At 41.0% G+C, this 72,089-nt stretch overlaps 2 protein-coding genes and 2 long non-coding RNA genes across 5 annotated transcripts; 2 read left to right on the forward strand and 2 right to left on the reverse strand.

Moving 5' to 3' along the window:
- Positions 1-24,480: 24,480 nt before the first annotated feature.
- On the reverse strand, positions 24,481-28,003 carry LOC140021008 (uncharacterized). Of its 2 annotated transcripts, none has more exons than XR_011824969.1 (5): positions 27,838-28,003; positions 26,056-26,175; positions 25,516-25,596; positions 25,317-25,423; positions 24,481-24,787 (listed from the first exon to the last, which is right to left on the reverse strand). It is a non-coding gene; the product is annotated as an uncharacterized lncRNA (long non-coding RNA). The 2 variants fall into 2 exon arrangements; XR_011824968.1 differs by having other exon boundaries at positions 25,317-25,426.
- Positions 28,004-30,146: 2,143 nt separating this feature from the next.
- On the forward strand, positions 30,147-30,701 carry LOC113718196 (uncharacterized). Its single transcript, XM_027243116.1, has one exon. The coding sequence runs from the start codon at positions 30,147-30,149 to the stop codon at positions 30,699-30,701; it is 555 nt and encodes a 184-aa protein (XP_027098917.1).
- A 637-nt stretch (positions 30,702-31,338) lies between these two features.
- On the forward strand, positions 31,339-33,818 carry LOC140021690 (uncharacterized). Its single transcript, XR_011825587.1, has 3 exons — positions 31,339-31,494; positions 32,849-32,933; positions 33,566-33,818. It is a non-coding gene; the product is annotated as an uncharacterized lncRNA (long non-coding RNA).
- A 30,786-nt stretch (positions 33,819-64,604) lies between these two features.
- On the reverse strand, positions 64,605-65,159 carry LOC140021248 (uncharacterized). The gene has a single exon (XM_072072014.1). It carries the CDS (start codon positions 65,157-65,159, stop codon positions 64,605-64,607), a length of 555 nt encoding a protein of 184 aa, XP_071928115.1.
- Between the last annotated feature and the right edge of the window lie 6,930 nt (positions 65,160-72,089).

Genomic DNA, 72,089 nt, shown 5'->3' on the forward strand with positions numbered 1-72,089 from the left:
AGTAAAGGAATTAAGGGGAAATGCTGTCCAATTTTCTAGGCCATTTGGTTCCATTAAGTTTGAGTTACATTTTGGTAGAAATAAAGGGTTTTGGGGTTGTTCGTATCCCCAGGACCAACCATTATCTTTTTGCTCAAAAGTTACCTTTTATATCCTTGCATTCGTAGTCCATATGGATTGGCTTACGACTTGTAGTCGAGCCTCAATTGTGCATTCCGTTTACTGGGTTTGTGGATGTGGGAACCATAATTGTTTTATCTTGGTTATTTTAGGGTTTCTCGGTGATCAAAGCCCTACTTTGGGTGAAAACTTTTGAAGTTATCTTCACTTGAACTGGTGAGTGTACCACTCCCTTGATTTGTTGATTAACCGATTTACTTGTACTTGAAATCTGTGACTTGAATGACTGTGAACTCTGTTTATTCTGAATGAGACGAGGGTGTACTTTATCACACTCGTTCTCTTGCCTGTGTGACTATTTACTGTATAAACTGGAATCTGTTACTGTGCCTGCTCTAATGTCGTTTGGTAGTGTATCCAACGACCTTCTTGTTAAACCTGAGTTCAACCCCATGGGGAGTTAGTTGAATCGAGCTAGCAAGGGCTTGGTCGAGAAAAATTGACAAACCATGGGGACTGTTACTGGGGAATCTTTGGGTATTGGAAACTCTGGATTTCCGGTATACTCGAGTATTACCACCCACTGTTACTGTTGAGGTGTTCGGGCCCGGCAAGGGGTATGTTTGGTGGACGGAATTTGGGGTTAAGTGGTGCTCTACTGGATTGGTTACTGTACTTGAAAGTTGACGTAGTGTCAACTACTACTTGATCCAGCTCTAGTGAAGAAAAGGGAATTTGGCTCCTGAGAGCTACCTGTATCCTTTCTATTTGAAGTGTTTGCTCATTTCCTTATTTAGTGTGTATATTTGCCTGATTAAAAGTGAAGTTCCATGATTCTTGACTGCTTGTATTTGTGGTACCTCATTGAGCGTAAGCTCACCCTTTCCCGTTATTTTGTTTTCCTTACAGGGTTCAAAATTTTGGGAACCGTGATTTTGAAGAAAAGAGTAGAGCTAGAGATAGATATATGTTTTGTTTAAGCTCCTCTGAAATGGAAAACCCTACTTGTACTTTGATCACTTTTGGATATTCCGACTTGTATTGCTGATTGAACTTTTGAAACCTTCCAATGTATGTTTATATATCTAAATGTTTAATCATGTGTTTCAACTGCATTCATTTGAGATTGTACATCGCTATGGTTATATGAACGTTTTGGGAGTTCATTGGCCGGTGGAACGAGTAAGAAAAACAACTTTGGCGGGAACCCTGTTCATCGAATCCGATCGGATCTTGGCCGGATTGACAGGGGAATTGAATGACATTTGGGATGAGCTACTACCTCCAATCTGGCCAAGAATCCGGCCGGATATCAAGGCAGATCTCGGCCGGATTGTGACGAGGCAGATTTTCTTTCCAGTTTTCATTTTTTTTATTTTCGTTTTCGTTTCATTTTCGTTGAACGTTTAATCGAAGTACTATTTCACCGTGTGGTTTATAAATCATGTTTTCCACTTAGTAGTCGCTGATTGTTTGTTTTCTTGGGGTTCTATCACGTGTTATGTAGGGCTGGTGTGTTGTGACTCCGTAGTCCCGGCGAGAGTTGGGCAGACGGTCCGCCGAACCCTTTGGTTTGCCTTAGGGGAAGGTGGGACTGTCACAAGTGGTATCAAAGCTGCTTCGCGTGGTCTCTACGCGAAGTGAGCTTGGGCCAAGTGGTGTTATGGTCCCGATTATATCAATAAGTGTAAAGGACTAAGTGCTCTTCTTGGGCGTAAGTTATGAATCGTGCCTGTTATAAGTATAAATCTCTTCCTATGGTACCTGAGGAAGATAGATATGTATGTCGGGTAGGAATTTCTAATATAGATAATTTACTCTTGGGACTGGCCGACTCGAGTTATGAATTATCTTATTGTGGATTCTTGTACTTGAATACCAAATAGTGGAGAGCACTATAATAAGGGTCTGTATCTTGATTGTACTTAAGGTGAGTATTGATGGCAAAGGTCAAGCGCAGAAGATTCTAACGTTTGACCTAGTGAATTGGAGTGATCGGAGAGATTGGATATAGGAGGGTTATCATGGACTAATCCAGTCATAGCCTGATTAGGGTTTCTATAGGCAGCGACCAGATTATAGTGTACATCGAGGAATTTGCATCGAAGACCTATTTCCTTCCCCCATGCCCGTGAGGGCTTGATAAGTGTTTACTTGCCTTTGAAACAGGTCCTTGATGAATTACCTTTGCCTATACTTCCTTTGTGAGAGCCCGTAAATTTTCTTATTTTCTAGGTTTTATTTTATTGAATTGCACGCATTTCATATTTTCTATATTAGGAAAATTTCTATATAATTTTATGAGTAAATATGGTTTTTCAATCATTTTTGTAGTATAAGTTGGTTCATGAGATTTTAGGAGTGAATACCGGGCGTAGGACCCGCTAGTGCGGAAAGTTCGGTAAAATTCGGCCAGTTAGGTTAAGTTTTGTATACAGGGTTTGATTTACTAAGTGTTAAGAGATAATTAGAGGTTACCAAATGGATTAGTGTGGGAGAGACAAAAGGATAGCTTTGCATTAATGAGAGTGACAAGTGTCACTTTGTGATTTACACTTGGACTTTGACCACTATTCATCACTTTACCAATTAATCAAAAATTGACCCAAAATTATCCTCATTTACAAGCTTCTTTGGCCGGCCATCTCAAGAGGAAAAGAAAAGAAAACTCTCACCTTTCTTCCTTTCAATCTTGCTCAACCTAGCAAATCAACCGATTAAACTTGGAATTTCTCCATAAAAACCCTTAGTTTAGTGGTAGTGAGGTTGGTTGTGAAGTGGTTTGGAAGAAAGTGGTGCTAAGTTGGGCCTTTTCTTGAGGTTGCAAGGTGAGTAGTTAAGGAATTCCTTCTTTGGTTTTGATAATGTGAAATTAATGACTTGTGTTAGTCATAGAGTTGATTTTGTGACTTTTGGTAGAGATTGGTGAATTTTTATATTTATTCTTCATTTTTCTATTTTTATATGTTTAATATTGTGTGGCCATGGATGATGGCTTGGGATAGTCTAGAATGAAGCTATAGTGCGTAAATTGTAGCTAATTGCGGAAAATTTCCACTTTGTGCGGAAAATTCTAGATTAGGGTTTCAATTAACCCTGTTCTGCCCGGTACTGTTTGGATAGGAAGAAGGTCGAATTAGCCTCAGGGTAAAACATAAAAGTTGTAGGAAATAATGTTTTATAGTTGCCTGTAACATTTCAGTCCAATCCGAGCTCGGTAGCCTGTGAAAAGACGGAAATACCCAGACTGCCCTAGGTAGGAGTTCGGCGGTCAGGGTTGGCAGTTCACCCAAACGGACTGCGACCGTTCACCCTGATGCGTACTGAGTTTGATTTTGGTCAAAACATGAAAGTTGTAGTGTTGTGTCTTAAATTTCTAACAGACCTAGAAACGTCCCAATTGGACATCAGTAGCCTGAGTTAGGATCATTTAACCAGAATGCGGTTAGCTAACCTGTTTGTACGATTCTGGTTTGGTACATTGAAATTTTGACCTAGCTACACCATGAACTGGACTGAGTGGTCTTCATCAAAGTTGTAACCCTTTATCTTAGCTTCGAAATGGTGTAAATTGTACCTCAATCTGACAAGTGTAGCTTTAGTTGTGTTAGTTCCGCTAAGCAACGTCAAATCTACCTTTTATTTTCCAACCTAAACTTCATTTCCGCACATGTTCTAGCTTGATTTTGCACTTATACGTTCTATTTGGTCTTACTCTAGTAGTATGTAGATTCGGTTTATGACTGGTACTCGAGTCTCATTGTGTTTTATTGTATGTTTTAGGACGTGCCGGTGATGCGGAGCGCTCGTTGGACAGAAATTTGTGATTTCACTCTGTGTTTGCTTGGTGAGTGTACTACTCACGTAATTGTTGCTACATGGCTTGGTTATACTTGAAATTTATGACTTGAATGCTTATGTATATGGATGAAATTGTTTGAGACGAGGGTGTACTTTATCACTCTCACGCTCTATGGCTTATGTGACTGTTTACTGCATTAATTGAATTCTACTTGAATATACTTGAACTGGGGTCGTTTAGACGAGTCTCCAACGACCATTACTGTTATAACTGAGCTCAACCCCATTGGTGGTCAACTGAATCGAGCCGGCAAGGGCTTGGTCGAGAAAATTGACAAGCCATGGGGACTGTTTATGTGGAATTCTTGAGTATGAGACTCTTGATTCTGGTATACTCGAGTATTACCATTTCTGAACTGATTGGAGTTTGGGCCCGGTAGAGGTATGTGAGGTGGAAGGAATCGGTGAAAGTGGAGTCTACGGTATTGGTTACTCCTTAAGCGCTGACGGAGGGTCAACGGGGCGAGATCAAATACGGCAAGCAGGGATAAGGGCTCTTGAGAGCCGACCGTATCCTTTTAATATCTTTATTGAAACGTGATGCGAATTGACTCACTTATTGGATGTGTTTGGATTGAGTAGCTTTGTGCTTATGTGAACTTTGTTACTTGGGTGATGGTACCTCATTGGGCGAAATCTCACTCCATTAAATTTTGTTTTCCTTACAGGGAACCACTTTTGGGGACTATGATGTTTTGAAGCACGAGTTGAGCTAGTTTTAATATATTTTTGTAAAGCTCCTCGATAGCTGGAAAAACCCCCAAATGTATTTTGATCTAATTATCTTTCTTTTGTTTTGTAAATTACAAACGTATGTGTATAACACTATTTAACCCTGTATCCTATTTGGTTTGGAAATGTTTTCCTGAGTTATATGACATGGCACCCACTATTCATTGGCGGTTTTGATTTTCGTGTTGCTATTTTGCAATTTTGAATAGATTGAGCGCGCTATTACCTTCCGGAACGTTTTAGATCGAATTTAACTGCCTCGTTAGTCCTGGCGAGAGTTGGGCAGGCAGTCCGCTGACCCCTTTGGTATGCCGTACGGGAAAGTGGGGCTGTCACAGGTGGTATCAGAGCCTAGGTTTGAATCTGTGAGAACCCGTACTTTTCTTAATTGCTAATATTAATTACACGCTTTTCCACGTTTTATTGATTCGAAAATTGTGAAAATAATTTTCATGAGTAAATATACTTTTTAGATGAGTTTTCTAGTATTGGTTAGATTTTTAGAAAATAAGAATGTATATCGGACGTGGGACCCACTAGTGCGGAAAGTTCGGTAAAATTCGGCCAACTAGGTTAAGATTTGGATACTGGGTTTAATTTATCGGTTGTTATGAAATATTTAGAGGTTACCAAGTGGTTGGTGTGAGAGAGAGAAAAAGTTAGGCAAGTAATTAATGAAAGTGACATGTGTCACTTAGAGATTCATTCCTACATTTGACTTACTATTCATCCTTTTACCATTTACTAAATAAACCGAAAAATTGACCAAAAATCTTCCATTTTTTCCAAGCTTGTGGCCGAACCTCTCTACAAGGAAGAAAGAAAGAAAAAGCTCTCCAAGGTTTGCTTCAATCTTGCTCCAATCTACCAAATCAACCATTGAATCTTGGTTTTGCTCCATAGGAAACCTTAAGTGAGTGATAGTGAGGTGTTTTGTGGAGTTGTTTGGAAAGCTAAGGTGACTAATTGCTCTCTCTCTTGTTTTACTAAGGTGAGTAGTGAAGGACCCCTCTCCTCCCTCTAATGATGATTAATTCATGATTGGTGGTAGTATAAGATGCACTTTTATGGATTATATCTTGATTTTTGGTTGAATTGGTGAAGTTTTGTAATTATTGGGGATTTTTCTGTTTTCATATGAATATGATTATGTGGTCATGTATGATGATTGGAAATGGTATTTAAGGAAGATAGAAGGTGGAAAAAGTGGTTAATTGCAAGCAATTTCTGTTTTGGAAAGAAAATTGAAAAGTTAGGGTTTTAATGTTCTACATTCTGCCCGGTTTTGTAGGTCATAGTTAGAGACCGAATTGGCCTTGCGTTAAAACATAAAAGTTGTAGGGAATGTTATTTTAGAGGTGCCTGAAAAATTTCAGGTCAATCAGAGTAGCGTAACTTGAGAAACGATGGAATTACTCTTGCTGCCCTGGTTTTACCCGAATTTGGGAATTGCTTCTGTAATTGGTTATTTTGGTTAGGAATGCTTCCGAATTGGTTGTTGAGGTCTTCTGATGAAATGTAGACTTGTATCTTATATTTCTGATGGCTTTGGAATTTCCGGATTTGGACTTAGGTAGGCTGATTTATGATGTTTGCACTAGAATGCATTCTGTGAATCTGTTTTTACGGTTCTGGTGTAGTAGATTGCATTTTTGACCTGGTTACACTCAAAAATGGGCTGAGTGACCTTCTGTAATATTGTATCCCTATATCTTAGCTTCGAAACGGTGGATCTTTCACCTTCATCCGATAATCGTAGTGCCATTGGTACCAAAATCGCATAATGACGTCAAAAACTGTTTTTTTCCGGGTTAACACTTACTCCATTTCCAGATTTTTCTGGTTTCCTCTATTGCTTGTGTGTGCTTATGGAACCCTATTTTGGGAATATTTGGCATTGGTTTATGACTCCTTATCGAGTCTCATTGTACTTGTTTGCATGTTTTAGGGCGTGACGGTGGTTCACGACGCTCCTTTGACGGAGGTGCATGAAATATAATTTTCAAGCTTGGTGAGTGTACTACTCACTTATGTGTTACTATATAGCTTTGATACTTGAACTTGATGAGTTAAATGTTTATTGCAACATCGATACTGATTGAAGTGAGGGTGTACGTTGTCACTCTCACTTATTTCTCATGTTATTGGAATGTTACATGGAATGTTACATGAAATGAAAGTACATGACTGGGTGTCGTTTGGACGAGTATCCAACGACCATGATTGTTATCATTGAGCTCAACCCCATTGGTAGTTGATTGAATCGAGCCGGCGGGGGCTTGGTCGTGCCAATTAATGAACCTTGGGGACTGTTATATGGAATCTTGTAGTATGAGAGACTCTCGATTCTGGTATACTCGAGTAATACCACAGTGCAAGTGTTTGGAGTTCGGGCCCGGTAGGGGTATGTTGGGTGGAAGGAATGGAAGTAAAGTGGAGTCTACGGTTGGTTACTTTGAAACATTGACGGAGAGTCAATGAGATTCGATCAAGAATGCAAACGAGGAATAGGGCTCTTGAGAGCCGCCCGTATCCTTTTATCACCACCATTAATGTGTGCCTTTGTTTACTTTTGATGAATTGGAATGAAAAGCTTTATGCTTATGTGAACTTTGCTGCTTGAGTGGTATTATCTCACTGGGCTTAAGCTCACCCTATTCCTTTTGTTTTTCTTACAAGAAAATAAATATTTTTGGACTGCAATTGATAGTTTGTTGCCGAATTGAGCTAGTTGGACATATCTTTTGTATAGCTCATTGATTGAAACCCTAAATGTACTTTTGGGTCCATTTCCCTTTTGATTTGGTAAACCGTACTTGTATCCACTTTTGAATCACTTTGGTATGCCACTTTGGATGGTATCTGCTAAATTTCAACATGTAAATATTTGCTTGATGATTGGTTGGGGTTTCGACGGGTCGGTTACTATTCATGACCGACTCCGAATTTTTTTTTTTTTTTACTTTGACATTTTGACTTGTTTACGCGCGTTTGTAAGATCCGGAACGTATTAGATTGCTCTAAACTGAACCGTTAGTCCTGGCGAGAGCTGGGCAGGCAGTCCGCTAAATCCTTTGGTTCGCCTTAGGGGAAAGTGGGGCTGTCACAGGTGGTATCAGAGCCGCTTCGCGTGGTCTCTGCGCGGAGTGAGCTTGGTGCCAAGTGGTGTTATGGTCCTGCTTTTGGTGAAGGTGTCTAAAAGGGTTAAGTGCTCTTTGAGCATAAGTTATGAACCGGGCATGTTATAAGTGTAAAAATCTTTATCATGGTACTTGAGGTAGATAGATGTGTACGTCAGGTAGGAATCTTAAACTTTGTTGATTTGCACTTGGGAGCGTACGGCCTGAGTTGTAAATTCTCTTCGTTTCGGATTCTTGTACTCGAGTACCAAATACTTTTCCTAAGGGAATACTTGTGAATTCGGAAGGGGTATAGTCTTGTGTATGATGAGGTAACTAGAAATCAGAAGTGATTTTGAGATAAGGTATGCTGACAAAGGTTAGAGCACGGGGGATTCTTGTATTGGACTTGACATTGACCCGATTGAGGAGATTGGAATGAGGGATGCTATCTCGGATTTGCCCAATAAAAGTTGAGCTAGGGTTTTGATAGATAGTGGTTAGATTTGGACTGTAATAGTTACTGTGGCTGCTTAACGTGTTAGCTTTAAAAACCTATTTTATTTCTCCTATGAATGTGCACATTGTTATGTGTCTACTTGATTTTCCTATGGACTACTTTAAACTACATATGTAATGATTTTGTGCTATACCAGATAAATATCTTTGGGATTCTTGATTGATTACCTGTGTCTATGTGCCTAACTGAACCCTCTCCTCTGAGATATATATGTATATATATAATGGAACGGAAAGCTAAGAAAATGATATTTCGGCATCTGTGTAGATTTAGACGACCTCGGGATTAAGGAAGGGTGGTCATTGGAAATCTGTGACCGACCAAATCGAGAACCTAGGGCTGAGAGAAGGAACCCAGTAGTGTAGGCCTATGTCTTAGATTCAAAACGCCATAAGATTTTTTTTCAATCCGAGAGGTGTAGCTTCAGGGGTAATAGGAAATGTAAAAAGGTGAGAGGAACTTGATGATTTTAGATTTCCTTTGCTTGATATGATATTTGTGATCGAGGGAATTGGACTAGAGCTAGGAAGCTATCTATGATGGATGAGGATCATGAGCTGTGGTTGGTAAATGATCCCAAAATTGTTGTCAAAATTATTTTCGAACTATTTCCTGTACTGTTTTCTTGTGTGTTTGCCATGCAATGATTTGGCTCAAATGAGTGCTTGGAAGTCTTGTGCTTAAAACCAACGTCTCCAAATTAATGACAATTGACTTGAATATGGGAGCACCGATGGCTCATTTGTACCGCTTGACTGATACTGGATTTTATTGGAGAGTTGCATGTTTAAGTACCATGATCTCCCTGGCTCACAAGAGCAATAAATGTACATTTGATTACTGATTCATGACACTAGCTAAATGCACTATTGCGAAACTTATTTGATTATTGAGTTTTCTGGATACTTGTTGAGCTTTTAGCTCACCTTAAAATATTTATTTTCTCTCCACAGGACTCGAGGCAAAGGAAACACTTGTATTCACTTGTTAGTGTGACGGGATGGGAGATCTCGGATATATTTTGAATTTCTATTAGAATGATCCTTAGTGCCTGAGTGACTTTCGAGAACTATCCAGACCTGATTAGGGCATGAATGAGGAGAAGCTCTTGTAAGATAGAAGAATTCACGGTGGAATCAATTTTTGTGAGCAAAAGAGAGAATTTCGAGGACGAAATTCTTTTAAAGGGGAGAGAGTGTGAGAACCCGTACTTTTCTTAATTGCTAATATTAATTACACGCTTTTCCACGTTTTATTGATTCGAAAATTGTGAAAATAATTTTCATGAGTAAATATACTTTTTAGATGAGTTTTCTAGTATTGGTTAGATTTTTAGAAAATAAGAATGTATATCGGACGTGGGACCCACTAGTGCGGAAAGTTCGGTAAAATTCGGCCAACTAGGTTAAGATTTGGATACTGGGTTTAATTTATCGGTTGTTATGAGATATTTAGAGGTTACCAAGTGGTTGGTGTGAGAGAGAGAAAAAGTTAGGCAAGTAATTAATGAAAGTGACATGTGTCACTTAGAGATTCATTCCTACATTTGACTTACTATTCATCCTTTTACCATTTACTAAATAAACCCAAAAATTGACCAAAAATCTTCCATTTTTTCCAAGCTTGTGGCCGAACCTCTCTACAAGGAAGAAAGAAAGAAAAAGCTCTCCAAGGTTTGCTTCAATCTTGCTCCAATCTACCAAATCAACCATTGAATCTTGGTTTTGCTACATAGGAAACCTTAAGTGAGTGATAGTGAGGTGTTTTGTGGAGTTGTTTGGAAAGCTAAGGTGACTAATTGCTCTCTCTCTTGTTTTACTAAGGTGAGTAGTGAAGGACCCCTCTCCTCCCTCTAATGATGATTAATTCATGATTGGTGGTAGTATAAGATGCACTTTTATGGATTATATCTTGATTTTTGGTTGAATTGGTGAAGTTTTGTAATTATTGGGGATTTTTCTGTTTTCATATGAATATGATTATGTGGTCATGTATGATGATTGGAAATGGTATTTAAGGAAGCTAGAAGGTGGAAAAAGTGGTTAATTGCAAGCAATTTCTGTTTTGGAAAGAAAATTGAAAAGTTAGGGTTTTAATGTTCTACATTCTGCCCGGTTTTGTAGCTCATAGTTAGAGGCCGAATTGGCCTTGGATTAAAACATAAAAGTTGTAGGGAATTCTATTTTAGAGGTGCCTACAAAATTTCAGGTCAATCGGAGTAGCGTAACTTGAGAAACGACGGAATTACCCTTGCTGCCCTGGTTTTACCCGAATTTGGGAATTGCTTCTGTAATTGGTTATTTTGGTTAGGAATGCTTCCGAATTGGTTGTTGAGGTCTTCTGATGAAATGTAGACTTGTGTCTTAGCTTTCCGATGGCTTTGGAATTTCTGGATTTGGACTTAGGTAGGCTGATTTACGATGTTTGCACTAGAATGCGTTCTGTGAATCTATTTTTACGGTTCTGGTGTAGTAGATTGCATTTTTGACCTCGTTACACTCAAAAATGGGCTGAGTGACCTTCTGTAATATTGTATCCCTATCTCTTAGCTTCGAAACGGTGGGTCTTTCACCTTCATCCGATAATCGTAGTGCCATTGGTACCAAAATCGTATAATGACGTCAAAAACTGTTTTTTTCCGGGTTAACACTTACTCCATTTCCGGATTTTTCTGGTTTCCTCTATTGCTTGTGTGTGCTTATGGAACCCTATTTTGGGAATATTTGGCATTGGTTTATGACTCCTTATCGAGTCTCATTGTACTTGTTTGCATGTTTTAGGGCGTGACGGTGGTTCACGACGCTCCTTTGACGGAGGTGCATGAAATATCATTTTCAAGCTTGGTGAGTGTACTACTCACTTATGTGTTACTATATAGCTTTAATACTTGAACTTGATGAGTTAAATGTTTATTACAACATCGATACTGATTGAAGTGAGGGTGTACGTTGTCACTCTCACTTATTTCTCATGTTATTGGAATGTTACATGAAATGAAAGTACATGACTGGGTGTCGTTTGGACGAGTATCCAACGACCATGATTGTTATCATTGAGCTCAACCCCATTGGTAGTTGATTGAATCGAGCCGGCGGGGGCTTGGTCGTGCCAATTAATGAACCTTGGGGACTGTTATATGGAATCTTGTAGTATGAGAGACTCTCGATTCTGGTATACTCGAGTAATACCACAGTGCAAGTGTTTGGAGTTCGGGCCCGGTAGGGGTATGTTGGGTGGAAGGAATAGAAGTAAAGTGGAGTCTACGGTTGGTTACTTTGAAACATTGACGGAGAGTCAATGAGATTCGATCAAGAATGCAAACGAGGAAGAGGGCTCTTGAGAGCCGCCCGTACCCCTTTATGCTTATGTGAACTTTGCTGCTTGAGTGGTATTATCTCACTGGGCTTAAGCTCACCCTATTCCTTTTGTTTTCCTTACAGGAAAATAAATATTTTTGGACTGCAATTGATAGTTGGTTGCCGAATTGAGCTAGTTGGACATATCTTTTGTATACCTCATTGATTGAAACCCTAAATGTACTTTTGGGTCCATTTCCCTTTTGATTTGGCAAACCGTACTTGTATCCACTTTTGAATCACTTTGGTATGCCACTTTGGATAGTATCTGCTAAATTTCAACATGTAAATATTTGCTTGATGATTGGTTGGGGTTTCGACGGGTCAGTTACTATTCATGACCGACTCCGATTTTATTTTTTTATTTTTTTTTACTTTGACATTTTGACTTGTTTACGCGCATTTGTAAGATCCGGAACGCATTAGATCGTTCTAAACTGAACCGTTAGTCCTGGCGAGATCTGGGCAGGCAGTCCGCTAACCCCTTTGGTTCGCCTTAGGGGAAAGTGGGGCTGTCACAGAATCAGCCTGGGTGTGTTACAAATGCTCGACTTGAGGATTATATTTGATTATTTCTTTAAGCGTATTTAAGTTTAACTACGCTTTTGGCGTTGGATGGATGGACATAGTGGGCCTAGTGGTAGCGCTGCTGGTGAGCGACCCCGCGGAGTACTTCCGATGATTAAGTACCAGATCCGGTCGAGAGGGGCCGTCGTACGTTGGAGTCCGGCAAACCGCCTTCGACGTTGTGAGTTCCGCCACACCTATGCCTACCCCACACCTATGTCAAGGAGCTTGAGTACGACGTGGTTGAGGGCCAGGATAGAGTAGACGACCTTTGTGCCCAACTTGGGGAAGCGCGTGAGCGCATGGTCAAGAGGGCTAGGAAAGTGAGGGTTAGAGTCGAGTCGATCTTGCACATTTACGATGGTTTGCTCGAGGAGGAGAGCGACGAGGCTTCATGTACAGGAGGTGGGGTTGGAGATGAACCCGTCCAATCGGGGGGGTCCACTAGTCCGACGACGGACTAAGCCGTTACCTTAGGTTAGTTTGGATGGTTTTGTCTACCGTATATAGGAGGGATATGGAATGGTAGACCGGGGAAAGAACTTCGGTTAGTCATTTTTGTACGTCTAGACTAGCCCTGTATATATTACTTTTGATGATGCTGTTCCCTTATGGATTGTCTTTGTTTGTACTTGACTGACTGTTAATATGTGACTTGTTTGACTTTGTTTTGTATGTAAATATGCTTAATTGTGAAAAGCCTTTGGTTCCTTACTTACATGTATTGTTATATATATATTTTTATATAGCTACGTTTACTTAGATCGATTAGACTTCATGGAAGGGACACATAGTGGTCGGGGACGTGGACGCGGGAGTAGGCAACCCACGTCGGAAAGGGGCACTGGGAAAACCTCATCTGGACCAGACCCTGAACCTAGGGTTGACCCTAATGTCCAAATAGATGCTGCTATGCAGCAAATGACTAATTTACTAGCCCAAGTGGTGCAGCAACAGGGTCAAAACCCTAACCCCAACCCTGGGAACCCTGGCAACCACGTGGTGAGTGAGGACAGGGCTCTCGAGAGATTTCAGAAGTTTGCCCCCCGAAAGTTCATTGGGGGGCCCAATCTAGATGTAGCCGAAAGGTGGCTAGAAAAGATGGTGGATATCTTCGCTGCTCTGTACTACACCGAGGAGAGGCAGGTGACCTTCACCGTTTTTCAGCTAGAAGGGGCGGCCCGTTCCTGGTGGAATGGTATTCGGAAAAAGTGGGAACGGGAGCAAACGCCCAGGACCTGGGTGAACTTTATGCGGGAATTCAACGCTAAATTCTTCCCTTCTCTAGTTCAGGAACGGAAGGAAGACAAGTTTATACGGCTTCGTCAGGAGGCTCAGTCCGTAGCAGAGTACGAGAGCTAGTTCACCCGCCTATCCAAATTTTCCCCCGAGCTAATCATGACCGAGCAATGGCAGATAAGGCGCTTTATCCAGGGCCTGAACGTGGAAATACAAAAAGACCTCGCGGTGGCCCAGATTAACGCTTTTAGTGAGGCCGTAGAGAAAGCTCAACGGGTGGAAAGCGCTAGGCTACAGGTAAGAAACTTCCAGGCAAAGAAGCGAGGCTTTCCTGGGAGCAGTTCAGGGCAGGGAGATAAGAGTGCCCCTCCCATGTTCGAACGGGGAGCGTGAGGAGGAAGGCAGTCGGGTGTAGGTAGAGGCGCCCAGTCAAGGGGTGGCTCAGCTAGGAGAAGCCAGGGAGGAGGCTTCCAGAGAGGTTCGGGTTCGGCATCCCGTGGACCCTGTGAGTATTGCGGAAAGCCAAACCATACTGAGGACAACTGCTAGAAGAAGGAGGGAAAGTGTCTGCGTTGCGGAAGCGCAGACCATCAGCTTGCCACCTGCCCAATCCTAAAACAAGATGGAAAGGGAAGTCAACAACCACCGAGGACCAACGCTGGACCAGTTAAGGGAGACGGGACAAAGCCCAAGGTAGCGGCCCTAGTATACTCGTTAGAGCCTCAATAGGTCCCAGATTCCTCTGAGATCGTAGAAGATACGATCCCTGTATTCTACCGCTTTGCAAAGGTCTTAGTAGATCCCGGTACCACACATTCCTTCGTTAACCCTAATTTCATGTGTGGCATTGATATAAAACCTGCTAGTTTACCTTATGACCTAGAAGTTAGTACGCCTACGGGGGATCATCGTTTGATTACTAGCCTGGTTTATAAGGACTGTGAGGTTTGGGTAGGAGAGAGGAGATTATTGGGGGATTTGATAAGCTTGTCCATTAAGGGGTATGCCATGATTTTGGGCAGGGACTGGTTAGTCAGGTATAATGCCCAACTAGATTGTAAGAAGAAAGTGCTAGAATTCCGCATTCCTGGTGAGGCAACCTTAAGGTTAGATATAAGGGGCAGGTTAGCCTCATCCGCCTTGATTTCGGGCATCCAGGCTAGGAAACTGCTAAGTAGAGGGGCGCAAGGGTTCTTAGCCTTTCTAATCAATACCCCCACCGATAAATTGAAGGTAGAGGATGTGCACATAGTGAAGGAATATCCAGACATATTCCCTGATGAGTTAGTAGCTCTACCTCCGGAAAGAGAGATCGAATTCAAAATCGACCGGTTACCGGGAACGTCGCCCATCTCGAAAGCCCCATATCGGATGGCCCCTGCGGAACTTAAGGAGCTGAAATTGCAGTTACAAGACCTTTTGGAGCGGGGGTTCATCCAAGAGAGTGGGTCTCCTTGAGGAGCCCCTGTACTGTTTGTGAAGAAGAAGGACGGGAGTCTGCGGATGTGTATAGACTATCGGGGGCTAAACAATGTGACGATTAAAAATAAGTATCCACTGCCCCATATTGATGAGTTGTTCGACCAGTTGCAAGGAGCAGTGGTCTTCTCGAAATTAGATTTTCGACAGGGGTAGTACCAGTTGTTGATTAGGAAAGAGGATATTCCCAAAACTGCTTTCAATTCAAGATATGGGCACTACGAATTCGCAGTTATGCCCTTTGGACTGACCAATGCCCCTGCCGTCTTCATGGATCTAATGCATAGGGTTTCTATGTGACAGCCCCACCTTCCCCTAAGGCGAACCAAAGAGGTTAGCGGACTGCCTGCCCAACTCTCGCCAGGACTAACGGTGCAGTTAAACATGATCTAAAACGTTCCGGAAAAATAAAAGCGTGCTCAAACAAGTCAAAATCGCAAAATAGCCAAACGAAAATCAAAACCGTCGATGAATAGTGGGTGCCATGTCATATAAGTCGGAAAACATTTCCAAACCAAATAGGACACATAAACAGGGTTAAAGAGTGTTATACACGTACGTTTTTAATTTACAAAACAAAAGGAAGATAATTAGATCAAAATAAATTTAGGGTTTTTCCAACTATCGGGGAGCTTTACAAAATATATTAAAACTAGCTCAACTCGTGCTTCAAAACATCATAGTCCCCAAAAGTGGTTCCCTGTAAGGAAAACAACATTTAATGGAGTGAGCTTACGCCCAGTGAGATACTTTCACTCAAGCAAGGAAGTTCAATTATGCATGGAGTTGATCAATCCCAAATCATTCAAGAAGAAAGCTAAATAAGTCACATATCAATAACAATGGTAAAAGGATACGGACGGCTCTCAAGAGCCCTTTTCCTCGCTCGCCATACTTGATCGTATCTCATTGACCCTCCGTCAATGTACAAAGTATAACCAAACGTAGACTCCACTTTACTTCCATTCCTTCCACCCAACATACCCCTATAGGGCCCGAACTCCAAACAGTGGAAAATTGGTAATACTCGAGTATACCGGAATCGAGAGTCTCATACTACAAGATTCCATATAACAGTCCCCATGGCTCGTCAATTTTCACAATCAAGCCCCTGCCGGCTCGATTCAATTGACCACCAATGGGGTTGAGCTCAGTGAGAACAGTAATGGTTATTGGATACTCGTCCAAACGACACCAATTCCAATATTTCATATACCATTCAAGTAACACAGTAAACAGTCATATGTAAGACATAAAGGGTGAGAGTGATCAAGTACACCCTCGCTTGAACCAATCTCAACGGTGCAAATAAGCATTCAAGGCATCAATTTCAAGTGTAACAAAGCCACATAGTAACAAGCAAGTGAGTGGTACACTCACCAAGCAAGCAATGAAATTTCATACACTTCCGCCCAAAGAGCGTCTTGAATCACCGTCACGCCCTAAAACATTCAAACAAGCACAATGAGACTCGAATACGAGTCATAAACCGAATCCACATACTACCAAAAATAAGGCTCCATTAGAACATATAAATACTAAAGTAAGCTAGGGAAAGTCCGGAAATGAATGTTAAGCCCTAAAGCCCAAAAATAGTTTTGACGTCGTTTAGCGTATTGGACACAACTGGCGCTACGATAGTCGGATGGATGTGCAATTTTTGCCTCTTCGAAGTTAAGACAGAGGGCTACAACTTTGATGAAGGCTACTCAGTCCAGTTTACAATGTATCTAGGTCAAATTTACCAAAACAGCCCCCAGATTTTCCAATTCGAAGTTTACGGTGAAATTCATCTAGCAGTCCTGATTCATTCAATCGTATCTCAGCACATACAACTCCAATTCAAGTGACTCCAATGCCATCTCAAAGCTAAGATACCGGGTTATAATACTTAAGAAGACATCGACAACCAAATCAGTAGTATTCCCGGTCAAACTAACCAATTACAGAAGCTGATTATCAGTTTCGGACAGAAACAGGGTAGCAGAGGTATTTCGGTCTTTTCATAGGCTAAATTCCTCCGATTGGGATGAGATTTTTCAGGAAACTATAAAAAATCATTCTCTACAACTTTCATGTTTTTCACTAAGGCCAATTCGGCCTCTAACTAGGATAAACAGTCCCAGGCAGAATGGGGAAAAATGGAAACCCTAATCTGGAATTTTCCGCACAAAGTGGAAATTTTCCGCAATTCGTTACAATTTATGCACTATAGCTTCATTCTAGACCATTTCCAACCATCATCTATGGCCAACCAATATAAAACATATAAAATAGAAAAATCATGAATAAATAGAAAAATTCACCAATCTCAACCCAATGTCATGAAATAACACCTAAAACCATCTCTTTAACTCACATAAGCCACTAATTACACATTATTGAGAAGAAAAGAGACGTTCCTTAGCTACTCACCTTACCAACTCAAGAAAGGAAACACTTAGCACCTTGGTCTTCCAAACCACTTCACAACCAACCTTACTACCACTAAACTAAAGGTTTTTATGGAGGAAATCCAAGTTTAATTAGTTGAACTAGAAGATTGAACAAGATTGGAGGCAAGAAAATTGGGAGTTTTCTCTTCTTTTCTCTTGAAGATGGCCGGCCAAGGAAGCTTGCAAATGAAGATGTTTTTGGTCATTTTTTGTATTAATTGGTAAAGTGGTGAATAGTGGTCAAAGTCCAAGAGTTAACCACCAAATGACACATGGCACTCTAATTAATGCAAGGCTATCCTTTTGTCTCTCCAACTCTCATCCATTGGGTAACCTTCAATTATCTCTTAACACCTGCTAAACTAATCTCGGTATACAAAACTTTACCTAACTGGCCGAATTTTACCGAACTTTCCGCACTAGCGGGTCCCACGTCCGGTATACGCTCTTAATGTCTAAAAAACTAACCGATACTAGAAAAATCATTTTAAAACTATATTTATTCATAAAAATTATCTAGAAAATTTTTCTAATAAAGAAAATGCAGAAAAGCATGCAATTAAATAGAATAAAACCTAGAAAATAAGAAAATTTACGGGGTGTCACACCCTCTCCCCCTTAGAAGAATTTCACCCTCGAAATTTCTCACCTTGACTCACGAAAAGTTCAGGGTATTTCTTTTGCATTTCTTCTTCCACTTCCCAGGTAGCTTCCTCCACCCCATGATTCCTCCATAGTATCTTAACCAACGGAATCTGCTTGTTTCTCAGCTCTTTAACTTTCCGGTCAAGCAACTGTACAGGTTTCTCTTCGTAAGTGAGCGATTCATCTATTTCGATTTCCTCTGGCTGTAAGATATGGGATGGGTCGGGATAGTACTTCTTAAGCATCGAGGCGTGGAAGACGTCGTGAATTCGAGAGAGATTGGACGGTAGTTCCAGGCGATACGCTACTTTACCAACCCTTTGGAGAATCTTGAAAGGTCCAACGAACCTCGGTAGGAGCTTTTTTCCTCTACCCGCTGTGATGCTCCGTAACGGTGTGACCTTGAGGAAAACATGGTCTCCCAATTTGAACTCCAAGTCCTTTCTTCGATTATCCGCATAGCTCTTTTGTCGGCTTTGAGCTGTTTGGAGTCGTTGTCGTATGAACTTAACCTTTTCTCGAGCCTCCTCCATCCATGGAATAGTCGCTGGATCTAGCGTCTTCCTCTCGTCAACTTCGTTCCAATAGATCAGTGACCGGCATTTCCGTCCATATAATGCCTCGTATGGAGCCATTTGAATCGACGAATGGTAGCTGTTATTATATGTAAACTCTACTAAGGTCATGTGTTGACCCCAGTTACCTCGAAAATCCAGAATACAGGTTCTTAACATGCCCTCAAGAGTTTAGATTGTTCGCTTCGATTGTCCATCCGTCTGCGGGTGATAGGTGGTGCTTAAGTTGAGTTTGGTCCCAGAGTCTCTTGGAATTTCTGCCAAAACCTAGATACGAAGCGGGGATCTCTATCTAAAACGATGCTCACAGGAGCGCCGTGTAGCCTTACAATAAGACTCGAATACGAGTCATAAACTGAATCCACATACTACCAAAAATAAGGCCCATTAGAACATATAAGTACCAAAGTAAGCTAGGGAAAGTCCGGAAATGAAAGTTAAACCCTAAAGCCCAAAAACAGTTTTGACGTCGTTTAGCGTATTGGACACAACCGGCGCTACGATTATCGGATGGATGTGCATTTATCCCGTTTCGAAGCTAAGAAAGAGGGCTACAACTTTGATGAAATCTACGTAGTCCATTTTACAATGTATCTAGGTCAAATTTACCAAAACAGCCCCCAGATTTTCCAGTTCGAAGTTTACGGCGAAATTCATCTAGCAGTCCTGATTCATTCAATCATACCTCAGCACATACAAATCCAATTCAAGTAATTCTAAAGCCATCTGAAAGCTACGATACCTGGCTATAATTCTTAAGAAGACATCGACAACCAAATCAGTAGTATTCCCGGTCAAACTAACCAATTACAGAAGCTGATTATCAGTTTCGGACAGAAACAGGGCCGTAGGGGTATTTTGGTCTTTTTGCAGGCTACGTTGCTCCGATGGGGCTGCAATTTCGTATAAAACTATAAAACATTATTCTCTACAACTTTTATGTTTTATACTAAGGCCAATTCGGCCTCGAATTAGGATAAACAGTACCTGGGTAGAATGGGGAAAAATGGAAACCCTAATCTGAAATTTTCCGTACAAAGTGGAAATTTTCCGCAATTCGCTACAATGTACGCACTATAGCTTCATTCTAAACCATTTCCAACCATCATCCATGGCCAACCAATATAAAACATATAAAACAGAAAAATCATGAATAAATAGAAAAATTCACCAATCTCAACCAAATGTCATGAAATAACACCTAAAACCATCTCTTTAACTCACATAAGCCACTAATTACACATTATTGAGAAGAAAAGAGAGGTTCCTTAGCTACTCACCTTACCAACTCAAGAAAGGAAGCACTTAGCACCTTGGTCTTCCAAACCACTTCACAACCAACCTTACTACCACTAAACTAAAGGTTTTTATGGAGGAAATCCAAGTTTAATCGGTTGAACTGGAAGATTGAACAAGATTGGAGGCAAGAAAGTTGGGAGTTTTCTCTTCTTTTCTCTTGAAGATGGCCGGCCAAGGAAGTGTAGACACCAAATTTTTACTTATTTCATTTTTTGTTTTATTGATAATTATTTTTAATTTTTAATTATTAATCTCGTGGTTTTGAGTTAAACATTTTTTTTAGCCTATTAGGTACTAAATTTATTTATTTAGCTCTAAATGTTATTATTTTATTTTATTATTGATTTCTTGCTTAATTAGTCGCTTAATTTTTATTTTTATTTTTATATATCTTATTTTTTTTAAAATTTATTGGAAAAGAAATTATTCACAAAAATATGCTTTAATTTTTTAGACTTAATTTATGGAAATTTGTTGCAAGTTAACTTCAATTATAAATTAACGCTGCTTGTTTTCTTAAATTAATTGAATTTCAGTCAAAAAATAAAAGGAAAAATCACCAATGAAACACAAAGCTTTTTAGCATTTTATTACCTTTTAGTTGTTTTTTTTTATTTCCATTTTTTACTTTATTATTTCAAAAAAAAAAAAGGAAGCAAGCTCACACTTGCGTGAGCCACACCGGATCCAAGCCTTTTTCCATATTACATTTCCGGCAGAAAAAATGAAAACGCAGAGTACAGAAGATGGCAGCTGTATTTTTTTTCCAACTATTTATCCTCACTTTTCTTTCATTTCTTACCTCCGTTAGATTATCCTAGTACAAGCCATCTGGCTTAATCTATAAACCTCACTGTTTGGGCATCAAGAACCATCAGATGGTTCTCCAAATGCCGGTGGCTTCATCCAAACCATTGCTCAAAGGGTTTTAGTTTCGGGTGTGCCATATAAAAGCTAAGGAAGGGTTTAAGAGAGGAGGGGATATGATAGCAAGAGGGGTATGACGGCGGAAAGAAAGAAAAAGCAAAAGGGATAGGAAAAAGGGAAGAACTTGGTGGGCGGCGAAGTGAAGAGGGAAGGAGAGAATCTGTCGGGGGGACAATTAGAGTGACGGCGGAGTAGAGCAAAAAATAGGGGAGCTTCGTCTGAAAAAGAAAAGAAAAACAGAGGGGAGCTAAGAGAGGAGAGGGTTTTTTGACGGCTGAATGAAGGAGGAGGTTTTAGCAGAAAGGTTTTAGAGTGATTGGGTTGGCAGCAGAAAGGGGGACGGCTGATGAAAGTGAGAGGTTGGCGGCTGGGTAGAGAGAGCCGAGAGTGAAACAGAGAGAGAGAGGAAGGTAGAGGAATCAAGTGACTACCGAGGGAGAAAGGGAAACGAGAAAGTGCAAGAAGGAAAGGGCTGAACAAGGCAGAGAAATCAGATTGGAGCTTCAAGTTACAGTTTTCCAGCGCTGGGCATTCCGTGGTAGAATCATCTTCATCAGTTCTGAGTTTGGGACGTCTAGCCTAGGATCTCTTGTGATTGTTCAAGCTTACAAGTGACCAAAGTTAAAGGTAATCCCTGTTTGCCTTATATCTTTCTACTAAATTCGTACAAAATAGAACAAAATGCCTTCAATATCACATAATATTGAAATCAAAGGCTAACCGGGATCTCATAACTTCCCCTTCTTAGAGCAATTTCGTCCTCGAAATTAATACCTTTGTTTGTGGACAAAGAAGGATATTCCTTCTGCATGTCTTCCTCTACTTCCCAGGTGGCTTCCTCCACATCATGATTTTTCCATAAAATCTTTACCAAAGATATCTATTTATTTCTTAGTTCTTTCACCTTTTGATCCAAAATTTGTACCGGCTGTTCTCCATAGGTGAGGGTTTCGTCTAACTTGACGTCCTCTGTGTGTAGGATGTGTGCGGGATCTGGATAATACTTCTTCAATAACGAGACGTGGAAGACATTGTGGATTCGGGACATTTTAACAGGTAACTCTAACTGATACGCCACTGTCCTGACTCGGCTTTGAATCCTATACGGCCCTATATATCGAGGCTTCAACTTCTTCCCTTTCTTGGCCGCAATTGTTCCTCGGAGTGGTGTTACCTTGAGAAATACCATGTCTCCCTCTTCGAACTCCAGATCCTTTCTTCGGTGATCGGCGTAACCCTTTTGCCGACTCTGACCCGTCTGCATTCTCTGGCCAATAATTTTAACTTTCTCTACTGCTTCTACTATCCATGGCACCGTAGTCTAATCCAAGATCTTTCTTTCCCGACTTCATCCCAAAAGATCGGTGAGCGACACTTACGTCCATATAGTGCTTCATACGGTGCCATTTGCATGGAGGAGTGGTAACTATTATTGTATGCGAATTCTATCAATGTGAGGTGTTGGCTCCAATTTCCCCCAAAGTCCATTACACACGCTCGGAGCATATCCTCAAGAGTTTGTATCGTTCGCTCCGATTGTCCATCTGTCTGAGGATGGTAAGTTGTACTTAGATTAAAGGACTTGGGTAATTGAGGCATATGCGATAGACACTAGGCGGATTTGATTCGTTTAAGATGAACGCTATATTTTAAGCTGAAATGCCAGCGAACTAACGAATTAATATTTTGTAGGTATGGATCCGGGTAGTTCGAGTGGTACGAGACCCATCAACATGGGACCCGGACCGGGACTGAGACCTCCAACCGTGGGGGGCCCGGTGAACCGGGTAGCGCGTAGACGGGTGATCCGTTACCAGAAGAAGTCGGGGGAGCACTACACTCTATATTCACCCTTTGGTCGGATGTCACACCGACCTTGTGAGTGTCGTCTCACCTATGGCTACCCAGATGAGGTCGTCCTGGCGGTGGACGACGAGAGACGCCGCCTGGGGAAGGCAGTTGATCGTCCGACCAGGCAACTTGATAAGGCCAGGGGAGTGACTCATGGCCAGGCTATGCGCCTTAGGGAGATGGAGGAGAGGCTTAGAGAAGAGGAGGAGAGGACGGATTCCTTCCGTCATCAGTTACACGACACACACCTGCACCTCTTTGCCATGAAGAGGCAGCTACGGGAGCGGGTCCGGGGCGTGATAGCCGACTGTGAGATTGTGCTAGATGTGGTCGCGGAGGTGCCATCCAGGGCCACCGGCCCGGAGCCGATGGAGGATGTCGATACTTTGGGCTCGGTTGGGGACTGGACCCCTAGGGGAGACGCTTTAGGGCCGCCTATGTGACTTTTGTTCTACTTATCCATCTTTTGTATCTGGACTTGATCTGCTCATTTTTGAGAGCCGAGGTGCTCTTGTATATAATGGGTTTTGCCCCGACCGGATGTCGGGTAACTTGTATAGTTTTGCCGTGCACTTGTATATGTGTGTCTCTTGAAAACTAGCCTCGCACTTTGAATTCCAGATGAATTGATTGTGAATCTTAGTCAAGTCCGTCAGAGGTCCAGCTATCTTAGAAAAATCTTTTATGAAGCGGCGATAGTATCCTGCAAGCCCTAAGAAACTTCTAACTTCAGTTGGGCTCTCAGGCCGTTTCCATTCTGTAACGGCTTTCACCTTAGCGGGGTCCACCGCTATTCCAGGTAAGGCTAATGTAGTAGCGGATGCCCTTAGCCGAAAAGCTCAAGCATCTAGTCTACAGGTGAAAGAGTGGGAGCTACTAGAAAATGTTGGGGAATGGAATCCTCAACTTAAGCCACACAAAGTGTTGTTTAGTAATATTCAGGTGATTTCCACGCTATTGCCTAGGATAAAAGAGGCTCAGAAGAAAGACCCCCAGGTGCTAAAGTGGAAGGAAAAAGTCGAGAAAGGAATAATACCCGACTTTAATGTGGGTTCGGACGGGATGTTGAGGTATAGAAACCAGTTGGTTATACCACAGGATGCGGATATTAAGAAGGAGCTGTTGGAAGAAGCTCACCGCTCGCGGTACACAGTACATCCTGGTACGACGAAGATGTATCAAGATTCACTACAAGAAATTTGGTCATCAGTGACAACTAATTATTATCACAGAAAATGTAAAAGTCGTCACTAACGTGTTTTATTGACAACATTTTAGTTGTCACAAAGTCGTCAGTGAATCTCTGTCGGTAAAGGTACACAGTCACAACACTAAATGTCGTCAGTAAATGTTATTCATTAGTGACAATATTTTTTGTCAATAATAAATACATATATAGTGACGACATTTCACCTTATCAATGATGCTCGTAGTAGTGTCGTCAGTAAAATCCTTTTCATAGTTGCCGTTGGTATTGATTGGTTACTCACAACTCTTTAGAGTCGTCACTAAAAATGGCTCTTTACTGACAACATTTATCATCACTATATACCTTTTTGTTATGCACCCTATTTAGTGACAACTTTTTGTTGTTAGTGGAGAAATCTGATTAGTAACAATATATTGTCACTATGAAACCTGATACAAACGATTGTCCTAAAAGCAACCAATCCAACAATACATCAAATTAGAACCATATAAGGCCTGCTAATTAATATCTAAAAGCATCCATTATACTAAAAAGGAATCCAACAATTCATCAAATCAAAAGAACCATAAAAGGCCTGCTAATTAATAGCTAAAAGCATCCATTATGCTACAAAGGACCAAAATATAATGTTTAAGTTCAATGTCATCCTACAAATACTACAATAGAAGTGGTACTGTGTAACCCAAATTGTTCATGCAAAGTCAATCAAGTTTACAAAAAGCATCCGAGCCTCAAAAGTCATAAAAACTTCCAAAACACTTCACGAGCCAAAAAAGCAGCTTTATCTTCATCCTTCTTGAGTCCACTTAGTAGCTGTGAATTTTGCACAAAATCTGACATAGTAGCATTTGTCTGCATAAAGTAGTATAACAATAGTAAGTAACAAGCATTTTGAAAAGGAAAAAAATCTTAGATTTACTTATCACAAACTCAAATAATGAGTAGGAAATTAGTAAGGAAAAGAATAAAGAAGGTGATTAATTGTCATAACAAGAACAATATCCCAAATGAACTCAAAAGTTAGCTATTAAAGTATTAGTAATGTCAATAACTTATTTATATTCTATATGTTCTACTGAAGACAAAGGATTGTTACTTATAAAAATTAGCCATGGATAACATAAAACAATGATTCGCTGCAAATTGCTGTGCTACAATAACTTGATTAAGTTCATTCTTCAACCCGTAAAAGGTTATTTTAAATTAGCTTACTACCCAAAATTAAACCATCTATATAAATGCCCTCATTAAGTCAATTGGGCAGAAAATTATGTCCATGATTCATATTGCACTTGATTTGTACTATTACAAATCTACCTTATTAAAAGTATGGTCAGAAAAAGGTTTTGCCATGAATTTCGAGCATATGTGCTCTCATTACCTTGCTGCCTAGCTTCTAGTTGTGTTTAGAGATTTAAGCAGGCTCTGCATTTCATTCTGCTGTTTCTGCATCTAAGTTTGTTGGCTCACAAGTGTTTCCATCAGTTGCTGCTGAGATTGGATAGTCATTTCCAATTAAGTGCGCATGTGATCACAAAAACAAAGGAAAAAGGAAAAAAAGAGAGTTCGTGTTAACTCACCTTAAAGTAAAAAATGCAGCTATATGACAATCTCCTAGTGAGACATTGAGCCTATGTCCGTAGCTTCAATCACTGCAAAAGCTAATAATCACAGTACAAACAATTTAAGTTTTGGGAGTTTAATTCACATCAAATTGTACATATGCAGATTGATCTAGCAATACCTACAACTATCAATCTGAATAGAGCATTATTGCTCAAAAATTAAAGGATAGTCAAGCATAGTCATTACAATCAACTTTAGTCAAGCGTAATCTATATTTGAGCTAACCAGTCGTAAATGATTTTTATTAACTAGGGATGACTATGCTCTAGAGATTATTTCAACTAATCAAAATAATCTATGCTCCAGAGATGTCTTTTTAACAAGCAAAAAATAGAACATTTAGAGGATTAAATGAGACAAAATAGACCAAACAAGTTGCTAGATGGATTGCACAACTTTTTTAGAAATTAAGAGTAAATAGATGGATTGCACAACTTATTTGTGCTTAGTTTAATCTGTCAAAACCAAATCAAGGCATGTCCTGGTACCAATACCTTTTGCTCTTCATGGTATTTTGTAGGCCTTGTCCATAAGTCGCTCGTTGACTGAAGCTAAATTTACAGCAGAAAATGGACAAGTTAATTGCAGAGAATTACTCAACTCAGTGATCCAATCTGTACAAGAAGCCGGTGGATAAATTGATTATGCAGAGGTCAGGCATCATACGTAATTACATGAAAGTCTATACTACAGTGCAACTTTTCTACAAAAATTCTGTTCAAAGCTGTATTTACATTAAATAAATAGATAGCCGTTCTAGTTGCCACTTAGCATATATCACTTTACTCTGGTATAGACTTGTAACAAATTAACTTTGCTTTCCTAAGACTAAAAAGTACCTAATAGTTAAGTGAAAAGCTATTGAGCTGATAAGCTCTCAATTAATTGAATGAAAAATAAGAAAAGGATGAATTTTTCACCGCTCAGAATATGCAAAGGTGAACTCCATGATCCACCTATAAGACACAACTATGTATGTATCTATCTATAAAGTCATCTCATCTTAAACTTCATGCCTCATTCTTAAGTGATTCAAGTTGAGTTGGTTAATTATCCACAGTGAAATTACAGCAGCACTATATATCAATCTCAAATAACAAGCCAAACTCCTAGTAGGTAAATACTAAATTGAACTAACTTGTGAAAGCTTTTAACTGGCTTTCCATTTTAGGTTAATGTGCTCAAGCTTTTCTTGTATCAAGGCATACAAGTTAAGACCCAACTAAAATGTGACTAATTCCATATCAGCTCCACTATTTTCCTATTGTCAAGACTATTTCAAGTGATTCTTTTAAGTTCATAAGACCCCAGATGAATCAGTAGATTATCATGATCACTTAATATTGTTTGGATAGCCATAGGTCTATAGCAATTGCCTTTCCTTGTATCATTTCCAACATCTTTTAAGTGAAGTGACATAATGCAGTAATAGGAACACAAAGGACTCGTATGGTAGACATAATGCAGATTGACCTAACTATTAAGTGAAGTGACAAATTTGACTATATATTTAGATGTTTAGAACAACAGGAGGAACACAAAGGACTGGTATGGTAATGGTTCAGTTAGTATCATAAAGCCCACCATCAAATCCATCTTACAAAAATCTATTTTTTCCTTTTTTTCTTAATGAGATCGCTTTTTGGGAAATAGGAAAAAATTACCACTCCAAATCAAACAAACAAGAAACAGGGCCATACACGCTTTGGCAATGTGAAGGAGAAAGCACACTCCAACTAAATAAATAGTTTATTGGTGAAATTCCCATTACAGTTAACCAAATTTCAACAAAACAAAAGATATCTTTGACAGTACAAAAATTTTCACCAAACCTTGTACCTAGATCTTGAGCTACTTATCCACTTAATTAAATCCCGAATCACTATTTTTCATTTCCCTCTTAACCCAACACCATTCTACCAACTAGTTTCCTCGCATGCAACCACTCACTACCAAAAAATTCACAAAATCACTCCTAATTCTCTTCCATTCCCACTAACACAAAAAATGAAACACTAAATTTGCCCTCCTAGGCCCATCACAAATCGGTATGTACCCACAATCGAATCTCTCTAAAGCCCCTTGTCTTGTATAAGAAAAAGTTGGGAAAAATTTTAGGGTAGAAATCCACAACAAAACAAATTCCACAATCAGGAGATGACTCCATCCATAAATCAAAAGAAACCCAAAAAAATTGGAGAGAAATTTTTAGCAAAAAATTAATTAGGGCAAAAAATTTGGGAAAAATTTCAGGAGAAAAAAGAGAAAGGGCGGACCTTCTATTGTAGAGCGTTGGTGGTAGAGGAAGTCTTCGATTCAGCACTGCAGAGCCATAATCAATCAACAAATATAAGGAGGAGAAGTTCTTCTATTTTGTTTGGCAAAGATGAAGAGATGAAGAGGGAGAAACTCATTTTGGTTCTAAGTGTTGGGCGTATAGTGTATAGTGAAAGAGTACTAGGAGCCGGTCTTGATTTCTAAGTGTTTTATGTACACCCGCGCCTCTTCTTTGTTTACTTACTTTTAATGAAATTTCAATTCCTTAGCTTCCCCCCTTTCTTGTTTAGTTGCAAAATTTCAAATAAAGTTTTTTAGTTTTACTTTTTAGTTGAAGTATAATTTTAGTAATATATAATATTATTAATTTCTATTTGTTTATGCTTTTTTGAAACTATTCATAAAGGATGAGAAATTTGCTGCATTAATACTAGTGGTAAATGTACATTTTTCTACTTCAAATAGTTCGCTTTTTCATGATATCAAATAGCTCATCCAGTGTTAATATTCACGTCATTGTCTAGAAATTGTGAAATTACTACAACTTATTTACGTTTCTTTCATTATTTTAGCCTAATAGTACAGTAGTATTTTCAATTATTTTACATTGAGAAGCACGAATTTTGATGGCTATTCTTGCTTTAAATTATTGTACGATAACCTGAAACTTGTCATAAAACATGACTTTTTGCAGTGAATTAGACTTTTGTCAAAAATTACCTTGTCATAAAAAGTACCTTTTGCAATACCGTAGTTCTTAAAGTCAACTCTTTCTTATTAAAAATTTTTTTTAAAAAAGATCAATTAGATAGGAAAAATATTTTTTCATAAATAATTCATTTACTATTAGTCAAACATAAAACTTCACATTTAATTTATTACCTTTGACTAAAAAATAAATAATTAAAGCAATAAATTGATTTAATTAATTAACTAAAGAGTTTAGGATTTATTTGCTTTAATAACTAGTTCAATTTACAAACTCTTACAGCTTAACATTTTTCAGGTATTGGAAAATTAACTACAAAATTTCTTTAGTCTTTTTTCCTTTAACAAGTCATTCTTTGACAAATTAATATGACCAATTTGACTAAACTAGTCAAATTGCGAATTCATATGAAAATCAAGAGGCTCGAAATTATATGATAGTCAAACAGTTTCATTAGAAACAAATCAATATTAATATTAATATATTGCCAAAGTTGTAAAAATTCTAAGATAGTTTAGTAACAACATATAATTATCACTAAAGCTATCCATTATTATAGTGACAACAGAGAGTTGCCAGTAACGAAAGCACACAAGCTTCAGTGACGACATTGCAAAGTTGTCAAAAAAAATAGAGCTAGTAATAGTGATGATATTCATCAAGTCGTCACTAAAAGTATTCACCAATAACTCCGGCTCTCTTGGATCTTGTTAGAGGGAATATGTTTGTGATGACAAATACAAGTCGTCACTAATTAGTTAGCTCTATGAGACATTTGTGACGACTTTCAAAGTTGTTGGTAGAGGACCTCATTCTGTGACAACTTTTCTGTTGTCACTAAGAAATGTTGTCACTGATGACCAAATTTCTTGTAGTGATTTAAAGAGTTTGTACTGGTGGGATCGCATGAAAAAGGAGATTGCTCAGTTTGTGCAAACATGTCTAACATGTCAGCAAATAAAAGCTGAGCACCAAAAATCATCAGGTTTGCTCCAACCGTTAGAAGTGCCGGAGTGGAAATGGGAGAACATTACCATGGATTTCGTATCCGGTTTACCGCGAACACAAAAGAGGCATGATGCCATTTGGGTAATTGTAGACCGCTTGACCAAATCAGCTCATTTCTTACTCGTGAGCATGAAGTATACCCTAGAGAAACTAGCTCAACTGTATATGGATGAAATTATACGACTACATGGCGTGCCAGTGAGCATAGTTTCGGATCGAGACCCACGGTTCGTGTCACAGTTCTGGCAAAGGATGCAAGAGGCTTTAGGCTCTAAATTTAATTTAAGTACAACTTACCATCCACAGACAAATGGACAATCGGAGCAAACGATACAAACTCTTGAGGATATGCTCCGAGCGTGTGTAATGGACTTTGGGGGAAATTGGAGCCAACACCTCACATTGATAGAATTCGCATACAATAATAGTTACCACTCCTCCATACAAATGGCACCGTATGAAGCACTATATGGACGTAAGTGTCGCTCACCGATCTTTTGGGATGAAGTCGGCGAAAGAAAGATCTTGGATTCGACTACGGTGCCATAGATAGAAGAAGCAGTAGAGAAAGTTAAAATTATTCGCCAGAGAATGCAGACGGCTCAGAGTCGGCAGAAGAGTTACGCCGATCACCGAAGAAAGGATCTGGAGTTCGAAGAGGGAGACATGGTATTTCTCAAGGTAACACCACTCCGAGGAACAATTGCGGCCAAGAAAGGGAAGAAGTTGAAGCCTCGATATATAGGGTCGTATAGGATTCAAAGCCGAGTCGGGACAGTGGCGTATCAGTTAGAGTTACCTGTTAAAATGTCCCGAATCCACAATGTCTTCCACGTCTCGTTATTGAAGAAGTATCATCCAGATCCCACACACATCCTACACACAGAGGACGTCGAGTTAGACGAAACCCTCACCTATGGAGAACAGCCGGTACAAATTTTGGATCGAAAGGTGAAAGAACTAAGAAATAAACAGATATCTTTGGTAAAGATTTTATGGAAAAATCATGATGTCGAGGAAGCCACCCGGGAAGTAGAGGAAGACATGCAGAAGGAATATCCTTCTTTGTTCACAAAAAAAGGTATTAATTTCGAGGACGAAATTGCTCTAAGAAGGGGAGGTTATGAGATCCCGGTTAGCCTTTGATTTCAATATTATGTGATATTAAGGGCATTTTGTTCTATTTTGTACGAATTTAGTAGAAAAATCTAGTTTTCTTTTTGTATTTTGATAACTCGAGAAAAAATTACATGTATGCTATGAATTCTTTTATTTTAATTGCTTAGATATTAGAAAATTACATGTAACAAATGAATGGTTAAAATAAATGCATAATTGAATTTCTATAACAGATTGAAAATTTAAACACCACTTGAGTTATGCAAAATCCTAGCTACAAATCCACTCTTACTACCCGAGCTTTAGGTTCCAATTTGATGCTCATTCACCTAGGAAAATATGCTAGAAAACTTGTGGGGAGCAAAGATGACACCCGTTTAAGATTCAAGGACCAAACAATGAATACCGAAATTGCACTTCGGCCCTTCACTATATTTAGCCAAAAATCTTACTCCAATTCTGGTCATCTTGGCCGAGAATACCAAGGCTGGAAAGCCTTGAATCTTCATGATTTTTGCCAAGCCAAAGCATGACAAAGCGGGTAGGAACACTTGTCAATTTTCCAAGCCATTGAGTTGGCAAAACTCTAATCCTTGTCATGCTAGCTTAGGCTGCTATAAATACCAGACATCCAGGCTTAGTAAACACTTTGGCAATCTTCTTATCTTCACCGAAACTAGCAAGAAACTATCAGCTCACTTACTACAAAAATTGCACACAAAGCTGGCCAAAACCAATTCTGTTGAGAGCCGATTAAGCTGGATTTTTGCTGCACATCTGGTGGAATTTTTCTTGCACTTTACTGCCCTTTTATTAAAAGGTACCATGAGCTATACACCTATTTCATTTATAATTCATTTAAGCATCTTATATATTTCAAAAATCCTATTATAAACATGCATATGAGCAGTTCGTGATTTTCCAGCTTTGTAGTTCAATTTCTATGCCAAGTTTATGATGATTCTTGCCTGAATTTTGGCTATATATGTTTGCTATGCATGCTGGATACTATGTGTACTTGTTTGATTGATAAGCTCTTGAACAACCGAGACTAATTTGGGAATCAAAAAATGGAACCATATGCCACAAACTCAGTTTCTTTGGATGAAACAGTGGTCTGAAATCAGTTTTGGTAGAGCGACTATATCTTGGGCTAAAAAACTCGGATTGGGATGCCGTTTGTAGCATTAGAAACTAGCTTCACAGAACTATCTCTGGTATTAAAATCAGTCCCAAATTCATTCCCTATAAATACCAGTAAATCGGCAAAGTTTGCTGTTTTGTTTTTGGAACCTGTTTTGCTGGACCAGTTGAGCAGCCTGTTTGCAACGAATTTTGACCCAACTCTGATCAGAATCTGAACCTGAGCCCTTCGGAAAAATTGTAGTTTCTTAAGTGCTTGTTGTCCCTACAAAATTTCAGGTCAAACGGAGGTGTGTAGGCTGCGTTATAGCCGAAACCCTCACTTAGCTTTCAAATTCTGGTTTGACCACGTTTTATAGATTAGCTTCTGACCATGCTCAGTTCGCATGGATAATGATGAAACTGGGTGGTGGTGTCTTCATAATAACTGTAGAACTCTGTTTCATATTCAAAACGGTATAAAGTGCGTCCAAATCCGAGCTTCGTAGCTCCAGTTGTAGCCAAAACAAGATCGTGTGTCAGAACTGCCTGGAACACTGGGCAGTTCTGACAGGTACTTTGGCACCCACTTTTCGTTCGGTTCTGAGTTGATCCAAGTCTTGGCCAAAACATAAACGTTTTAGCCTTATGTCTTAGATTTCCAATGCCTTTGGAATTTCTTGATTTGGGTCTGTGAGTTGTGAGTTATGGTTCTTCCACTAGACCCTGTCTGTCATCTAAACGTGTGAACTCCTGGCACGTTGTTTCATACTTATGACTTGATTCCGTTCAGAACTGGATTGAGGTGTCTTCATGAAAGTTATAGCTTTTCTCCTTAGATTCGCGACGGTATCTCATACGCCTCGATCCGACAATCGTAACCTACATTGTGTTCAAAACAGTTCTTGACGCCAAAACGGACAAATTGCCGTTTCCGTTTCCGTTTCCGTTTTCCATTTCCGCGCGCGCATGGGTCGCATTTGCTGTTTTCCTTATTCGTATGCATTTGGATACCTGTTTGAGCAATGTTATGACTCAACCTTCTGTCACAGACGGTAACGAAGTGCTCGGCGACGGTGGGACCCACTGACGGTTGAGTTTGACCAAGTGCCGTTTTTGTCTACTTTTGTACTCTAAGTAAGTAACTGGGACGTTTATGTGTTAAATGTCACCAATATGAATTGTGTGTGATATAAGGGTGCTTAGGCGAGCGTGTACTTTATCTCACTCGACCTAAACCCTAATTTGTATTTGCAATAGATATGAATTATGATATATGAACTGTGTTGGGACTGAATCCCTGAAGCATGTGGCTTGGGATGACCTTTTGTGTGTGTGTGATGTGGAACTATGAGTGGGCCCGATCTAAAGGCTAAACGGACTATTCGAGCCAGTTAGGGCTTGGTCGAAGTTAGTCCAAGCTATCCTTAAGATCACCAATTTTGTGAATACAATTCGAATACGATTCGAAGCTCGAGCCATTTGTGTGTGTGTGGATACTAGCCAGAGTGGGCGTAAGGTGATCGGAGGAAGAAAGCGGAGTTCTACGGACCATTCCTTGTGGTCGACGGAGGGTCGACAGGTGATCACGCGTGGCGAATGACTTGGCTTTGGAGCCAATCTGTATCCTTGAATTGTTTTGTTACTTTTGCTTTTATTTTGATGTATTTGTGGCATAAATGTCTGACTTGATGCAAAATTACCATTTTGCCCCTGCTTGCTTATTAAGCTTTAAGCTTACCCGTTTTTCTTTGTTATTTCCTTAACAGGGGTCGTACGCGGGGATCACACTTCACGAGAGTTATAACCCTAGAATTTACCATTGAAATTATACTAGTTGGACTTTCTAGGATGTTTTTCTTTATTCTCACAGTTAGGGTTAGGACTCTGCGTAAGATCCACTTTGTGGTTTTAGTCTTCGCTTTTGTGTGATGTAGTGGACTGGAATGTCCCTTTTGAAGATGTACATATTGTAAATGGTACTTTTTGGAGATGTATAAATGTGAATAGTATCTTTTGGTATTTTGTTTCTTTTATTGGACAAATTTATGATTGGAGATGTACTTAAGAGTGAATGTTCAGTTGTCCAATAGTAATGTTATCTCTGAAGGTAATGTGAGTGAGTGAGTCCTGGCGCGAGCTAGGCAGGCGATCCGCCAAACCCTTTGGTACGCCTCTGGGTGCGGTGGGGTCGTCACAGCTGCCAGGAGAAACAATGAGCAACTTTCTCTGAAGGTTACGTCTAAATATACGGAGAGTCCGATACATGATGACAAGAGGTTAAGATTCAGAAAGCACGAAGATCATGTCTTATCTTTTGATGCTGCTGTGAAGTTGGTATCAGAGCTTAGGCTTCAGATCTCTGTAGTGTATCCTAGGCTTGAAGTTTAGGATGCCGGACTGTGGGTGATTTGAAATATCAGTGCTTCTTGTATGACTGAAAGGCGGACAAGTGGTGTTATTTGACTCTTAGTGTTTGCTTGGAATGCTTGAGTGATTCTTGCGGGATGTCTTGACTTGATTGGTACAAGATGGAATGTCGAGGATGACATTCTTTTAAGGAGGGGAGTTTGTGACGCCCCGAAAGAATGAGTGTGAGAGCCCAAAAATTTTTATATATTTTCTAGACATTATTTTGTTTCCTTGTTTATAATTTTGTACCTTTCTTCAAGATATTAATTTTCTATACATTTTTATAAAGGAATATAATTTTCGTGCAAGCCCGGATCTGTTTCAAGCACGTCGAAAAACTCTGCTGCGTTTGTTCATTATTGTTGTTTTTCTTTCCAAAGCAGCCCACTGACTGGGTTTTGTTGCATGATTTTCTATCTAAGGTTTGTGTTTGGAAACAAAGTCTGATGTTTGATTAGGAAAGGTGGCATGGTTTCGAATGGGCTGTGTGGTCTTATTCTTTGCGCAGACACTAGAGGTCATGAATTCTTTTCCTAGTGTGCCGCTTGATTTTCATGGTCTGGACTTGTTATATTTTATGTGTAGTTGATTCAATGGGATTTTCTGGGTTCGATGATCATGCTTGAAAAGATGTTAGTTGAATGTGGGTTGTATCATGGATTGTTGTTTGAAGTTATGGCTAGTACTTGTATGATAAACAAACATAACCCAGAAGGATAACATGAAGTTCCGGCAAAATCTATTTTTCTGTTGTCTCCCCAGTCACAGCCGCCTCCTTTTCGTTGTCGTTTGTGTAGTTTGATGTTTGATTTTCAGCAGTAAAAGGCTAAGTTGTGCATTTCGCTAGCTTGGAAACTGATTAGCATGACTTATCTGTATGATAATGAAACCCGGAAGGTTGCAGAATTTTTTTTTTACAGAGGATTTGCTTGCTTGAATGTTCAATTTCTGTGATTTTGATTGCTCAATATCATGCCTTTGCTGTTTGGTTGAGAAGCTGTCCGTGTTTGAATGAAAGTTTGCATCTGATGAACATCACAAGCGTAGCTAACTGTAGCTGAAAAATTGCAGAATGCTATTTCGATGCTGGCATGATCTTTTGTCTGAGTTTTCTGATGTTCAAACATAATGATCCTGCGTCATTGCATGGTCTCTTGTTGGGTTGAGTTTTGTAGGATTGGTTGATGAATCTACATGTTCATTGGAATTCATGAAATGTTTTCATGCGCATGCTATTTGCAGCAGAATACATGAGCTTCTTTATGAGTTAGCATGGTTTGCTTATATGATTTTTGCTTGCTTGGATTATGGTAGTTGTGCAGTTGTTAGTTAGTTCAAAGCTTGGAGAATTGATTAAAAAATTTTCTAACCTATTCTTGGTTGCCGAAGCATCATAGCCTAGGAAGTAGTTGCAGAAGTTCTTTTTCCTTTCCTTCGTTACTTGCATTTTCCTTGTTCAAAAAATTCTGTTTACCAAAAACTAGGTAGGTTGGTTGATGTTTTGTTAATCATGTTAGAGGATTAGAATGTTTGTGTTATAGAAATCATAAAGAAAGGTGCAGATGGCCGAACAAGCAGGTTACTGAATCATTTTTGAGTGAAAGGGTTTCAAGAATTTGCATGATTTCTTTTCTAAGTTTTCTTGTTTGTTTGGATATCGAAGTTACGGGTTGTATTACTTACTTTGAAGCTTGGATGTTGAAGCCTTGTTTAAGTTTTTGGTTGCCAATAAGCTGCGAAAATTGTAGAAACAGAAGTCAGCTATGAGGAAGTAAAATGCTTCGTAAGCTTTGCAGCAAAGGATAATGAAGTTTTCGAATCTTTGTCTGCATTTCCAGATTTTGCATAACTTCATGATTAAGTTACTGGCTTGTTGAATTTTGTATTTGCTTTGGGTTTAATGTCGAGGCTTTGTTTGATCGGCTGAGATGTTAGTTGCATTAGGATTTCACTTGAGAAACTCAGTATATTGCAGAAACAAAGAAAGCTTGGTTCGGTGGTTTGCCTGAAGCATTTGCATGTTCGTGCATGAAAATCTTTCAATAATTGCACTTTGACCCCTTGGCTTCTAACTAATGCTGCTATGACCCAATCGATTGAATAATTTCCTCAATTTGGTCCTTGGTAGTTTTAATTTTACAACTTCATTGCTTGTTTGCTGCAATTAACTACTATGCTTTGTTTCAATTGCACTTAATTCATGATTTTAGGGGCTTTATGATCAAGTGAGCTTTGTATTTGCACATTTCTTTTAATTTTTCTCAATTAATGTGGTACCTTGACCTTTTTATTGTTTTGAAGCTAATTTTTCCTTTATTTGATTGTCATTTGCAAGGGAGGTAACCTCTATCTCTTTAATTTTAGTTTTCCTACGTGCACTATGTGACACTACGTGTTTAATTGCATGCCTCTAGGGAATTTTTTTTTATTTATCATTTTATTTATTGGTTTTAGTTTTTGTATATTTAATTTTAGTTCAATTTTTATCATTCGAAAGGCACTTGAATGCCAAAGTTGTAATAGTTAGGGGATTTACTTATTTATTTATTTATTTTTATTTATTTCATTCCCCCTTTAGATTGTAGTAGGACATCCCCTTTTGTAATAGATACGGCTTGTTTGTTCGCCTGATTCATTTGCTTGTGTGTTTGCCTGTCTATGTGTTTAATTGCTTTCCCTAGACTTTGCATCTAGACAAGCATGCTTATGTGCTATGTGCTATGTGAAAATATGTGCCTTGCATGTCTATTTGCTTTTATTATTATATCTGATCATATGGATGAATGTACGTTACCGTGGCTAGTCCAATGCTAGTCATGGTCTTCCCCTCGAGCTCCAACAAGTCCAATGCTTGTGAGAGAGCGTTAGTTAAGGGCTAGTCCAATGCTAGACCCAATAGGGCCACCCCTCGCTAGTACATATTTGCGTGCCCTCACTACATTTCATGCATTTTTCTTTTAGTATTTTCACATTTTTGCATGCTCCCCTAACCTTTCCCTCATACATTTAGGACCTTGCATTTCATGCTAATTATTAGGATCATTTGCTTGATTAGGTTAGGGAGTTCCCCTTTTTGGTAAGGGAAACAGACGAGTGTGGCTACACATAGCCTTAGCACGCTTGTTTCTTTTCTAATCAAAAGGCAAATTAAGAGTCACGATTTAGGGTCACCCCGTACCCGTCTTGCTTGCATTCCTCTAGGGTTCATGCATTTCATTTATTCATTATCACTTTGCACTCTCACTTTACTCTACACTCTCACACATTTTCACATTTACATTTTTTAGACACTCACTTGCACGCCTACACTTTTACACTTTCCGTCACTTACACACGTGCACTTTTATACACTCACTTGCACGCCTACACTTTTACACTTTCCATCACTTACACACGTGCACTTTTATACACTCATTTGCACACCTACACTTTACACTCTTCCTCACTTGTACACATACACTTTTATATACTCACTAAGCACACATGCACTTAACACTATCACTTTACATACCTCACCTTGCACCCCCATTTGCAGGCTCCCACTTACACACTATTATTTTATTATTATTATCACTTTTTTTTACTTCACACAAGTTCATGTTTTCACATTGCATACATTCATTCCATTCATTTTCTCGTCATTAGCATTATTCGTGACCTCTCCAAAGAATCCCTATTGGGCATCACAATTAATGTGATTGGCACCAATTAAGTTTTGAAGAGATATTTTGACCCCTCTTGCACCCCTTTTGGTTTAAGTTTTGTATTCATATAGTACATTCAAATGTGATAAATCTTTAGGTTAAAATAAGAAAAATCTTTAACTAAATCGCGCAACTAGCCTTGGCTAGGTTGAGAGGGTGCCTTGGACTTCGTCCTTGCCTTCCCTCTCATCAAATGTGACTCCCGAACACTTTCTCTGATTTTCGTAGACTTAGGAGTCGTTTAAAAGGGTTTTCTATAATTTTATTTAAAAATTTTATTTTTAGATGACTTGGTACACCTTAACTCAATACCAAGTGGCGACTCCAATTTTTATTCAAAACCCTTTTAAACTATTATTTTGGATCAAATCGTCGCATTTTCAAGTCCCATTTGGACCCATTTTCTTATTTTCTAAAAAATCAAAAACTCATTTTTCATTCAAAATAAACATTTTTTCTAAAACTAAATTTATCTGTTTTAAAAATGGGGCGCGACAGAAAGCTTGCAAATGAAGATGTTTTTGGTCAATTTTTGTATTAATTGGTAAAGTGGTGAATAGTGGTCAAAGTCCAAGAGTTAACCACCAAGTGACACATGGCACTCTAATTAATGCAAGGCTATCCTTTTGTCTCTCCAACTCTCATCCATTGGGTAACCTCCAATTATCTCTTAACACCTGCTAAACTATTCCCGGTATACAAAACTTAACCTAACTGGTCAAATTTTACCGAACTTTCCGCACTAGCGGGTCCCACGTCCGGTATACGCTCTTAATGTCTCAAAAACTAACCGATACTAGAAAAATCATTTTAAAACTATATTTACTCATAAAAATTATCTAGAAAATTTTCTTAATAAAGAAAATGCAGAAAAGCATGCAATTAAATAGAATAAAACCTAGAAAATAAGAAAATTTACGGAGTCTCACATTTTAAGCCCTACTTGGACCGATTGTCGTTGTTTTCATTGATAACATCTTGGTCTACTCCAAGACTCGCGAGAAGCATGAACAGCACCTAAGAATTGTTCTGCAAACCCTAATAGAGCATCGGTTATACGTCAAGTTCAGTAAGTGCGAGTTTTGGCTGGAAAAAATTTCTTTCTTAGGGCACGTAATTTCCCAAGAGGGTATCTCGATTGATCCAGCGAAAGTAGAGGTGGTGACCCATTGGAAACGGCCAGAAAATCCCACGGAGATTCGTAGTTTTCTAGGGTTGGCGGGGTATTACCGACGTTTCATTAAAGACTTTTCCAAACTTGCCGGTGCTTTAACCGACTTGACAAAGAAGCATGGTCGGTTTGTGTGGGATGCCAAATGCGAAATGAGTTTTCAGGAGCTAAAGAAAAGATTAACTATGGCCCCAGTTCTAGTCTTGCCTAACGGAGTAGACGTGTTTACCATTGATACCGACGCGTCGCGGGAAGGTCTGGGTGTATGCTGATGCAGAACCAGAATGTGATGTCTTTTGCCTCTAGGAAGCTGAAACCCCACAAGCAGAACTACCCAACCCACGATCTTGAGTTAGCCGTGGTTGTTTTCGCTTTGAAAAAGTGGAGACACTACCTGTACGGGGTGACCTTCGAAGTTTACTCAGACCACAAGAGCCTTAGATACCTCTTTTCACAAAAGGAATTGAATATGAGGCAGCGACGGTGGATGGAATTTCTGGAGGATTACGACTGCATTATCAACTACCATCCGGGGAAGGCAAACGTGGTGGCTGATGCCTTAAGTCGCAAGATTCAAGCAGCAGGGTTAATGATCAAAGAGTAGGATTTGTTAGAATCCGTTTGCGAGTGGAAATCCTGCCTTGGGAGTCATAAGGTGGTTTTTGGTAATATTAAGGTAACATCTACCCTACTGGAGCGAATTAAAGAAGCGCAAAAGGAGGATTCGATGGTGCGAAAGTGGGGAGAGAAGGTGGAAAAAGGGGAATCAACCGACTTCAACATTAGTCCCGAGGGTATTCTAAAATACCGAAACCGAGTGGTGGTGCCTAAAGATGAAGCGGTAAGAACGGAGATCTTAGAGGAAGCTCATCGGTCCAGATACACAATCCATCCGGGTAGTAGCAAGATGTATCAAGACCTAAAATGAACATATTGGTGGGATAACATGATGAAGGAGATCGCTCTGTACGTGCAAAAATGTCTCGTTTGCCAACAGGTTAAGGCGGAGCATAAAAAACCATCGGGCTTGTTACAACCCCTTGAAATACCCGAGTGGAAGTGGGAAAACATCACAATGGATTTCGTTTCAGGTTTGCCGCGAACGCAACGAGGACACGATGCCGTTTGGGTGATCATTGATCGATTAATCAAATCGGCCCATTTCTTGCCGGTAAACATGAAATACCCTGACCTATTCGTGAATCAAGGTGAGAAATTTCGAGAGCGAAATTCTTTTAAGGGGGAGAAAGTGTGAGAACCTGTAAATTTTCTTATTTTTTAGGTTTTATTTTATTGAATTGCATGCATTTCATATTTTCTATATTAGGAAAATTTCTATATAATTTTATGAGTAAATATGGTTTTTCAATCATTTTTCTAGTATAAGTTGGTTCATGAGATTTTAGGAGTGAATACCGGGCGTGGGACCCGCTAGTGCGGAAAGTTCGGTAAAATTCGGCCAGTTAGGTTAAGTTTTGTATACAGGGTTTGGTTTACTAAGTGTTAAGAGATAATTAGAGGTTACCAAATGGATTAGTGTGGGAGAAACAAAAGGATAGCTTTGCATTAATGAGAGTGACAAGTGTCACTTTGTGATTTACTCTTGGACTTTGACCACTATTCATCACTTTACCAATTAATCAAAAATTGACCCAAAATTATCCTCATTTGCAAGCTTCTTTGGCCGGCCATCTCAAGAGGAAAAGAAAAGAAAACTCTCACCTTTCTTGCTTTCAATCTTGCTCAACCTAGCAAATCAACCGATTAAACTTGGAATTTCTCCATAAAAACCCTTAGTTTAGTGGTAGTGAGGTTGGTTGTGAAGTGGTTTGGAAGAAAGTGGTGCTAAGTTGGGCCTTTTCTTGAGGTTGCAAGGTGAGTAGTTAAGGAATTCCTTCTTTGGTTTTGATAATGTGAAATTAATGACTTGTGTTAGTCATAGAGTTGATTTTGTGTAAGATTTTGTGACATTTGGTAGAGATTGGTGAATTTTTATATTTATTCTTGATTTTTCTTTTTTATATGTTCAATATTGTGTGGCCATGGATGATGGCTTGGGATAGTCTAGAATGAAGCTATAGTGCGTAAATTGTAGCTAATTGCGGAAAATTTCCACTTTGTGCGGAAAATTCCAGATTAGGGTTTCAATTAACCCTGTTCTGCCCGGTACTGTTTCGATAGGAAGAAGGCCGAATTAGCCTTAGGTTAAAACATGAAAGTTGTAGGAAATAATGTTTTATAGTTCCTGTAACATTTCAGCCCAATCCGAGCTCGGTAGCCTGTGAAAAGACGGAAATACCCAGACTGCCCTAGGTAGGAGTTCGGCGGTCAGGGTTGGCAGTTCACCCAAACTGACTGCTACCGTTCACCCTGATGCGTACTGAGTTTGATTTTGGACAAAACACAAAAGTTGTAGTGTTGTGTCTTAAATTTCTAACGGCCCTGGAAACGTCCCAATTGGACTTCGGTAACCTGAGTTAGGGTAGTTTAACCAGAATGCGGTTAGCTAACCTGTTTGTACGATTCTGGTTTGGTACATTGAAATTTGGACCTAGCTACACCACGAACTGGATTGAGTGGTCTTCATCAAAGTTGTAGTCCTTTATCTTAGCTTCGAAACAGTGTAAATTGTACCTCAATCCGACAAGTGTAGCTTCAGTTGTGTTAGTTTCGCTAAACAACGTCAAATCTGCCTTTTGTTTTCCAACCTAAACTTCAATTCCACACATGTCCTAGCTTGATTTTGCACTTATACGTTCTATTTGGTCTTACTCTAGTAGTATGTAGATTCGGTTTATGACTCGTACACGAGTCTCATTGTGTTTTATTGTATGTTTTAGGACGTGCCGGTGATGCGGAGTGCTCGTTGGACAGAAATTTGTGATTTCACCCTGTGTTTGCTTGGTGAGTGTACTACTCACGTGATTGTTGCTACATGGCTTGGTTATACTTGAAATTTATGACTTGAATGCTTATGTATATGGATGAAATTGTTTGAGATGAGGGTGTACTTTATCACTCTTGCGCTCTATGGCTTATGTGACTGTTTACTGCATTAATCGAATTCTACTTGAACATACTTGAACTAGGATCATTTGGACGAGTCTCCGACGACCATTACTGTTATCACTGAGCTCAACCCCATTGGTTGTCAACTGAATCGAGCCGACAAGGGTTTGGTCGAGAAAATTGACAAGCCATGGGGACTGTTTATGTGGAATTCTTGAGTATGAGACTCTTGATTCCGGTATACTCGAGTATTACCATTTCTGAACTGATTGGAGTTCGGGCCCGGTAGGGGTATGTGAGGCGGAAGGAATCGGTGAAAGTGGAGTCTACGGTATTGGTTACTCCTTAAGCGTTGACAGAGGGTCAATGGGGCGAGATCAAGTACGACAAGCAGGGATAAGGGCTCTTGAGAGCCGACCGTATCCTTTTAAATATCTTTATTGAAACGTGATGCGAATTGACTCACTTATTGGATGTGTTTGGATTGAGTAGCTTCGTGCTTATGTGAACTTTGTTACTTGGGTGATGGTACCTCATTGGGCGAAAACTCACTCCATTAAATTTTGTTTTCCTTACAAGGAACCACTTTTGGGGACTATGATGTTTTGAAACACGAGTTGAGCTAGTTTTAATATATTGTTGTAAAGCTCCTCGATAGTTGGAAAAACCCTAAATGTATTTTGATCTAATTATCTTTCTTTTGTTTTGTAAATTACAAACGTATGTGTATATCACTGTTTAACCCTGTTCATGTATCCTATTTGGTTTGGAAATGTTTTCCTGAGTTATATGACATGGCACCCACTATTCATTGGCGGTTTTGATTTTCGTGTTGCTATTTTGCAATTTTGAATAGATTGAACGCGCTATTACCTTCCGGAACGTTTTAGATCAGATTTAACTGCCTCGTTAGTCCTGGCGAGAGCTGGGCAGGCAGTCCGCTGACCCCTTTGGTACGCCTTAGGGGAAAGTGGGGCTGTCACATCCTTGCTACCTAACCACTAATGTCAAAGTGTGGACTTGACTTGATTATTATCGTGCCGAGATCGAGAGTCCGGAATTAGGTATGGAGATTTTAGAAAAAGATTTGGCTTCTATACCTGTATGCAAAACTTGAGATAGGGTGTGAAACTGTTGATAAATGAAGCATGTTTTAGGGTTTCGTTAAGTATATAAGTGATAAGTGGCATAGTATATTAGGATATTGCCTTAACTATGTTCTACTTTCTCGTCTATTTCATTTGGAAATATCTAAGTGTAATTTTTTCCGTGGTTGGATTGGGAGTGAGGGAACTTAACAGTTATATGGTTTGAGTCTTGAGTGTACTTAGTTATTTATTTTGATCCCTTAATTTGCCTAGCAGGCTATCACTTGAGTTCGAGTGAATCGGTGAGATGACACATTTGGCTGATATGTATAAGGAAATAGAGATTCTTCAAAAGGAAATAGAGTTCCAAAAGCGATTAGCTGAGCACTGGGAAGGGCGATGGAAACAGGAGTACTCGGAGAAGATTGCGCTACTGCATAAGAACATAGAACTGAAAAAAAAATACGAAGGGATCTCGGAAAAGGTACGGAGTAAGTTTGACTTAGCGCCTTCGTCTAGTTGAGTAGCATCTCAGGACATCCCTAGTAATAAAGATAAAAGGGGTGAAGAAAGTTCTCGCAATATCAAAGGGAAACATAAAAAGATGTATGGAGATGGATCCGCTATGAAGGATAAGGGGAAGAAGAAGAAAAAGAATGGACACTTCCAGAAGAAATGTGTAGCTGCTAAATGTGAATCATGTAACAAACTTCATACGGGAATATGTTATTCAAAAATTGGTGCATGTTTCAGATGCGGCCAACTGGGACACCAAGTGAGGAATTGCCCAAGACAAATGAACTTTAAGGGATGGTGAAGCTGCTGTAATAGTTAAAGTCAGCAATTAGTGATGTGTTGGCTGAAATAGTTGTATTTATGGAACTATGTGTATGCAAACTTTATGTAGTAAGTGTATTCCCGATAGAAGTAGTGAACCTAGTATCGGATCTTTTGATAAGTAATATTAAATATTGGTGATTAGATAGTATTAATTCCTGATTCATGAATTTTTTATTATAGTTTAGTCTTGAAGTTAAGTGAAAATTGTTGTTTGTGGTTCGAAAGGGGGAACTTTTGATATTTTAACTGATTTTCTTAACAGGGATTTTAGTCATTGCATTCTTTCGATTTTCTCTCTAGGTTTGATTGTGGTAACGGTATGAGTGAAGAGAAGCTTTTGAAAATGAGAAGAAATCACTATAGCGTCGAGTTTTGCGAGCACAAAAGAGGAGAATTTCGAGGATGAAATTCTTTTAAGGGGGAGAGAATGTGAGAACCCGTAAAATTTCCCTTATTTATTTATTTTCCCGTGTGCATTTTTCTTACTTTATTTTATTATCATAGTTTTTCAGAGATTTTTATAAGTGAGTATCGTTTTAAAATCATTTTTCTATTATAAGTGAGTACCTGTTAAGTTTGAGGAGCGTTATGGACGTGGAACTCGCTAGTACGGTAAGTGCGATATATTTTTGGCGACTAGGTGAATGTTTGTGAGAACCCGTAAATTTTCGTATTTTCTATGGTTTTATTTTTTTTAATCGCACGTTTTTCTGTAATTTCTTTATTAAAAAATTTTCTAACTCGTTTGATGAGTAAATAGAGTTTTAAAAGTATTTTTCTAGTATAAGTTAATTCATGAGCTTTTAAGAGTATATACCGGATGTGGGACCCACTAGTGCGGTAAGTTCGATAAAATTCGGTCGACTAGATTAAGTTTAGTATACCGGGTTTATTTTACCAGGTGTTAAGAGATAAGTAGAGGTTCCCAAATGGATTGGTGTGAGAGAGACAAAAGGATAAGTGTGCATTAATAAGGGTGACAAGTGTTACCTTGTGATGGAATGTACCTACTCACTTGGCGAACAAAGTTTCCTTGTACTTGGTTGGATCCTGCATGGCAGCGGCCCTTCCATTTATTCTTGCAGTTTTATTCCGGTTTTGATGGAGGTATGACTGAGTCCCGGCGAGAGCTGGGCAGGCGGTCCGCCGAACCCTTCGGTTCGCCTTAGGGTGAGGTGGGGCTGTCACAATTTTCATAAAAGAATAGTATGTTACAAGATACTAGGAGATAATTAGAGGCTAGCTAGATAGATTAGCTTTGGAGGATAAGAAGATGAGGATAAAACTAAGAAAGGCCAAGTGTCATGAAATTAGTGGATGTTGGACTTTGACCCAAGGTTTCTTAACTTTACTAAATAAAAAATTTGACCAAATTCATCTCATTTTCTTCATGCTTGGCTGGCCAAAAGAGAGAAAAACTAAGAGAGAAAACTTCCTTTCCAACTTCCAAAAATTGTTTGAATCTTGAGTTTTAGCCAACAACTTTGCAAACCATTCCATAAAAGTGTTAACTAAGGAAGACTAAAGGTGTTGGTGGAGTGATTTTAGAGAAGAAAGCACCAAGCTTCCATCTTTCTTGGAGGAGCAAGGTAATCTTGGCTAGAATCTTCCCTCTACTTCAATTAATTGTCAATTAGTGGATTATAGTTGCAAAATAGGTAATTTTATGAGACATATGATGGTTTGAAGTGGTGTTATGGAAATTTTCAGTTTTTATGGGGATTTTTCTGCCCTTATGCGATGAGTAAAGATTGGATATGGTTTGATAGCTTTATTATGTGAAATACTAGGGTATTATGGGTTAGATGGACTTGCTTAAAGAAAATTTCAGATTTGGGGAGTAAATTTCAGATTAGGGTTTCAATTTGGGGCTTTATTGTGATTGGTTTTGGAGCTATTAATTGGCTCAAAATGTAGGGGTATCGTGGCCCTAATTAGGTGTGGTTTCTAACTTATGTGTTGTGTGTGCAATTGTGGTTGATTTGAGTTGAGATTGGTGATGACTTGTAGGGTGGAAAGTAAAGGAATTAAGGGGAAATGCTGTCCAATTTTCTAGGCCATTTGGTTCCATTAAGTTTGAGTTACATTTTGGTAGAAATGAAGGGTTTTGGGGTTGTTCGTATCCCCAGGACCAACCATTATCTTTTTGCTCAAAAGTTACCTTTTATATCCTTGCATTCGTAGTCCATATGGATTGGCTTACGACTTGTAGTCGAGCCTCAATTGTGCATTCCGTTTACTGGGTTTGTGGATGTGGGAACCATAATTGTTTTATCTTGGTTATTTTAGGGTTTCTCGGTGATCAAAGCCCTACTTTGGGTGAAAACTTTTGAAGTTATCTTCACTTGAACTGGTGAGTGTACCACTCCCTTGATTTGTTGATTAACCGATTTACTTGTACTTGAAATCTGTGACTTGAATGACTGTGAACTCTGTTTATTCTGAATGAGACGAGGGTGTACTTTATCACACTCGTTCTCTTGCCTGTGTGACTATTTACTGTATAAACTGGAATCTGTTACTGTGCCTGCTCTAATGTCGTTTGGTAGTGTATCCAACGACCTTCTTGTTAAACCTGAGTTCAACCCCATGGGGAGTTAGTTGAATCGAGCTAGCAAGGGCTTGGTCGAGAAAAATTGACAAACCATGGGGACTGTTACTGGGGAATCTTTGGGTATTGGAAACTCTGGATTTCCGGTATACTCGAGTATTACCACCCACTGTTACTGTTGAGGTGTTCGGGCCCGGCAAGGGGTATGTTTGGTGGACGGAATTTGGGGTTAAGTGGTGCTCTACTGGATTGGTTACTGTACTTGAAAGTTGACGTAGTGTCAACTACTACTTGATCCAGCTCTAGTGAAGAAAAGGGAATTTGGCTCCTGAGAGCTACCTGTATCCTTTCTATTTGAAGTGTTTGCTCATTTCCTTATTTAGTGTGTATATTTGCCTGATTAAAAGTGAAGTTTCATGATTCTTGACTGCTTGTATTTATGGTACCTCATTGAGTGTAAGCTCACCCTTTCCCGTTATTTTGTTTTCCTTACAGGGTTCAAAATTTTGGGAACCGTGATTTTGAAGAAAAGAGTAGAGCTAGAGATAGATATATGTTTTGTTTAAGCTCCTCTAAAATGGAAAACCCTACTTGTACTTTGATCACTTTTGGATATTTCAACTTGTATTGCTGATTGAACTTTTGAAACCTTCCAATGTATATATATATATCTACGTGTTTAATCATGTGTTTCAACTGTATTCATTCGAGATTGTACATCACTATGGTTATATGAACGTTTTGGGAGTTCATTGGCCGATGGAACGAGGAAGAAAAACAACTTTGGCGGGAACACTGTTCATCAAATCCGGCTGCATATCCGGCCGGATTGACAGGGGAATTGAATGACATTTGGGATGAGCTACTGCCTCCAATCTGGCCAGGAATCCGGCCGGATATCCGGGCAGATCTCGGCCGGATTGTGACGTGGCAGCTTTTCTTTCCAGTTTTCATTTTTTTTATTTTCGTTTTCATTTCATCTTCGTTGAACGTTTAATCGAAGTACCATTTCACCGTGTGGTTTATAAATCATGTTTTCCACTTAGTAGTCGCCGATTGTTTGTTTTCTTGGGGTTCTATCGCATGTTATGTAGGGCTGGTGCGTTGTGACTCGGTAGTCCTGGCGAGAGTTGGACAGGCGGTCCGCCGAACCCTTTGGTTTGCCTTGGGGGAAGGTGGGGCTGTCACATGTGCCCTATAGTAAATAGACCTAAGGGGTTCCACGGGGTCATTAGCATGACCCCATTAGCAGCAGGTCCTCCATTCCCATTCTCCATCCCTGCAATACGACCACAATTTTCGAGTTACAGACTTAAAGTCACTAACTCGCTCAAATATAACTTAGGGTATAACTATGTTATCTCAATCCTATTCTTAGAAGTAAAGTCTCTAGTACATCTCCCAAATAGATCTCTAACCTAGTGCTCTGATACCAACTGTGACGCCCCCACTTCTCTCTAAGGCGAACCAAAGGGTATCCGCGGGACGCCTGCCCAACTCTCGCTAGGACTTAGTACAATTCCAGTTCAAACTTAAAGACTAATACTAACAATGAAATCGGAATAAAGGCATGAAGTCATTCCCATACATAAATATTCAATCTTACATCACAAGTTCAAGATACATCCCCTTTCCAAAATATACAACTTCCCAAAAGGATGTCTAAACAAAATACATTCCAAAAATTCTAGTCCAAAGAGTCATCAAGTAGGCTTTTCCATAACTCCTTCCATTTCAGTTCCTATTAAGGAAAACAAATTTAACAGGGTGAGCGGATGCTCGTGAGTCCAAGAAAAACATGCCAGACACATAGATCAAGTAACAATGACAGTTAAGCAGGAATTAAAGCTGTAACATTCAAGCGATTTATAAATTTCAATTTAACGAATTCAATGAGAATACAGGAGCTCTTAGGAGCTAAGTTCCACTTGCTTCGCCAAACCTCAATCGAATACCTTCCCGCAATGACACTTTGTCAACCGGGTCAGCATTTTAGTCCGTAGAACTCCACTTACACGTCTAATCCGTCCACCATACACTGCACCAGGCCCGAACTTCAATAAAAGGCACTACTACGTAAGTAAAGTGGAGAGCCGCCTGTATCCCTTTATGAGGAGGGGTATGTTGGGTGGAAGGAATGGAAGTAAAGTGGAGTCTATGGTTGGTTACTTTGAAACATTGACGGAGAGTCAATGAGATTCGATCAAGAATGCAAATGAGGAAGAGGGCTATTGAGAGCTGCCCGTATCCCTTTATGCTTATGTGAACTTTTGCTGCTTGAGTGGTATTATCTCACTGGGCTTAAGCTCACCCTATTCCTTTTGTTTTCCTTACAGGAAAATAAATATTTTTGGACTGCAATTGATAGTTGGTTGCCAAATTGAACTAGTTGGACATATCTTTTGTATAGCTCATTGATTGAAACCCTAAATGTATTTTTGGGTCCATTTCCCTTTTGATTTGGCAAACCGTACTTGTATCCACTTTTGAATCACTTTGGTATGCCACTTTGGATGGTATCTGCTAAATTTCAACATCTAAATATTTGCTTGATGATTGGTTGGGGTTTCGACGGGTCAGTTACTATTCATGACCGACTCCGGTTTTATTTTTTTTATTTTTTTTTACTTTGACATTTTGACTTGTTTACGCGCGTTTGTAAGATCCGGAACGCATTAGATCGCTCTAAACTGAACCATTAGTCCTGGCGAGAGCTGGGCAGGCAGTCCGCTAACCCCTTTGGTTCGCCTTAGGGGAAAGTGGGGCTGTCACAAAATCAGCCTGGGTGTGTTAGAAATGCTCGACTTGAGGATTATATTTGATTATTTCTTTAAGCGTATTTAAGTTTAACTACGCTTTTGGTGTAGGATGGACGGACATAGTGGGCCTAGTGGTAGCGTTGCTGGTGAGCGACCCCGCGGAGTATTTCCGATGATTAAGTACCAGATTCGGTCGAGAGGGGCCGTCGTACGTTGGAGTCCGGCTAACCGCCTTCGACGTTGTGAGTGTCGCCACACCTATGCCTACCCCAACACCGTCGTGTTAGCCGTGGTAGAGGAAAGAAAGGAGTTGGTGAAGGACAACGCTAGGCTTGAGGCTGAAGTAAACCAACTGAGGGAAGCTGAACGAATCAAGGAGCTTGAGTACCACGTGGTTGAGGGCCAGGATAGAGTAGACGACCTTTGTGCCCATCTTGGGGAAGCGCGTGAACGCATGGTCAAGAGGGCTAGGAAAGTGAGGGTTAGAGTCGAGTCGATCTTCCACATTTACGATGGTTTGCTCGAGGAGGAGAGCGACGAGGCTTCATGTACAGGAGGCGGGGTTGGAGATGAACCCGTCCAGTCGGGGGGGTCCACTAGTCCGACGACGGACTAAGCCGTTACCTTAGGTTAGTTTGGATGGTTTTGTCTACCGTATATAGGAGGGATAGGGAATGGTAGACCGGGGAAAGAACTTCGGTTAGTCATTTTTGTACGTCTGGACTAGCCCTGTATATATTACTTTTGATGATGTTGTTCCCTTATGGATTGTCTTTGTTTGTACTTGACTGACTGTTAATATGTGACTTGTTTGACTTTGTTTTGTATGTATATATGCTTTATTGTGAAAAGCCTTTGGTTCCTTACTTACATGTATTGTTATATATTTTTTTTTATATAGCTACGTTTACTTAGATCGATTAGACTTCATGGAAGGGACACATAGTGGTCGGGGACGTGGACGCGGGAGTAGGCAACCCACGTCGGAAAGGGGCGCTGGGGAAACCTAATTTGGACCAGACCCTGAACCTAGGGTTGACCCTAATGTCCAAATAGCTGCTGCTATGCAGCAAATGACTAATTTACTAGCCCAAGTGGTGCAGCAACAGGGTCAAAACCCTAACCCCAACACTGGGAACCCTGGCAACCACGTGGAGAGAGAGGACAGGGCTCTCGAGAGATTTCAGAAGTTTGCCCCACCAAAGTTCATTGGGGGGCCCGATCCAGATGTAGCCGAAAGGTGGCTAGAAAAGATGGTGGATATCTTCGCTGCTCTGCACTACACCGAGGAGAGGCAGGTGACCTTCGCCGTTTTTCAGCTAGAAGGGGCGGCCCGTTCCTGGTGGAATGTTATTCGGCAAAAGTGGGAACGGGAGCAAACGCCCAGGACCTGGGTGAACTTTATGCGGGAATTCAACGCTAAATTCTTCCCTTCTCTAGTTCAGGAACGGAAGGAAGACGAGTTTATACGGCTTCGTCAGGGGGCTCAGTCCATAGCAGAGTACGAGAGCTAGTTCACCCGCCTATCCAAATTTGCCCCCGAGCTAATCATGACCGAGCAATGGCAGATAAGGCGCTTTATCCAGGGCCTGAACGTGGAAATACAAAAAGACCTCACGGTGGCCCAGATTAACGCTTTTAGTGAGGCCGTAGAGAAAGCTCAACGGGTGGAAAGCGCTAGGCTACAGGTAAGAAACTTCCAGGCAAAGAAGCGAGGCTTTCCTGGGAGCAGTTCAGGGCAGGGAGATAAGAGTGCCCCTCCCATGTTCGAACGGGGAGCGTGAGGAGGAAGGCAGTCGGGTGTAGGTAGAGGGGCCCAGTCAAGGGGTGGCTCAGCTAGGAGAAGCCAGGGAGGAGGCTTTCAGAGAGGTTCGGGTTCGGCATCCCGTGGACCCTGTGGGTATTGCGGAAAGCCAAACCACACTGAGGACAACTGCTAGAAGAATGAGGGAAAGTGTCTGCGTTGCGGAAGCGCAGACCATCAGCTTGCCACCTGCCCAATCCTAAAACAAGATGGAAAGGGAAGTCAACAACCACCGAGGACCAACGCTGGACCAGTTAAGGGAGACGAGACAAGCCCAAGGTAGCGGCCCTAGTATACTCGTTAGAGCCTCAATAGGTCCCAGATTTCTCTGAGATCGTAGAAGATACGATCCCTGTATTCTACTGCTTTGCAAAGGTCTTAGTAGATCCCGGTACCACACATTCCTTCGTTAACCCTAATTTCATGTGTGGCATTGATATAAAACCTGCTAGTTTACCTTACGACCTAGAAGTTAGTACGCCTACGGGGGATCATCGTTTGATTACTAGTCTGGTTTATAAGGACTGTGAGGTTTGGGTAGGAGAGAGGAGATTATTGGGGGATTTGATAAGCTTGTCCATTAAGGGGTATGACATGATTTTGGGCATGGACTGGTTAGTCAGGTATAATGCCCAACTAGATTGAAAGAAGAAAGTGCTAGAATTCCGCATTCCTGGTGAGGCAACCTTAAGGTTAGATATAAGGGGCAGGTTAGCCTCATCCGCCTTGATTTCGGGCATCCAGGCTAGGAAACTGCTAAGTAGATGGGCGCAAGGGTTCTTAGCCTTTCTAATCAATACCCCCACCGATAAATTGAAGGTAGAGGATGTGCACATAGTGAAGGAATATCCAGACATATTCCCTGATGAGTTAGTAGCTCTACCTCCGGAAAGAGAGATCGAATTCAAAATCGACCGGTTACCGGGAACGTCGCCCATCTCGAAAACCCCATATCGGATGGCCCCTGCGGAACTTAAGGAGCTGAATTGCAGTTACAAGACCTTTTGGAGCGGGGGTTCATCCAAGAGAGTGGGTCTCCTTGAGGAGCCCCTGTACTGTTTGTGAAGAAGAAGGACGGGAGTCTGCGGATGTGTATAGACTATCGGGGGCTAAACAATGTGACGATTAAAAATAAGTATCCACTGCCCCATATTGATGAGTTGTTCGACCAGTTGCAAGGAGCAGTGGTCTTCTCGAAATTAGATTTTCGACAGGGGTATTACCAGTTGTTGATTAGGAAAGAGGATATTCCGAAAACTGCTTTCAATTCAAGATAAGGGCACTACGAATTCGCAGTTATGCCCTTTGGACTGACCAATGCCCCTGCCGCCTTCATGGATCTAATGCATAGGGTTTCTATGTGACAGCCCCACCTTCCCCTAAGACGAACCAAAGAGGTTAGCGGACTGCCTGCCCAACTCTCGCTAGGACTAACGGTGCAGTTAAACACGATCTAAAACGTTTCGGAAAAATAAAAGCGTGCTCAAACAAGTCAAAACCGCAAAATAGCCAAACGAAAATCAAAACCGTCGATGAATAGTGGGTGCCATGTCATATAAGTCGGAAAACATTTCCAAACCAAATAGGACACATAAACAGGGTTAAAGAGTGTTATACACGTACGTTTGTAATTTACAAAACAAAAGGAAGATAATTAGATCAAAATACATTTAGGGTTTTTCCAACTATCGAGGAGCTTTACAAAATATATTAAAACTAGCTCAACTCGTGCTTCAAAACATCATAGTCCCCAAAAGTGGTTCCCTGTAAGGAAAACAACATTTAATGGAGTGAGCTTACGCCCAGTGAGATACTTTCACTCAAGCAAGGAAGTTCAATTATGCATGGAGTTGATCAATCCCAAATCATTCAAGAAGAAAGCTAAATAAGTCACATATCAATAACAATGGTAAAAGCATACGGACGGCTCTCAAGAGCCCTTTTCCTCACTCGCCATACTTGATCGTATCTCATTGACCCTCCGTCAATGTACAAAGTATAACCAAACGTAGACTCCACTTTACTTCCATTCCTTCCACCCAACATACCCCTATAGGACCCGAACTCCAAACTGTGGAAAATTGGTAATATTCGAGTATACCGGAATCAAGAGTCTCATACTACAAGATTCCATATAACAGTCCCCATGGCTCGTCAATTTTCACAATCAAGCCCTTGCCGGCTCGATTCAATTGACCACCAATGGGGTTGAGCTCAGGGAGAACAGTAATGGTTATTGGATACACGTCCAAACGACACCAATTCCAATATTTCATATACCATTCAAGTAACACAGTAAACAGTCATATGTAAGACATAAAGGGTGAGAGTGATCAAGTACACCCTCGCTTGAACCAATTTCAACGGTGAAAATAAGCATTCAAGGCATCAATTTCAAGTGTAACAAAGCCACATAGTAACAAGCAAGTGAGTGGTACACTCACCAAGCAAGCAATGAAATTTCATACACTTCCGCCCAAAGAGCGTCTTGAATCACCGTCACGCCCTAAAACATTCAAACAAGCACAATGAGACTCGAATACGAGTCATAAACCGAATCCACATACTACCAAAAATAAGGCTCCATTAGAACATATAAATACTAAAGTAAGCTAGGGAAAGTCCGGAAATGAAAGTTAAGCCCTAAAGCCCAAAAATAGTTTTGACGTCGTTTAGCGTATTGGACACAACTGGGGCTACGATTATCGGATGGATGTGAAATTTATGCCTCTTCGAAGTTAAGACAGAGGGCTAAAACTTTGATGAAGTCTACTCAGTCCATTTTACAATGTATCTAGGTCAAATTTACCAAAACAGCCCCCAGATTTTCCAGTTCGAAGTTTACGGCGAAATTCATCTAGCAGTCCTGATTCATTCAATCATATCTCAGCACATACAACTCCAATTCAAGTGATTCCAATACCATCTGAAAGCTAAGATAGCAGGTTATAATACTTAAGAAGACATCGACAACCAAATCAGTAGTATTCCTGGTCAAACTAACCAATTATTGAAGCTGATTATCAGTTTCGGACAGAAACAGGGCAGCAGGGGTATTTCGGTCTTTTCATAGGCTACATTGCTCCGATTGGGATGAGATTTTGCAAAAAACTATAAAAAATCATTCTCTACAACTTTCATGTTTTACACTAAGGCCAATTCGGCCTCTAACTAGGATAAACACTCCTGGGCAGAATGGGGAAAAATGGAAACCCTAATCTGGAATTTTCCGCACAAAGTGGAAATTTTCCGCAATTCGTTACAATTTATGCACTATAGCTTCATTCTAGACCATTTCCAACCATCATCTATGGCCAACCAATATAAAACATATAAAATAGAAAAATCATGAATAAATAGAAAAATTCACCAATCTCAACCCAATGTCATGAAATAACACCTAAAACCATCTCTTTAACTCACACAAGCCACTAATTACACATTATTGAGAAGAAAAGAGACGTTCCTTAGCTACTCACCTTACCAACTCAAGAAAGGAAACACTTAGCACCTTGGTCTTCCAAACCACTTCACAACCAACCTTACTACCACTAAACTAAAGGTTTTTATGGAGGAAATCCAAGTTTAATCAGTTGAACTAGAAGATTGAACAAGATTGGAGGCAAGAAAATTGGGAGTTTTCTCTTCTTTTCTCTTGAAGATGGCCGGCCAAGGAAGCTTGCAAATGAAGATGTTTTTGGTCATTTTTTGTATTAATTGGTAAAGTGGTGAATAGTGGTCAAAGTCCAAGAGTTAACCACCAAATGACACATGGCACTCTAATTAATGCAAGGCTATCCTTTTGTCTCTCCAACTCTCATCCATTGGGTAACCTTCAATTATCTCTTAACACCTGCTAAACTAATCTCGGTATACAAAACTTAACCTAACTGGCCGAATTTTACCGAACTTTCCGCACTAGCGGGTCCCACGTCCGGTATACGCTCTTATTGTCTAAAAAACTAACCGATACTAGAAAAATCATTTTAAAACTATATTTACTCATAAAAATTATCTAGAAAATTTTTCTAATAAAGAAAATGCAGAAAAGCATGCAATTAAATAGAATAAAACCTAGAAAATAAGAAAATTTACGGGGTCTCACACCCTCTCCCCCTTAGAAGAATTTCGCCCTCGAAATTTCTCACATTGACTCACGAAAAGTTCAGGGTATTTCTTTTGCATTTCTTCTTCCACTTCCCAGGTAGCTTCCTCCACCCCATGATTCCTCCATAGTATCTTAACCAACGGAATCTGCTTGTTTCTCAGCTCTTTAACTTTCCGGTCAAGCAATTGTACAGGTTTCTCTTCGTAAGTGAGCGATTCATCTATTTCGATTTCCTCTGGCTGTAAGATATGGGATGGGTCGGGATAGTACTTCTTAAGCATCGAGGCGTGGAAGACGTCGTGAATTCGAGAGAGATTGGACGGTAGTTCCAGGCGATACGCTACTTTACCAACCCTTTGAAGAATCTTGAAAGGTCCAACGAACCTCGGTAGGAGCTTTTTTCCTCTACCCGCTGTGATGCTCCGTAACGGTGTGACCTTGAGGAAAACATGGTCTCTCAATTTGAACTCCAAGTCCTTTCTTCGATTATCCACGTTGCTCTTTTGTCGGCTTTGAGCTGTTTGGAGTCGTTGTCGTATTAACTTAACCTTTTCTCGAGCCTCCTCCATCCATGGAATAGTCGCTGGATCTAGCGCCTTCCTCTCGTCAACTTCGTTCCAATAGATCAGTGACTGGCATTTCCGTCCATATAATGCCTCGTATGGAGCCATTTGAATCGACGAATGGTAGCTGTTATTATACGTAAACTCTACTAAGGTCATGTGTTGACCCCAGTTACCTCGAAAATCCAGAATACAGGTTCTTAACATGCCCTCAAGAGTTTGGATTGTTCGCTTCGATTGTCCATCCGTCTGCGGGTGATAGGTGGTGCTTAAGTTGAGTTTGGTCCCAGAGTCTCTTGGAATTTCTGCCAAAACCTAGATACGAAGCGGGGATCTCTATCTAAAACGATGCTCACAGGAACGCCGTGTAGCCTTACGATCTCGTTCATGTACACCTGAGCCAATTTCTCCATGGAGTATTTCATGTTTACCGGCAAGAAATGAGCCGATTTGATTAATCGATCGACGATCACCCAAATGGCATCGTGTCCTCGTTGCGTTCGCGGCAAACCTGAAACGAAATCCATTGTGGTGTTTTCCAACTTCCACTCAGGTATTTCAAGGGGTTGTAACAAACCCGATGATTTTTTATGCTCCGCCTTAACCAGTTGGCAAACGAGACAGTTTTCCACGTACAGAGCGATTTCCTTCTTCATGTTATCCCACCAATATGTTCCTTTTAGCTCTTGATACATCTTGCTACTACCCGGATGGATTTTGTATCTGGACCGATGAGCTTCCTCTAAGATCTCCGTTCTCACCACTTCATCTTTAGGCGCCACCACTCGGTTTCGGTATTTTAGAATACCCTCAGGACTGAAGTTGAAGTCGGTTGATTCCCCTTTTTCCACCTTCTCTCCCCACTTTCGCACCATCGAATCCTCCTTTTGTGCTTCTTTAATTTGCTCCAGTAGGGTGGATGTTACCTTAATATTACCAAAAATCACCTTATGGCTCCCAAGGCAGGGTTTCCACTCACAAACAGATTCCAACAAATCCCACTCTTTGATCATTAACCCTGCTACTTGAGCCTTGCGACTTAAGGCATCAGCCACCACGGTTGCCTTCCCCGGATGGTAGTTGATAGTGCAGTCGTAATCCTCCAGAAATTCCATCCACCTTCGCTGCCTCATATTCAATTCCTTTTGTGAAAAGAGGTACCTAAGGCTCTTGTGGTCTGAGTAAATCTCGAAGGTCACCCCGTAAAGGTAGCGTCTCCACTTCTTCAGAGCGAAAACAACCGCGGCTAACTCAAGATCGTGGGTTGGGTAGTTCTGTTCGTGGGGTTTCAGCTTCCTGGAGGCAAAAGATATCACATTCCGGTTCTGCATCAGCACACACCCCAGACCTTCCCGCGACGCGTCAGTATAGACGGCAAACCTGTCTACTCCGTTGGGCAAGACTAGAACTGGCGCCATAGTTAATCTTTTCTTTAGCTCCTGAAAACTCATTTCGCATTTGGCATCCCACACAAACCGACCACATTTCTTTGTCAAGTCGGTTAAAGGACCTGCTAGTTTGGTGAAGTCTTTAATGAAACGTCAGTAATACCCCGCCAACCCTAGAAAACTACGAATTTCCGTGGGATTTTCTGGCCATTTCCAATTGGTCACGGCCTCTACTTTCGCCGGGTCAATAGAGATGCCCTCATGAGAAATTACGTGCCCTAAGAAAGAAATTTTCTCCAGCCAAAACTCGCACTTACTGAACTTGCTGTACAACTGATGCTCCCTTAGGGTTTGCAAAACAACGCTCAAATGCTACTCATGCTCCTCACGTGTCTTGGAGTAAACCAGAATGTCATCGATAAAGACTTCGACAAATCGATCCAAGTAGGGCTTGAAAACCCTATGCATTAAGTCCATGAAGGCGGCAGGAGCATTGGTTAGTCCAAAGGGCATAACTGCGAACTCGTAATGCCCATATCTCGAATTGAAAGCGGTTTTTGGGATATCTTCCTTCCTGATTAACAACTGGTAATACCCTTGGCAAAGGTCCAGTTTCGAGAAGGACACTGCTCCTTGCAACTGGTCGAACAACTCATCAATGTGGGGTAGTGGATACTTATTTTTAACCGTGATATTGTTCAGGCCCCGATAGTCGATACACATCCTCAAACTTCTGTCCTTTTTCTTTACAAACAACACAGGGCTCCTCAAGGAGACCCACTCTCTTGAATGAACCCCCTCCCCAAAAGGTCTTGTAACTGCAACTTCAACTCCTTAAGTTCAGCAGGGGCCATCCGATACGGGGTTTTTGAGATAGGCGAGGTTCCCGGTAACAGGTCGATCTTGAATTCTATCTCTCTCTCCAGAGGTAGGGCTACTACCTCATCAGGGAATACATCCAAAAATTTCCGTACTATGCGCACATCTTCTACCTTCAATTTATCCGTGGGGGTGTTGATTAGAAAGGCTAAAACTCCTTGCGCCCCTCTATTTAGCAGTTTTCTAGCCCGAATGCCTGAGATCAGGGCGGATGAAGCTAACCTTCCCCATATATCTAACCTTAGGGTCGCCTCCCCAGGAATGCAGAATTTTACCACCTTCTTCTTACAATCTAGTTGGGCATTATACCTAGCTAACCAATCCATGCCCAAGATCACATCATACCCCTTGATGGACAGGCTAATCAAGTCCCCTAACAACTTCCTCTCTCCTACCCAAACCTCGCAGTCCTTATACACCATACTAGTAACCAAGCAATGATCCCCCGTAGGCGTACTAACTTTTAGGTCGTAAGGTAAACTAGCAGGTTTTATGTCAATGCCACACATGAAATTAGGATTAACAAAGGAATGGGTGGCACCGGGATCTACTAAAACCTTTTGAAACGCGGTGGAATACAGGGATCGTACCTTCTACGACCTCAGAGAAATCTGGGACCTGTTGAGGCTCTAACGAGTACACTCGAGCTAGCACCTTGGGTTTCGTCCCATTTCCTTTAGCTAGTCCAGCGTTGGTCTTTGACGGTGGTTGACTTCCCTTTCCATCTTGCTTTAGGATTGGGCAGGTGGCAAGCTGGTGGTCTGCACTTCCGCAATGCAGACATTTTCCATCTTTCTTCCAGCAGTTGTCCTCAGAATGATTTGGCTTCCCGCAGTACCCACAAGGTCCACGGACGTCGAACCTGAACCCTTCTGGAAATTTCCTCCCTGCCCTCCCCCAGCTGGGCCACCCCTGGACGGAGCCCTTCTGCCTACTCCCGACTGTCGTCCACCTCCGGCTCCCCGTCCGAACTTGGGAGGGGTACCCTTATCCCCCTGCCCTGAACTACTTCCAGGAAAGCCTCGCTTCTTTGCCTGGAAGTTCCGTACTTGTAGCCTAGCGCTCTCCACCCGTTGGGCTTTCTCCACGGCCTCGCTAAAAGCATTAATCTGGGCCACCGCGAGGTCCTTCTGAATTTCTACGTTGAAGCCCTGGATAAAACGCCTTATTCGCCGCTGCTCGGTCATGATCAGCTTGGGGGCGAATTTGGATAGGCGGGTGAACTGACTCTCGTATTCCGCTACAGACTGGGCCCCTTGGCAAAGTCGGATATACTCATCTTCCTTCCGTTCCTGGACTAGAGGAGGGAAGAATTTAGCGTTGAACTCTCGCATAAAATTCACCCAAGTCCGGGGCGTTTGCTCCCGTTCCCACTTCTGCCGGATGACGTTCCACCAGGAATGGGCCGCCCCTTCTAACTGGAAGACGGCGAAGGTCACCTGCCTTTCCTCGGTGTAGTTCAAGGAAGCAAAAATATCAACCATTTTCTCTAGCCATCTTTCGGCTACATCCGGATCGGGCGCCCCAATGAACTTTGGTGGGGCAAACTTCTGAAATCTCTCAAGAGCCCTGTCCTCGCTCTCCACGTGGTTGCCAGGGTTCCCAGGGTTGGGGTTAGGGTTTTGACCCTATTGCTGCACCACTTGGGCCAGTAAATTAGTCATTTGCTGCATAGCAGCAGCTATTTGAACGTTGGGGTCAACTCTAGATTCAGGGTTGAGCCCAGACGAAATTTCCCCAGTGCTCCCATCCAACGTGGGTTGCCTACTCCCGCGCCCACGTCCCCTTCCACTACGTGTGCCTTCCATAGAATCTATTCAATCTAGACAAATGTAACTAGAACAATAAAATAACAATACATGTACGTAAGAAACCAAAAGCTTTTACAATAAAGCATATACACATTCCAAAGCAAAGTCACCAAAACAAAGTCAAACAAGGCACATATTAACAGTCAGTCAAGTACAACAAAGACAATCCACAAGGGAACGACATCATCAACAATAGTATATACATCGCTAGTCCAAACGTACAAAAAATGGCTAGCTAAAGTTCTTTCCCAGGTCTACCATTCCCTATCCATCCTATACACAATAGTCAAAACCATCCAAAACCCTAAGACTAACGGCTCAGTCCGTCGTCAGGCTAGTGGACCCACCCAACGGGATGGATTCACCTCCAACCTCGCCCCCTGCACACGAAGCCTCGTCACTCTCCTCCTTGACCAAATCGTCGCAAAGGTTCAAGATCGACTCGGCTCGAACCCTAACTTTCCTAGCTCTCTTAGTCATACGCTCACGTGCCTCTCCAAGTTGGGCGCAAAGGTCGTTCACCCTATCTTGACCTTCGATCACGTCGTACTCTAGTTCCTTGATTCGCTCGGCTTGTTTCTCGTTAGCTGCCCTTAGTTGGTTCACTTCGGCCTCAAGCCTAGCGTTATCCTTCGCCAACTCCTTTTGTTCCTCTACCATAGCCAACACTACGGTGTTAGGGTAGGCGTAAGTGTGACGGCACTCACAACGTCGGAGGCGGTTAGTTGGGCTCCAACGTATGACGGCCCCTCTTGGCCGAATCTGGTACTTAATCGTCGGGAGCACTCCACGGGGTCGCTCACCAGTAGGGCTACCACTAGGCCCATTATGCCCATCCATCCTACACCAAAACAGTAAATAATCATAAATAATCTTAAGGGACACAATCAAAATAATCCTCAAGTCAAGCATTTCTAACACGCCCAGGCCAATTCAAACCTAAGCTCTGATACCACCTGTGACAGCCCCACCTTCCCCTAAGGCGAACCAAAGAGGTTAGCAGACTGCCTGCTCAGCTCTCGCCAGGACTAACGGTGCAGTTAAACACGATCTAAAACGTTCCGGGAAAATAAAAGCGTGCTCAAACAAGTCAAAATCGCAAAATAGCCAAACGAAAATCAAAATCGTCAATGAATAGTGGGTGCCATGTCATATAAGTCGGAAAACATTTCCAAACCAAATAGGACACATAAACAGGGTTAAACAGTGTTATACACATACGTTTGTAATTTACAAAATAAAAGGAAGATAATTAGATCAAAATACATTTAGGGTTTTTCCAACTATCGAGGAGCTTTACAAAATATATTAAAACTAGCTCAACTCGTGCTTCAAAACATCATAGTCCCCAAAAGTGGTTCCCTGTAAGGAAAACAACATTTAATGGAGTGAGCTTACGCCCAGTGAGATACTTTCACTCAAGCAAGGAAGTTCAATTATGCATGGAGTCGATCAATCCCAAATCATTCAAGAAGAAAGCTAAATAAGTCACATATCAATAACAATGGTAAAAGGATACGGACGGCTCTCAAGAGCCCCTTTCCTCGCTCGTCATACTTGATCGTATCTCATTGACCCTCCGTCAATGTACAAAGTATAACCAAACATAGACTCCACTTTACTTCCATTCCTTCCACCCACCATACTTCTACCGGGCCCAAACTCCAAACAGTGGAAAATTGGTAATACTCGAGTATACCGGAATCGAGAGTCTCATACTACAAGATTCCATATAACAGTCCCCATGGCTCGTCAATTTTCACAATCAAGCCCTTGCCGGCTCGATTCAATTGACCACCAATGGGATTGAGCTCAGGGAGAACAGTAATGGCCGTTGGATACTCGTCCAAACGACACCAATTCCAATATTTCATATACCATTCAAGTAACACAGTAAACAGTCATATGTAAGACATAAAGGGTGAGAGTGATCAAGTACACCCTCGCTTGAACCAATTTCAACGGTGCAAATAAGCATTCAAGGCATCAATTTCAAGTGTAACAAAGCCACATAGTAACAAGCAAGTGAGTGGTACACTCACCAAGGAAGCAAATGAAATTTCATACACTTCCGCCCAAAGAGCGTCTTGAATCACCGTCACGCCCTAAAACATTCAAACAAGCACAATGAGACTCGAATACGAGTCATAAACTGAATCCACATACTACCAAAAATAAGGCCATTAGAACATATAAGTACCAAAGTAAGCTAGGGAAAGTCCGGAAATGAAAGTTAATCCCTAAAGTCCAAAAATAGTTTTGACGTCGTTTAGCGTATTGGACACAACCGGCGCTACGATTATCGGATGGATGTGAAATTTATGCCTCTTCGAAGTTAAGACAGAGGGCTACAACTTTGATGAAGGCTACGCAGTCCATTTTACAATGTATCTAGGTCAAATTTACCAAAACAGCCCCCAGATTTTCCAGTTCGAAGTTTACGGCGAAATTCATCTAGCAGTCCTGATTCATTCAATCATACCTCAGCACATACAACTCCAATTCAAGTAATTCCAAAGCCATCTGAAAGCTAAGATACCTGGCTATAATTCTTAAGAAGACATCAACAACCAAATCAGTAGTATTCCCGGCCAAACTAACCAATTACAGAAGCTGATTATCAGTTTCGGACAGAAACAGGGCCGCAAGGGTATTTTGGTCTTTTCACAGGATACATTGCTCCGATTGGGTTGAAATTTTGTAGAAAACTATAAAACATTATTCTCTATAACTTTTATGTTTTATACTAAGGTCAATTCGGCCTCGAATTAGGAGAAACAGTACCGGGCAGAATGGGGAAAAATGGAAACCCTAATCTGAAATTTTCCGCACAAAGTGGAAATTTTCCGTAATTCGCTACAATGTACGCACTATAGCTTCATTCTAGACCATTTCCAACCATCATCCATGGCCAACCAATATAAAACATATAAAACAGAAAAATCATGAATAAATAGAAAAATTCACCAATCTCAACCAAATGTCATGAAATAACACCTAAAACCATCTCTTTAACTCACATAAGCCACTAATTACACATTATTGAGAAGAAAAGAGAGGTTCCTTAGCTACTCACCTTACCAACTCAAGAAAGGAAGCACTTAGCACCTTGGTCTTCCAAACCACTTCACAACCAACCTTACTACCACTAAACTAAAGGTTTTTATGGAGGAAATCCAAGTTTAATCGGTTGAACTGGAAGATTGAACAAGATTGGAGGCAAGAAAGTTGGGAGTTTTCTCTTCTTTTCTTTTGAAGATGGCCGGCCAAGGAAGTGTAGACACCAAATTTTTACTTATTTCATTTTTTGTTTTATTCATAATTATTTTTAATTTTTAATTATTAATCTCGTGGTTTTGAGTTAAACATTTTTTTTAGCCTATTAGGTACTAAATTTATTTATTTAGCTCTAAATGTTATTATTTTATTTTATTATTGATTTCTTGCTTAATTAGTCGCTTAATTTTTATTTTTATTTTTTAGATATCTTATTTTTTTAAAACTTTATTGGAAAAGAAATTATTCACAAAAATATGCTTTAATTTTTTAGACTTAATTTATGGAAATTTGTTGCAAGTTAACTTCATTTATAAATTAACGCTGCTTGTTTTCTTAAATTAATTGAATTTCAGTCAAAAAATAAAAGGAAAAATCACCAATGAAACACAAAGCTTTTTAGCATTTTATTACCTTTTAGTTGTTTTTTTTTATTTCCATTTTTTACTTTATTATTTCAAAAAAAAAAAAGGAAGCAAGCTCACACTTGCGTGAGCCACACCGGATCCAAGCCTTTTTCCATATTACATTTCCGGCAGAAAAAATGAAAACGCTGAGTACAGAAGATGGCAGCTGTATTTTTTTTTCCAACTATTTATCCTCACTTTTCTTTCATTTCTTACCTCCGTTAAATTATCCTAGTACAAGCCATCTGGCTTAATCTATAAACCTCACTGTTTGGGCATCAAGAACCATCAGATGGTTCTCCAAATGCCGGTGGCTTCATCCAAACCATTGCTCAAAGGGTTTTAGTTTCGGGTGTGCCATATAAAAGCTAAGGAAGGGTTTAAGAGAGGAGGGGATATGATAGCTAGAGGGGTATGACGGTGGAAAGAAAGAAAAAGCAAAAGGGAAGAACTTGGTGGGCGGCGAAGTGAAGAGGGAAGGAGAGAATCTGTCGGGGGGACAATTAGAGTGACGGCGGAGTAGAGCAAAAAATAGGGGAGCTTTGTCTGAAAAAAAAAAAGAAAAACAGAGGGGAGCTAATAGAGGAGAGGGTTTTTTGACGGCTGAATGAAGGAGGAGGTTTTAGCAGAAAGGTTTTAGAGTGATTGGGTTGGCAGCAGAAAGGGGGACGACTGATGAAAGTGAGAGGTTGGCGGCTGGGTAGAGAGAGCCGAGAGTGAAACAGAGAGAGAGAGGAAGGTAGAGGAATCAAGTGACTACCGAGGGAGAAAGGGAAACGAGAAAGAGCAAGAAGGAAAGGGCTGAACAAGGCAGAGAAATCAGATTGGAGCTCCAAGTTGCAGTTTTCCAGCGCTGGGCATTCCGTGGTAGAATCATCTTCATCAGTTCTGAGTTTGGGACGTCTAGCCTAGGATCTCTTGTGATTGTTCAACCTTACAAGTGACCAAAGTTAAAGGTAATCCCTTTTTGCCTTATATCTTTCTACTAAATTCGTACAAAATAGAACAAAATGCCTTCAATATCACATAATATTGAAATCAAAGGCTAACCGGGATCTCATAACCTCCCATTCTTAGAGCAATTTCGTCCTCGAAATTAATACCTTTGTTTGTGAACAAAGAAGGATATTCCTTCTGCATGTCTTCCTCTACTTCCCAGGTGGCTTCCTCCACATCATGATTTTTCCATAAAATCTTTACCAAAGATATCTGTTTATTTCTTAGTTCTTTCACCTTTTGATCCAAAATTTGTACCGGTTGTTCTCTATAGGTGAGGGTTTCATCTAACTCGACGTCCTCTGTGTGTAGGATGTGTGCGGGATCTGGATAATACTTCTTCAATAACGAGACGTGGAAGACATTGTGGATTCGGGACATTTTAACAGGTAACTCTAACTGATACGCCACTGTCCCGACTCGGCTTTGAATCCTATATGGCCCTATATATCGAGGCTTCAACTTCTTCCCTTTCTTGGCCGCAATTGCTCCTCGGAGTGGTGTTACCTTGAGAAATACCATGTCTCCCTCTTCGAACTCCAGATCCTTTCTTCGGTGATCGGCGTAACCCTTTTGCCGACTCTGAGCCGTCTGCATTCTCTGGCGAATAATTTTAACTTTCTCTACTGCTTCTACTATCCATGGCACCGTAGTTGAATCCAAGATCTTTCTTTCCCGACTTCATTCCAAAAGATCGGTGAGCGACACTTACGTCCATATAGTGCTTCATACGGTGCCATTTGCATGGAGGAGTGGTAACTATTATTGTATGCGAATTCTATCAATGTGAGGTGTTGGCTCCAATTTCCCCCAAAGTCCATTACACACGCTCGGAGCATATCCTCAAGAGTTTGTATCGTTCGCTCCGATTGTCCATCTGTCTGAGGATGGTAAGTTGTACTTAGATTAAAGGACTTGGGTAATCGAGGCATATGCGATAGACACTAGGCAGATTTGATTCGTTTAAGATGAAAGCTATATTTTAAGCTGAAATGCCAGCGAACTAACGAATTAATGTTTTGTAGGTATGGATCCGGGTAGTTCGAGTGGTACGAGACCCATCAACATGGGACCTGGACCGGGACTGAGACCTCCAAGCGTGGGGGGCCCAGTGAATCGGGTAGCGCGTAGACGGGTGATCCGTTACCAGAAGAAGTCGTGGGAGCCCTACACTTTATATTCACCCTTTGGTCGGATGTCACACCGACCTTGTGAGTGTCGTCTCACCTATGGCTACCCAGATGAGGTCGTCCTGGCGGTGGACGACGAGAGACGCCGCCTGGGGAAGGCAGTTGATCGCCTGACCAGGCAACTTGATAAGGCCAGGGGAGTGACTCATGTCCAGGCTATGCACCTTAGGGAGATGGAGGAGAGGCTTAGAGACGAGGAAGAGAGGACGGATTCCTTCCGTCATCAGTTACACGACACGCACCTGCACCTCTTTGCCATGAAGAGGCAGCTACGGGAGCGAGTCCGGGGCGTGATAGCCGACTGTGAGATTGTGCTAGATGTGGTCGCGGAGGTGCCACCCAGGGCCACCGGCCCGGAGCCAATGGAGGATGTCGATACTTTGGGCTCGGTTGGGGACTGGACCCCTAGGGGAGACGCTTTAGGGCCGTAAACCACACAAAGTGTTGTTTAGTAATATTCAGGTGATTTCCATGCTATTGCCTAGGATAAAAGAGGCTCAGAAGAAGGACCCCCAGGTGCTAAAGTGGAAGGAAAAAGTCGAGAAAGGAATAATACCCGACTTTAATGTGGGTTCGGATGGGATGTTGAGGTATAGAAACCAGTTGGTTATACCACAGGATGCGGATATTAAGAAGGAGCTGTTGGAAGAAGCTCACCGCTCGCGGTACTGTAACAGCCCCACCTTCCCCTAAGGCGAACCAAAGGGGTTAGCGGACTGCCTGCCCAGCTCTCGCCAGGACTAACGAGCAGTAACACGCGATCTAAGACGTTTTGGAAAAATAAAAGCGAGCTCGAACAAGTCACAAGTACCAAAATAACAAAATTTAAAAAAAAATGAAAACGATGAATAGTGCCTGGAACAGGGGAATCCAGCCGGAATCTGGCCGGATTGTTGGCCGGATACTGTCCAGTGGCTAACTTCTGGAATCAAAATTTTCCCCAAGCAATCCGGCCAGTTTCTGGCCGGATTGCTGGCCGGATTCGGTCCAGTGCTCTTCGGTCAAAATTTTTCTTTTGCCATTTGAAAGCCGAATCGTTCCGAAGTCCAACCAAACATCAACCAAACATGAATACATTGAAATTCAACATTTACAACCACATTGGCATGTCGAAAGCTATTCATCATGGATACACATGTTCGGTTTGCCAATCAAAAGGTGAACCCAATACACATTAGGGTTTCATGCAAAGAGCTATTCAAAATAGACATATACATGGCTCAATTTGGCAACCAACAAGTATGATCCTTTCTTTCTCAAAATATTCATTTTTCCTGTAAGGAAAACAAATGGAACGGAGTGAGCTAAAGCTCAGTGAGCAACTATCACATAATCAACAAAGATCACTTAACCTTAAACTTTCATCTCAAGTACGCAATTAAGAAATAAGACAAGTCGGTAAAAGGATACGGACGGCTCTCAAGAGCCCATTTCCACGCTTATATTCTTGATCCAATCTCATTGACTCTCCGTCAACGTTTATGAGTACCAACCGTAGAACCCACTTCACTCCCAACCCTTCCACCAAACATACCCCAACCGGGCCCGCACTCCAATCAGTAGCTTTTGGTAATACTCGAGTATACCGGAACCAAGAGTCTCATTACTACAAGATTCCCCAGTACAGTCCCCGTGGCATATCAATTTTCACGACCAAGCCCTCGCCGGCTCGATTCAATTGACTACCTACGGGGTTGAGCTCAGTAATACAGTAAGGCCGTTGGATATTCGTCCAAACGACACCAAATCAGTTTTCCATGAATGGAATTCAATATCTCATATAGCAAGTGCAGTATTTCAGTAAAACGGTAATCAGTCATTAACGGTATCACAAGGGGTGAGGGCGGTCAAGTACACCCTCACCTCAATCAATTCCAATAGCCAAATAAACCTTCAAGGCATCAAAATCACATATAGCAAAGCCACATTGTAACATTCAAGTGAGTAGTATACTCACTCTCGAGTAGGTGATGTTTCAAGCACCGTCGTTAAACGAACGTCGTGCACCACCGTCACTTCCTAGAACATGCAAACAAGTGCAATGAGACTCGATAACGAGTCATAAAGCCATGCCAATCACAACCCCAATAGGGTTTCATATGCATATATAAGTATAATAGCAAACCAGAAATTTCAGCAATGCACTAACTTGACCTCAACAAAAAAAAGAGTTTTCGTCCTCCTTTTGCGGTAATGGCACAAAATGCTCTACGCTTATCGGATGAGGGTGTAAGACCCACCATCTCGAAGCTAAAAGACAGGGCTACAACAATGTAGAAGGCCACTCAGTCCAAATCCTAGAACAACTAGGTCAAAAAGGCAGAATACCAAACCAGAACCGTAATTGCAGGTTACCAAATCACACTATGCTGTAATGGGTCTAACTCAGTCTAGACAGGTCCAAATGCATTGATTCCAAAGGAATACGATAGCTAAGACATCAAGATACATTTCATCAGAAGACACCAACATCCAAATCCAAAGAAATTCCAGTCAAAACAGACGATTACAATCGCAGTTCGCACATTCTGATCACCCAGAACAGCAACAGTAAAAACGACATATCTCACTCTACACTACTCCAAATGACCTGAAATTTTACAGGAATCTCAAACACATCAATATCTACAACTTTTATGTTTTAAGTAAAGGCCAGTTCAGCCTCTAAATATATGATCCAAAACCGGACAGAAAGGGGGTTATGAAACCCTAACTTCCTCAAATTCCTTCCAAACCCAAAATTGGTTGCAATTTCCTATCATACACACCTACTAGAGTCATAACCCCTCATTACCAACCATCATAAATAACCACAACACCATGATCACATTAAACCAGAAAATTCCTCAAAAAAATAAAAACTTCACCAATTCATTCCAAACCAAGAAATAAACCACAATTTTCAACACTATAGCCACCATTAGGCACAAATTAAACATCATTAGGTGTAAGAGGAAGTGTAGTCATCACTTACCTAGTAAACAAGAGAAGAGGAGTTGTAGAACACCTTAGCTTCTCCAAAAAACTTCACCAAAACACTCACTAGCACCAAATGGAAGAATTGTATGGAGTAGAAACAAGTTTAGGCAAGTGGTTTGGAAGATTGAGGTAAATGGAAACTTGAAAATTGGAGAAATCTTCTTCCTTCTTGAGCTTAAGAGAGTCGGCCACCAAGGAGTGAAAAATGGTGATTTTTAGTCAATTTTTGAGATATTCAACTTAAGGGTAAAAAGTCAAAAAGTCCAACCAATGAAAAAGTGCCACTTGGCACTCTATTAAATGCATTTCTATCCTTTAAGTCTCTCTCACATCAATCAAATCACCTCCTCTTCTTATCTCTTAACACCCGATAACTTTCACTCAGTATCCGGAACTTAATCTTATTGGCCGAATTTTTCCGAACTTTTCGCACTAGTGGGGCCCACGTCCATAATCTATCCGTAATTTTTCAAAAACTACCCAATGCTAGAAAAATCATCTAAAAACTATAATTACTCATAAAATCCACCAAGAAAATGTTCCTAAGCCAGAAAATGCAGAAAACATGCAATTAAAGGAGAAAAACCCTAGGAAAATTATTAGGGGAAATACGGGTTCTCACACTCTCTCCCCCTTAAAAGAATTTCGTCCTCGAAATTCCTTATTTTTGGCTACTCCGGGATTACATTGAGCATTTTACTTAGCTAACAAATCTGTAACCCCTTCACTGGCCAGGTTCAGGAAATTCTTACCTTCCACGTCCTCTAATGGGTCAAAGACTTGATGTTGTTCTAAAGAGTACACCCGAGAGGTCACTTTCGATCCATCCTTGTCCCCCTTCGACTGGGCAGGGTTGGTCGTAGTTGGTGGCAGAGTCCCTTGCCGCTCGCGCAGGCGAGCTGGACGGTTAGCAATTTGATGTTCGGCACTCCCACAGAGCAAGCATTTTCCTCCTTTCTTCCAGCAATTGTCCTCCGAGTGGTTTAATTTTCCGCAATACCCGCAGGGTCCGCGTGCTGCAGGAGCCGAGCCTCCTCTTGACGGGCTCTCTTGTGATACTCCCGGCATCCTTACTCCTCCCGTTCCCCGCCCAAACTTGGGAGGGGTACTTTCATCCCCCTGCCCCGAACTACTTCCAGGAAATCCTCTCTTTTTCGCCTGGAAGTTTTTCACCTGGAGCCTAGCATCCTCTACTCGTTGTGCCTTCTCCACTGCTTCGCTGAAGGCGTTAATTTGGGCTGCCGCAAGGTCCTTCTGGATTTCTACGTTCAAGCCCTGGACAAATCGCCGTATTCTTCGTTGCTCGGTCATGATAAGTTCGGGCGCAAATTTGGATAGGCGGGTGAACTGGCTCTCATATTCCGCCACAGTTTGAGCTCCTTGGCGGAGTCGAATGAACTCGTCTTCCTTCCTCTCCTGAACTAGAGGAGGGAAAAACTTCGCATTGAACTCTCTGATGAAGTTCACCCAAGTCCTGGGCGTCTGCTCCCGTTCCCATTTCTGTCGGATCACATTCCACCAGGAACGGGCCGCCCCTTCAAGCTGGAACACGGCAAACGTCACCTGCCGTTCGTCAGAGTAGTGTAAGGCTGCAAATATATCAACCATCTTTTCAAGCCATCCTTCGGCAACGTCTGGGTCGGGTCCCCCAACAAACTTTGGCGGAGCGAACTTTTGAAAGCGTTCGAGAGCTCTATCTTCGCTTTCGACATGATGGCCAGGGTTTCCGGGGTTTCCAGGGTTAGGGTTTGGGTTCTGGGCTTGTTGCTGCACTACTTGTGCTAGCAGGTTTGTCATTTGCTGCATAGCAGCAGCTATTTGCACATTGGGATCGGCTTGTGGTTCAGGATCGGGTCCAGTCGAGGTTTCCCCCGTACCCCTAACCGGTGTGGGTTGTCTAGTTCCGCGCCCACGTCCCCGACCACTCCGAGTACCTTCCATAAGTTTTACTTGGTCTAGACAAGAGTACTAAACCAAAGCAGTAACAAGGCATGTAAGTAACATTCAAAACTTGCACATTAACACATATTGATACATTGCAACATGATCACAAACAGATATACAAGCCAAGCAAGATCAAACCACACACATATATACAATCAGTCGAGTCAAGTACAGGCAAGTCAGAAACAAACATAGACGATCCCCCGAGGAATGGCTTTACTAGTTCACCAAATCCTTTCTAACCTAGGCCCTCATATCTTTCGTATCCGGGCGCAAGAATCCCATCTAAGATAATTCACAACTCGAGCCGGCCGGTCCCAAGAGTAAACCATCCTTATTAAAGATTCCTACCCGACATACATACCTAGCTTCCTCGAGTCCCATGATAATGATTCGTACACTTATCACATGCCCGGTTCATAACTTATGCTCAAACGAGCACTTAGACCTATTCATGAAATTAGGACCACAACACCACTTGGCCCAGTCTCACTCCGCGCAGAGACCACGCGAAGTGGCTCTGATACCACCTGTAACAGCCCCACCTTCCCCTAAGGCGAACCAAAGGGGTTAGCGGACTGCCTGCCCAGCTCTCGCCAGGACTGACGAGCAGTAACACGCGATCTAAGACGTTTCGGAAAAATAAAAGCGCGCTCGAACAAGTCACAAGTACCAAAATAACAAAATAAAAAAAAAACGAAAACGATGAATAGTGCCTGGAACAGGGGAATCCGGCCGGAATCTGGCCGGATTATCGGCCGGATTCTTGGCCGGATACTGTCCAGTGGCTAACTTCCGGAATCAAAATTTTCCCGAAGCAATCCGGCCAGTTTCTGGCCGGATTCCTGGCCGGATTCGGTCCAGTGCTCTTCGGTCAAAATTTTTCTTTTGCCATTTGAAAGCCGAATCGTTCCGAAGTCCAACCAAACATCAACCAAACATGAATACATTGAAATTCAACATTTACAACCACATTGGCATGTCAAAAGCTATTCATCATGGATACACATGTTCGGTTTGCCAATCAAAAGGTGAACCCAATACACATTAGGGTTTCATGCAAAGAGCTATTCAAAATAGACATATACATGGCTCAATTTGGCAACCAACAAGTATGATCCTTTCTTTCTCAAAATAGTCATTTTTCCTGTAAGGAAAACAAATGGAACGGAGTGAGCTAAAGCTCAGTGAGCAACTATCACATAATCAACAAAGATCACTTAACCTTAAACTTTCATCTCAAGTACGCAATTAAGAAATAAGACAAGTCGGTAAAAGGATACGGACGGCTCTCAAGAGCCCATTTCCACGCTTATATTCTTGATCCAATCTCATTGACTCTCCGTCAACGTTTATGAGTACCAACCGTAGAACCCACTTCACTCCCAACCCTTCCACCAAACATACCCCAACC

This window comes from Coffea arabica, chromosome 11e (genome assembly GCF_036785885.1).
Source record: "Coffea arabica cultivar ET-39 chromosome 11e, Coffea Arabica ET-39 HiFi, whole genome shotgun sequence".
NCBI classification, from domain to species: Eukaryota; Viridiplantae; Streptophyta; class Magnoliopsida; order Gentianales; family Rubiaceae; genus Coffea; species Coffea arabica.

Excerpts from the sequence above, each read along its gene's own strand:
- LOC140021248 (XM_072072014.1), bottom strand. The coding sequence starts at position 65,159 with ATGCAGACGGCTCAGAGTCGGCAAAAGGGTTACGCCGATCACCGAAGA.
- LOC113718196 (XM_027243116.1), top strand. The coding sequence starts at position 30,147 with ATGCAGACGGCTCAGAGTCGGCAGAAGAGTTACGCCGATCACCGAAGA.